We start from the raw sequence: 72,089 nt of genomic DNA, 5'->3' as shown, positions 1-72,089 counted from the left end.
TCAATTCTAACGGTTTTTCTGCCTCTCTGCCTTGTGCCAAGCTCAACTACAGTACATCCAGCTGTACATTAAAATGTATTATTCTTGAGTTTTTCAGGAAAGAGGTAGAATTGATTTCATACACTGCATCTTTTTTGCTAATGCTAATATAGGATGTTGACCTTACGCTGCTTGAGGAAGGCAGAACTGTTCAACTGAACACCTAAGTAATATTAATTTAGTATTTGAACAATTTCTATTATTTTATTTTGACAGTTTGATGTTGTAGTATTGAATGATATTATTTATTTTAACATTCTTTGTTTTAACTGTGCTTGTGAATTGTATTTATTTTCTTTATCTGGATGCTGTTTTTTGTAAAACACTTTCTTTTTTTTAGCTTTTATACTCACTTTTGAAAAACAAAATATACAGTGTGTATATGTTTTTAATTTACTCACTTTTGGGGAAAAAGGTAAAATTTGTTAACACTATTGCCATCTATTTTCCACTGACTTCATATCTGTCTTATCTCATTTTACTTCTCTTAGTGTGTGCTTAATTATTTTCAATTCTGTTTACTAGGAACTATAAACATGTGCTTCAGCCTAAACCTTTACAGTTTCAACATATATAAAAATCAACATACTGTATTACAGTTCTCTAGTGATTCACTTACCTCTGTTTATCCTATTTATCTTATTATGCCTTGATTTTTTTATAAAGACAAAATCTATACAAAAATTGCCTCTTGTTGGTGCTCTAACAAACTAGGTAAGAAAGCAATCGTTAAACACGTGTCATGATCGTCATCCTTCCTTGTATTTTAGTTTTTACTGCCCCCTGTTTTGCCTGTTATTATTTAAGCCTGGCGTTCCCGCTATTACTGGCTCAGCACTGGAAGATGGACGCCCCTAAGCCCATCTACCAGTGGGTCCAGGAGAGACCTGACGGCATAGGCTTCAGAATGGCGTCCTGGCCATCTGGGCTCGGAGTGCCTGGCCTTGTTATCCTGTTTTTAACTCCCTCTTTCTGTTCTGGATCCAGATTTTAACCTTGTCTGTCTTGGATGGTTCTCCAGGCACCTGGACCCTGGACTGCGCCCCGGTTTCCCTTTTTGGACTGTTTGGACTTGTTCGCCTGCACTATTCCCTTCGGGCACTGGAAGACCTATCTGTCATCCCCTTCTGATCATCATTGTGTTTTACCAGTTGTCCTTCTCCATTTCAATAATCAGCATAACCTTGCTGGTCAAGAATCTGCTGTGTATAACATCTCTGTCACAAGGCAGGAGGCTGCAGTAGGAAGGACCCTGTGTATGGCTAACTCCGGTAGAGTCAGGTCGGGAGGTAGATTAGGTTCCAAAACAGTATGGTACCAAATGAGACACGAAGTCGTGGTCTTAAACGAAAGCGAGGAGTCAAAGCCAGTAGGGTTCCAAATCAAAGAAGTACCAAAAATTAGATTGGTACAAAAGGATAGCACTGAGTTGGTAGCCAAAAAGTAATATTAGACGATAGGAGAGACTAGAAACTAGTTTCGGAGCTCAGGGAGGAGACCTCATTAGTGAGCGAGGTAGAAGAGGAGAGTGAGGGTTTAAAAATAGCGTGCTGTGTTAATTGGTGCATGGACATTTAGAGTGAATAGAGCTCGTGGGAATGTCGGAGCACTTGCATGCTTGTGTGTGGTTCGTGACAGTCTATCTGTATGATCATTCACACACTGAAAAAAAAAGGTACTTGTCTACTAGTCAAGAAGGTTGGACTGAGTTATCCAAGAAAATTGTCCAGTAAGGATGGATAGATATAACCTTTTCAGTCTTGAAAAAATAAGATTACGAGGGGACCTGATACAAGTATTCAAAATCCTCAAATACACTGAAGAAGACAACCCAGTGGACTTCTTCAGAATGAACAGTGAAACACTAATCAGAGGACACAAGTGAAAGCTATATTGTATGTACATTTTAAACTGTCATGTGCTCTAGGAATACCAAACACTCCACCTACCTTTTGGATGATGGGATACAGCAAGAGCACTCAGCAAAAACCCACACAGCCCCCATGAACAAAGGTGATGCTGCTCCAAATAAACAGGCAGCCCAAAATTGAACCTTAGAACTGTAATGTTGCAGTACTCATTGCCATAATACCATACTACTAATGCATTTTGTTAAGTTTGTCCCTTTTTAATCCTATTCACAGTTTAAAAGGTCTTATTCTTAAAGTATAGAATCATATTGAAATACTATATTCTAAAAATCAATTTCACAACCTGTTTTATACAATAATCTATTGTTTTATAATTCATATATTGTTATTCTTATAAAAATAATTCAGCTAACCTGTGCTGGGAAAATGTGATTTTTTTTTTGCAAGAGGGGTTAAGCTTGAAGCTGTTCAGATGAATGATATCTTCAGTACATGTTTAAAGAGTAATAAGATTTAAACTAGAATCTACCATCTCCTCTTTGAAAGGGTATTGCAAATACCATCTGGAGCACCTTTTGTTCTAGTAGCATTAAACAACTGGAAATCATTTTAATAAAGGCTGATAAAAGACTCCATGCCCTCTCAAGTCTTCATATTTTGCAATAAAACAGATTTTTACAACAAATAAAAATGTAATGGTTCAGAGTAGATTATGTTTATAGAATTGCAGGAAACATATTTTACTAATTTCAACACATATGGAAATGACACATCATATTCACTGTCAGATTGCAAAGACAGATATCTGTCATTTACACTCATATATTATTTACAGCATGCGCTTCTCACAGCCTGTAGCCTGAGAAAAAAAATAAAAAAACTTTCCCTTTGAAGACCACTAGCTTGTCAATCATAAGCACTGTTTGAGCAATGCACAGCAAGTGAAGTTAACCTGCTTGACCTCTATTCTGCAGTGTAGTATGCAATTCAGCACAAGAATGACTAAGTTTCCAGGATGAAATAACACATGATCTGCATTAGGACAAAACCTTTGATAGCTTTGAACAGTAATATGGTTTTGGAAGGTAAGCCTTTCTCTGAAGTTATTATATATGTATGCATAAGTATCTGAGGATGCACATTTCTTCTGTCCATCTTAGTTTACACTAAATAAACAAAGTGCAACAGACAGAACATCAAAAATATTCTACGGCAGGATCAAAATTAAATGAAAGCTGAGTTCAAATTCAAAAGACACAAAAGAATAGCATGCACATACCCAACAGAAAATATTAATTGAATTATATAATTTGTGTATTTCATAAAATATTGGTATTGCATTGTTATATTTCACAATGTAAAATTTACTTGACAAAATTGAAAACTAAAGGTTTCACTTTTCCCCTTTATTTTAGTTATTTATGTATTATTTAAAGTTGCTTGATACAAATTCTTCATTTAACTAGACTTCTACAGTATATGCTATTTACATGTGGAAACCTTCTCCAGCAGCTTCCTACCAGTTGGCTTAATGGATTGGAATTTAATCTTTAACATAGTGTTGAGAGGAGATAACAAAGGCCCTATACAGTATACAGTATATAACACAAGCATATTGATTACATAACCCTTAATAGATTAAAGACAATGATTGATTATCAGGCTATAATTACTCATTTCCATTTGATTCCTAAAGACTATAAACATTTTCTATCACGGAAAAAAACATCTAGAAGTAATTACAATTCAGACTGTTTTGCAGACCACTTCTGATAAGGTGGAAATAATAAAATGTATTCTAAGTTTATATTGCTTACTCAATGACCAAAAACAAAATACATATTCTGCTTGTAGTGAAGTTCTTAATCAACTTTCCTATGGAAAGACAAATAGCTATAACTATAAATCTAATGAAATAAATATAAATCTTGAAATTACTCTGGTTCCACTTATATCAATACCTAGTGCAACAGTGACGTTTTTTTGTGGTATGGTGACTAAAATAATATTTGTTTGATTTGGTTGTAGAAATGCGTTATGAAATGTTAATATTACCTTCATAAATTGAATTCACACAACTAATTTTGTTTACATCATTTATTTAAAATTAAAATGTAATTGAGTTCACCTACATGAATTATACTAGGTTGAAGTAGTTCAGGTGGGTAGCTGCATCAGCATGAGTAGGCTGCAAAGGAACAAGTAATAGGTTTATTCCATGATGTAAAGAGAAGAAAGCAACAGTTTACGGCTGTGAAGCCTTCTTCGGGTGTAAGAAAGATAGGCAATCAGCAAAGTTAATATACTGTAGCACGGGGAAACAAAGGCCAGGAGAGAGGAGAGGAGGCAGGAGCAGGGGAGAGGCAGGGTGGCCAATCAAGCGGTGCGAGGTTAAGAGTGGTGAGGAGAGGTGTGAAGCAAAACCTACAAACGAATAGAGAGAATGAGAAGAAAACAAGTCTGTCATTGAGAGAAGGGGGAAGGTATGAACCAAGTTTCAGAATAATTTTAGTTTCTGATGTCTTCTACTATAGGAGTTAAGAAACCCTACTTTGATAATGCAGATGGAGAGATCAGTGTGATCAGGGCCGTCAGAGGTGAAATTTTGGAGAAATCTTTCATCTTCACAGTCCTAACATGTTCTCTGAAGCAGTCTCAGAGTCTCCTTCCTGTTTCTCCAATGTAGATTGCTGGGCATTTACTGCAAGAGATACAGTATATAAGGTTGTTGGAGGTACAAGATGCCATCTAGGTGATCCGAAATTGTCTTGAGGGGCCTTGAATGAGTGTAGTGTTAGATGTGTACTTGCAGGTGATACAGTGAGCTCTGTTGCAAGGGAATGTGCCTTGTGTGGATGGTTGCTGAGGGCAGTCAAGGGAGCGGTGAACAAGAAGGTTATGCAGATTAGGTGGTCGGCAATATGAGATGATAGGGAGGTCAGAAAAGAGCACCAAAGGCTGTTGCTGATCCGAGGGCTGTTTTTGGCTCAGGTGAGGGCCCTGTTAATAATACGGGTTGGGTATCCTCTGTTGATGAAAAAGAGTGCATTTTGAATGCATGGTTCTGGAAATCAATGTAATCACTGCAAAGTCATCGTAGCAAAAGAAACTGTGAAAAAAGGAGAGAGTTTTTAGTGTGTTTAGAGTGAAATGAGCTGTAAAGAAGATAGCTGTGTGAATCTGTGGGTTTGTAATAGACCGAAGTAGAGAGCCAGGGATGGTTAATGGAGTAGCGGAGGACATGTTAACTGTATACTGTATTTGAGGGATGGGTGGAAGTCAGTGAAGTGATTCAGAAAGTGCTCTATCTGGTCATTAGAGCATGTGGCAGCACCAACACCGACATCAATGTATCGCTTGTAGAGGTCCGGGACAAAGCTGGTGTAGGAAACGAAGAAGAGTTCTTCTACCCAGGTGACAAAAATATTGGAATAGCTGGGTCCCATTCCGGTGTCCATGGCGACTCCACTAACTTGCTGGTAAAAAAGGTTATCGAAAGGAAATGCATTAAGTGTGAGTACCAATTCTGCAAGGCCTCTGTGAGGCTTCTTGTTCCATTAGTAAATTTCATGAAAAAATCAACCATGAGCAGCTTTCAATGCAAGTCAGGGGTAGTCACTGAAAAACACAGATCAGTAGAAGTGTCCAAAAAAAGTCTCTGAATATCTTTGTGTGCACAATCAAGTCAATCATCAAAAATAAAGGTGCATCATACCAAGTTTTACGTTTGGCATAGGCCCAACACAGCACGTTTCCTAGTCAACACCATCCAAATATTCAAGCATTTTTTGTGGCAGCTTCAGACAATGGGAATCCTTATCCTCAGCACGTGCTTGAAAATCTGTCAGGATTGAAGAAAAAACAGATAGCAAAAACTACAGACAAATACTAAAAAGTTGATGGTAGGACAATGAGCCAGAGCACAAAGTCCTGGCCTGAAGAATCTGTGGAAAGACTTGAAAACTGCTGTTCATAAGCAACTTGAGAGAACTTAGAACTCTTCTAAGAACAATAGGCCACAATTGCACCACATTGGTGTGTAAAGTCAGTAGAGACTTAAAGAGATTTTGTGTCTGAAATCTCAGCCAAAGGTGCTTTAACCTAATATGTTCAAGGGTCTGAATACTTATGACATCAATATATTTATTTTTTTCTCTTTTGTTTTCTTTGATATTTAGCATTCAGATTTTAAATAAAATATTACATTAATAATAAATTAAAAATTACAAGCATCAGTTCTGCAATTTCGCTTAAGTTGGACAGCATAAGAATGTTTTTTTTGCAAAGCACTGCATGATCTGCTAATTTAAAGTTTGCTGGCTATGCTGGAGTCTGGAACATTGAATTTAGAAACTGGTTCGTATATATTATAGATCCCTACGGTACATTATTATTTGCTCTACTTTCACATTTATGCTTTTGTCAGAGTTCTATATTTTCTATTCATTAAGCACTTTTTATCAATTCTTTCAGATTTCTAATATGATAAATAATATTTCTAATTTTACATTCTTAATGTTTGCACAGGCTTATTAAATCCGTGGTATTTTTTCTTTAAAACCTGAAAACTTTTTCTAGTGGCAAAAATTTCTAATTCTCTACTTTCCTTTAAAAAAAGTACAGTTTTCCTTTTTTAAGTGAAAGCTGACATTTTGAATGAATTGATCATTTCTGACAGAAAATGGGTAAAACACAGCAGTGTCTCCATTAGCAATGCCAGACAGAGGAAAAAGATTCACACAATGTAAAAACCATCATAGTCCCCTAACAGTCACTTCACTTGTCTTGGCTGAATTTATTTGTAGTTTTGTAGCAAAAGTTCTACTCTATTCACAGTTATATTTCAACTGCATTTAGTGAAATGTGTACTTTTTCCAATTCCTGCAATTTTTTAAGCTGATAATTTTGTCATTGGCATGATCTGTATTTTTCAGCATTTTTGTCAAACCCTAATTAAGGAGAAGAAGAGGAATAGTTCATATAATGAGTTTTAATGAGGTAACTTACCTGGCTGAGGAGAACAATAACCTACCCGAAGATCGGGTGGAGAGAGGGATGAGAAAACAAAACATAAGAACGAATGTGTAAGAAGAATGATATTTATAGAAAGGAATGGTTGAGCTTAAGGTTTGACCTTCTTCCAATCTTTCATTTTTAAATTTCATTAGACTGCCTTACACCAAAGAATGAACATCTTCTGTATAATTGTGCTGTGACAGCCTACCATGGAAGTGGAACACGTTAGGGAGCAAACTCAGTTGTAACTAATTATTAGATTTTTGTACTGGGGGGAGAGCAAACCACATCTCATATCCACCTACTGTAGATTTTATTTTCTTCCTGCTTATTGTTAGAGTAAAAATGGAGGATGTGTATAAGCAACTTGTTGCGTGTTATAATGGTAACTGGAAATCTGTCAGTAATTTGGATGGTGCAAGACATGTCTGCATGCATTTTTTATCCATAACTTATCCTAAGCCAAGCTGTATATTGTCTCAAGAACATACAGTACAATCTTAAATAATGAGATAGCTTCTAAATTAGTAACATTTTTAGTTTCTTAGAGAAATCCACAAGTATGACTTTAATAACACACATCAGTGTAGTTTTACGGAAAATTAAAACAACCATTGTTTTAGAAAAAGTTTTTGTTGTTTTCTTTTTACTTTAATAGAAAAAAGGGTAAAGGGCATTTTTAAATATTTTCTTTCTCACACAGAATTAATATATTATGACTTACTAGTTCACGATAAGTTAACATCATAACTGGAGCCAAAGAAGAATTTACAGTCAAAATGTGTTTTTCTTCTTCTGTTTACTTTTAAGTATGCAAGTAACCTCTGCTTGATCCTTTGCAGTTTGTATGCTGACACAACATCTCACTCTAACCTCTTGCACAGAAAAACATAGAAAATGTTGTCCCCATCATAATTAATTTATACAATTGTTTCAGGAATTGTTATTCAGGCAGATATTTATTTTTGTCAGACAAAAATCATGATTTCATTAATATTCCTGGCTGACATTTCAGATTACCCTGTAATTTTCTCAGTTAAAGGGGAACTGCAATACTATTTTTATATTTCTGGGTTAGGAAGAATTGGAATTGATAAGTGCATTTCAAACCCTATTGAAAGTAAAATGTACGCAATAACATATAAAACCTCAAATTTACGTCACAAAATAGATTACATTTCTAGGTGTATGCAGCGCCATATTGCTATCATTGTCTGCGATTCAGAGGCAACAAAACTTCTGCTGACATGAAGACGCCCTGTTATATTGTAAACAAGCAGGCTTGTGAATAAAGTACATCTCTCACTCCAACAGAAATGTTGCTTTTGATCTTGTGATGTTTTTTCTGACAAATACTACTAGTTAACTCTGCATGCAAATCACGTAGAAACATATCTGAGGAAAAATGTCTGCTGTACAACCTGTACTTACATTAGTCATTACAGTGACTAGTGAGCAGGAAGGTCTGCTTCATATCACAATTCTTGCGAACTCTTGCTCTCTATGGCGATACTAGCAGTTTGTGACAACATGGTGACAATTCAGTACTTTTACAAAGTTCACAATTTTTTGATTAATTCAGAATTTGTATAATTTTGTGATACTGTTAAATTAATTTATTTTGTTACCAAGATTTAATAACTGGACGTTTAATAACTGTAGTTCCCCTTAAATACTGCCTAATAACATAAGTAATCCATAGTTTTGGTTTAAACAGCATGGATTACAAATACTTGCAATTGATTTACAGTGCTTTTTTCTACACAACACGTTTTGAAATATCTTTGTACAAAACAATATATTGTGCAAATAAGAATTGTCTAATTGCAACATTCACCATTCAATAAAACATTGAAAGCAAAAAAAGTAATGACAGCTACAGACTGGGCCAGATTTTGAAAACGCACACTTCCAAGATGAAGACCCGACACCGTGAGCAGTTCTGTCTGAGCCTGGGAGAAATACAGTCAAGCGTGTTTTTTTTTTATAAAACTAAACACCAGGGGATCAAGACATAACAAGACAGGAGACAAAAGGGCTGGGTTGGACAGAAACACGAATAAGACAGGGATGCAAAACGTGGGACAACTGCTGACTGGGCTAGAGGTAGGACACCAGACAGGCCCGGGGCCAAGGAGGTGGCCACAGTAACAGCAGAAACGGGAACATGGGGCTGGATTGAATGCCGGGAATTTGCAAGCGTTGCAGTGAGTGCATTTGCCGAGAGCAGCCCATTTTCTTTTAATGGGAGAAGTATCTGGATGTTTGGATGCTAGGTGTTTCAAATGGACGTGTTGGGAACGGTGGGTCCTGGTCTTGGGAAAGGCATGTCCATTTCACAGCGGCGAAGGTGGGAACGCGGCGCGGTGGCCCTGCGGCACAGAGTTCAGAGAGGAGGCTGGGTATAGAGCAGGGTGCAGGCCCAATCAGCACTCTCCCAGTGTACAACCTGGGAGAGACACGATGGTGGCTGTCGTGAGTGATGAGCAGGGCTCCCTGGAGAAGCTGTGTAAGATGGAGGTCAAGAGCGGCAGCAAGGCAAGAGACAATGAGCTGGAGAGCCTCTCCCTGGATCCGTATGCTTTGACGGATGACGGATCCAAAGATGATGGCTACCCAACGGTGGGCTTGGATTTGGACGCCATTGACAGCTGGTTTGCAGGATCGGGCTGACGTTGCCCGATGGAGGTCAGTTGGTTGAAGGAGAGACGCTGGCGAATGTATAGCGGGACGAGACAATGGAAGACAAGGGGCAGAGGCATGGGCAGCCTAGCTTCTTTATCTCTATCTTCTTGCATATTCACGTTTCGTTCTTTCTTCTCTTCCCCCCCCTTTTTTTAAATACAAAAAGAGATTTAAACGAACACATCAAAAATTATTTTCCCATTTCAAACACAGAGTGGTCATTTTAATTGGCTCCGAACCCTTTTGTTGATGAAGCCATGTAAAACTGGGAAAGAGGCACCCAAACATGCAAAAGTCGCATGCGAGGGAGAGAGATGTCGTGTTGGTATTTATAGCGTTTGGTAGGAAGGATGAAGGGAGTGATTGCTAATTACTGACGGATGGAAATGATTGAACATGGCTGTTGTCATTTCTCCTGAACTTTCGTTATATAAACTCCATAAGTTAGAAGCTACAGGTAACGCACAAATGATCACATCACTCCTGTCTTGGGGTCCTTGCAGTGGCTTTTTTCAGGTTTCAATATTATTTTACACTACTTTTTTCCGCATTCAAGGCTGAGCTGTATATGGCAAGGCTCGACAATACGTGCCCATATGTTAGATATGTAACTCCCTTCATAATACAGTATAGCAATAATTTATTTTTAAACTATTTAAGCAATAAGGCACAAGAGGCCGTGCTATATCATGAATATAGTCACAGTTAAAAGGCGTTGTTACGCCAGACGCGAAGCGGCAACTCTTTTAACTGTGACTATATTCACGATATAGCACAAGCCTCAAGTGACTTATTGCTTTTATTAAAACGGTCCCCAAATATACGATTACTGTATAGAATGAACTTTAAAAAATATATTTAACACAAAAATTAAGCTGTTTGCATTCCTCCACCTGAGAATATAGTCCCTTGTTGCTATGCAATGCAGTAACACAGCCATACGTAACATTAACTAGCAAAGAGAGGACATTAGCTAGCCAATATGACAAAGGAATAAATGCCTTGATTTTTGTTTATTTCTTTAGTACATTTATTTGAACATTTCCATTGATCGTACAAGCATTGAAAAACTGTCCAGTCCCTAGTTCGTCAGGCATTTTTTTTTTCGCTGCAGGAGTGATCCTACTGGTGCTGGTCTCAGTGCTTGTCACTAAAACTATAAAAGACATAATCTCCCTTGCTTTTAACTGAGTGTTTGATCATTTCTGAGAATGAAAATGATTTAAACTATGTGACACTATCATTCAAAGAGAGCACAACAAATCACAAAATCCTCAACAACACAACAAAGACAGCAGAAGAAGATACATGTATCAAATATCTGAGAATCCAAGCTTTCTTATCTACGCTAAGAAGTAGTCTTTAAAGTCTATGCGATTGATTTGATTTACCGTTATTTATCGGTCATTGCATTGATATTTCTTTATCACACAGTAAAAAGTCAAAATTCCTTTCAGGGTGTGCATGTATCAGAGACTATAGCACAGCTTCAAAAGCGTGTCAGCCAATCAGATTTCAGGACCGGAACTATCCATTTTATAATTCATTTTAGATCATAATTATAAAAATATATAATAAAAATAATTTATTAAAAATAATAAAAAATAATAAAGTGCCTTTTAAGGATTTAAAAGCAAATAAACACATAAAAAAGACAATTAAGAAGGCAGATTAAAATAAGTTTCTAGTAGTGATTTGAACACTGTGAATTGCATTGTAGCTGATATTTTGGTGAAGTCTGCACTATATTTAGATCAATATATTTAAGGAACAAGTAATTGGTTTATTCCATGCTGAAAAGAGAAGAAAGAAAGCACAACGTTTTGTCTGTGGATCCTTATTCGGATGTCCCAGCTACCCACCTGAACTACTTCAATATATTTAAATTGTTAATATAATTTGCCATTATATTGTTGAGGTATGCATTGCACAAAGGATTTTAATATGATTTTATTAAATGTTTGCAGTACAGTGGTGTAAGTAATCTAGATCATCTGGACTGCATCTAGCTAAAGGCAGTCAGCAAGAACTGTGGTAATAGATTATGTACCTGTATCTGTGGATATTACTTCACAGAATTCTTAGTGTGTGAGGCATTGGAAAATGTATATTTGTCAATTTATTAGGCTCATGTGCCAAATTAAAAATTACATAATGTGCTTGATGCAGTATACACTTCCAGTTCAATTTTACATTAAACCTTTAAAAATAACAAAACATTCCAAAGTATCATAAATATTTGTTTTTTGTCTGTCCTTTTTGTCCCCTTACAGATGCAACTATTCAAAAGAATGTCAAAACTTGTTACCGTGGTATGCTAGGTGCTCAGTACTACATTATGATTTGGCATGCTGAATCATACTGCCCAAAGAATCTTCTCTGCCAAGAAAAGATCAAAAGGTGGCTCCTGTGGTGTTTTAGATATTATTAAAGCTTAATTTAATCTTTTGTGCTGCTACTTTAAATCTTCTTCATATGGAACATTAATATGGAGTAATGTAACTAAAGGTAAATTTTAGAAGCTGAAAGAAAAAATAACCAAAGTATAAAACATTTTCTGAATGTCATTAACAACATTAATTTATAAATAATTCATAAATATAAATATAATTTTTATAATTGGCAGTAAACAACAGCTTTCCACCTTCTTCTTAAACATTTTCAACATCAAATTCTTCATCTCGCACATTTGCTGTGGTTATTATAAGAAAAACTCTAACATTCTTTTTAACTATATCTCCCATTAACACTTGCTGTCATCAGTGTTGTAATGGAAAATGAAACACTCTTAGTTTTTAATTTAGCTCTTCCAATCAGAGTGATTGTTGCGTGAGTAATAGAAGTCAAAGTTCTTGCCATGTGGGAAGCCCAGGTTTGATTCGCAGGGAATGCACTATTTGCACTTTTATCAAATTGTCCCTTGGGCATAATAAAGACTTTCTCTAATAATAAAATTTAATAATTATATGCATAATATTTTTACAATCAAAATCTTAAATATTTTTTTTTAAATTACTATTTATATAAAGCTACTAACAATTGTATATACTGTATGTAATTAAAAAATGAAAAATTGTTAGTGTACAGTACAATCATTGCATAGTATTATTAGTGCAGGAAAGCACTAATGTGTTAACTGACATTTAATTTTTATTTTTAAAATTAAGATTTGTGTGACAGCCACACACATTAAGGATTTCCTGTGCTACCTGACTGTTTTACAGAGTAGTGTAGTTCTGCATCAATTTATTTGAAAAAATAAATGCAACATTACACATTGCAGTTTGAATACTGTGATAATTGTTGTCTGACACATTGTGCATTTTACATAGCTGCACCTGTAAAGAATCTACACAATGTAAGAAGTCTTATTTTTATTTGTTTTTATTTTTACCAGAATCAAAACAAATAAATACACAGAAAGTAAAAGAGTCACCTTATGGAGTTGTCATTGTTTATCTCACTAATAGAATTTTTTGAAAATTGAACCGATATTTGTCTTTATTCTTTCATACCAATCCTTGATTTGCACTTTTATTTCAATATTGAGTGCAACCTTTGTAAAGCAACATTTCTGATAACAGACTCTCACTGGAGCTACTTAAAAGGTCAAGAATGAGTTACATTCCTACAGCAACCTGGGTTACTGTGCAGCTCCTTGACATTCCCTTTTTGTTCAATAACACTGTGTGTTTCTTTCTTATATATTTTGTTTATCTTATAACAAAGCAGTGATTGTAGCTTTGAATTATCATCTTAAGAAACAGAAGAAGTAGAAGAAAAGTATGATGCCTTTTTACAATGACTTAACCTTTAGGATTTTTTTTACTTTCCCCTTTTGACTATTTGTTTCTTAGAGTGAAGATAGTGGCTTTTTCTCTTGACATCATTTTTTAAATGCTAAGGAATATATTTTGTCACTGACATTCCTCCAGGCAGACCCTCAACATTTTGAACTCTCAAAAAACCTAACTGTTCAAGTCATCTTGACACTGAGAGAGCTGACTGTGATCCTGCCTCATGTTCACTGACCTCTCCCATTCTGCAGCCTTAAAAAGTATTCATTTAAAAAACATAATAAAAATATTATTGTTTTACTATATAAATATAAGTTCTCCTCTGCACAACCAGCAAAACCTGTTAATTCCAAATAGTGCTGTGAAAAGAAAGGTGACAAGCAAGAAGCCCTTTGGCACTTCTAGTCCATTTGGTAAGCTGAAGTTATCTAAGACCCAGTTTTGGACATTTCTGGAATACAGGGTATCAGCTTCAACATGACTGGTTAACTTCCTTACTCCCATACCATTATTTAAACAATTAACAAAACTGTTTTCTTAAACATACCGTATATTTTGTAGACGGCTTATGGACTTATGTACAGTTTCTTATTTTTTAAGGGTAGATACCATTAGAACATTGGGGTATTAATTATGAAACAATTAAAGCAACTATGTAACTGAAAGCTCCGTTGAAGCAAAAACTAGAAACCACTAGGTCCTCCATGAACTGAGTCTGATACCCCTCCTAACTAACAAACCATAAAGACAAGATAAAGTATTAAGTGTTGGGATTCTAAATTAAAAATCTTTAGTTACCTAGGTATTGAACTGTACCTAGGCATTGGAACTGTAGATATGTTGTAAAGATCGTTTAAATATTAAGCTCCAAAACTAACCAAGAGACAAAAATAGATCCTCTGATCAATTTCTTACTAGCTACAAAATAAGCCAGATGGGCCAAATATTCTTATGAGCTGGGGCAGCGGTAGCTTGGGTAGCCAGAGGTAAAACTGGTAACTGAGTACCAGACTCCAAAAGGCTTCAAAAGGCTTTTAATTACTTCTCATCCACTTAATTAGTTCAATAAAACCATTCAGTTCTGAGAAAGAATATAAAGGGGGTTGTCTACATCTGAGCTGGAGAAAGACGACTTTGGAAATATGAATATGAATGTGGCAAAACAGTGGATCCAGTGTGTATGGGGACATTCAATGTGTAAATGGCCACTATGGAATTAGGATTGCCAGCCACACCAACAAGCAGATAAGGAAGATCAATAGGCCATCTGTTTGTGATGGTTTGGGACATAAATGTGGGCAGGGCTGCTGTTAGAGAGTGTAAAAAATACTACTATGGAAGAAGGGGCTATTGTGTGGACATTGCTTTATGGTAGAGAACACTACCAAACAAACACTGTCATTTAAAAAAAAAAAAACATAATAAAGCTTGCAGAATAATGCTATGTACACCATCAAGACAAATGTCTTGTTTGTGTCTCAGAATATTTACAATACACTGCTAATGTTACTTACCGTTTCCTGAGCTAAAATTTAGAAAACAAATTGATTAAAAACTGTTAAGCTTTTTTTAATTTCTTTACAGATTTCCAGTGCTGTGTATTTATTCACAGCTGTCCCTGGAGTAAAATAAAATCATTTTTTAAATTAAATCATGCCTCAGCAAAAGAAAGACTCCTATGTTTTGAAAAGAACTGCTCAATAGTAACACAGGCTGGTTTCGTAACTTGGCGCTCTGCCATTACTGTAACAAGACCTACCCAGATACAAATATCTAGGCCATAATAACTGTATTTCAGTTGACATCTGTTCCAACATTATTATTGGCACTTTACAGATACTTATCTTTTTTCAAATTGTTAGGTTCATGGAATATTAGAACTATATAAGCATTTAATTCCTGCAAGCTAGCATTGTTTTCATGTCACATTAAATTAATACATTGAGATATCGAAACTGTAGCTTATACTTTTGGTTTTAGCCATATGATGAAAATTTCTGTTGGTCCTGCCTGCCTGTAAAGTCCAAATGAGATTCATGAACACTGTCCACCAAGCTTGACTCCAGTACATTCCCAGTATGTGAATTTGCTTCTAAATTCAAAGTTTCTATAAAGTGTAAAAACCAAACTTACTCATAAATGTATAACTTCCATAAAATGTAAAATGGTCCCCAAATGAAAACTAAAATGATACTTCCTGCTAAATATCAAATCTTCAGTCACTAAATGTAAAACTGATCTTTGCATATACATTATCTCCTTCTTAACAAAAAGCAGCTTCTCCTATGTCTACAATATATTGATTATATTATTATTGATTATAAAAATAAATGCAAAGGAATAAGTAAAGGTTTGTTCCATGCTGAAAAGAGAAGAAAAGAAACACAATGTTCAGTGTGTGGAGGCAGCTGGTGTCAAGGGCAGTAATGATATTAAGTTACATTGATGGGCCAGTGTCGGCCTAATGTTGATGCAGTTTCGCGCCTTGTTTTTTGTGTTTCCTGACTTGATCAAAAGCCCTCTTACCACAGATGCCAAGCAATTACCATACCATTCAGAGGTGCCATGTGGGGTTGCGAAACAGGTTCATGCCTGTGATGTAGACGGGGGCCCTAAAAACAGAGACCAAATGAACAATGCATTTTTACACCTGGCCATCTGTATACAGCCCTTTCCTGAATGAGTCCTGTGCAGTTAGATCTGCTCATACCTGAAACATCTTGTGGTCACTTCATCCCCCAAGAGATAGGTCATGGGCCCTTATTAGGGGCTTCATAACATCCTAGACAGGAGAGAACTTGGCAATTTGGAATTTGGAGAAGAATGGAATGTGAGAGAGATTGCAGTAGTTAAATCCAGAAGAGTACTTAACACAGAGATTGGAGACTATGAAAAATGGAGGATGGGCTCAACATTGTCTTCCTTCCCACCTCTACCCAAAACTGGATTTGGAAACAAATAGGGTAGCAAGGAAAACACCACGGACACCTTATTTCAGCATGCCCAGGATTGGGGAGGATACCTCGAACTTTTCTGTTTTTTGGTGTCATATTGAGGTACTGTATGGCAGATTGCCAATCAGAACTGGATCTGGACAATTGCGATTCCAGACTGTTCAAAGGGAACATTTGTTACTTTTAACTGGAGTTCTTTGACTCCTCTAGGAATAAGTCACATTATGTGATCTGTGTGTTAAGTGAGAAATAAAAGAAATACTGTCTTACAGGAATATCTCTATGAAAGAGAAGATAAATTATTGTAATTATTAATGGGGTATTTTATACTGTATGACATCTGTCTTGTCTGGTCCTTGGATGCTCTGGTGGTTCTGGGACATGAAAATAATTTGTGATAGGAGGAAAAAGGTCCTAGCTCTCTTCATAGTCATGCACAAAGTAAAATAGTTCCTGTATTTTGGGGTCACTCTATTCCATGACATGTGATCATCTCACCCATGTCATCTTTTTATGGAAGAGTTTGTGCACTACTGTTATTCTTGCCTTTTGATTTTGTTTGCACAAAACTCTATGAAAAACCCACCAACAATATCACCACAGCAGCACTTGCAAAAAAAGGCATAGCATAACCAAAAACAAAAGCCTACTCCTTTTGGAGTAATAATTTTTCTGCAATCCTGACTAACTACATAATAATAATAATAATAATAATAATAATAATAATAATAATAATAATTGCTTACACTTATATAGCGCTTTTCTGGACACTCCACTCATAGCGCTTTACAGGTAATGGGGACTCCCCTCCACCACCACCAATGTGCAGCATCCACCTAATAAAAAATACTTGTCACATAAGTGACTCCTCCATCCTCCCAACTACTAACTAAACCCCGAATTAAAAAAAAACTCAGTAATTTCATTTCTTTTCAATGTTCAAGTGAAAATGTTTTTTTTTCTTTTTCCTTCATGCTAGCACAGCTCAAATCAAGTGCATATCCACTTGGTTTCAGTAACAGACAGTCTGCTTTGCCACATCCTTCTATACACAGAGCTCTGGCCTTTTTTGGCACAACAATAGCATATTAAATTAACATTTAATTCAGATTAAATACATTTTTTAGATGAAAACTAGAAGACACAGCAGCTCTACCTTGATATGAGTAAATATCAATAATATAGAAGCATAAGTTATGAAATACTGTAGGTGACAGTAGGGAGCAGCATCTGCATGTAAGCTGCTAAGAAACAAATAAATTCCATCCTTAAAAAAGAGGAAACGTCTTGTATGAATTTTTAACATGGAATTAACCATTATTTCTTCATTATCTTTTTACTTTTTTTGTCATGGTATTTACCACTAATTGTAGGATGTAACACTTGATCTTGGCTATTTCTTCTACAATATTTTCAATCCTTCTTTAAAAACAGGCTTTATCATTCAAGGATGCTCAGATGTAACTGTGTTTGGAATTTTTTGTCACTTGAAATATCAATTAAATTCTCTTAAAATGTATTAGAATCAACTTGTCTATATGACATAAACTCAAATGAGTGAAGTTTAACTGTCCTTAACGTCTCATAAATAACTTTCTGTCCTGAACATATGAAATAAATTCTTCATTACCTGTGGAGATTCACTATTAAGACAGTGAGTCCAATTGCCCTGTAGACTTTCATTTTACTTGAGTCTAACAACCCCACACACACATTGCGTATGAAGCTCAGGCAATTAATTTATGAAGATCGATTAACTCAGAATGGACTGTTTCAGTTTTGTGTTTTGCTTACTAGAATACATTACTCTCCCTATTATATCCCCTGCACTCTGATGCTCTGATTCTGCCCCTGCCTATGTTCAACCTGGATTTATTTACTGGCTTCACACTCATCAGCTCAGTTTTTTATTTCTCTTGGAATGTATTGCAAACTGCATTCTTGCATCTATGCTCATGAATGTACACGTTATTGCAACTGTTACTGTTACTGTTAATCTGATCACAGTTGCATGCTATCAGCATCTGAAAATGTTGCCCTACATAAACTGAAATAGTTTAACCCAAAATTCTATGCAACTTCAGATGACTGAAAAGCTAATTATTTAATATGCGGCACATTAAGTTTGACTGAGTTGTTTGTAATCTATGCAGAGGTCTGTATCCCAATGATTTGCAAGCTTTCTAGCTTTTGATGGAGAGCATATTTCTTAAGGTCAGTGTCAAAAAATATTTTCCAGAAACTGCAAACAAAAGTTCGAATTTTTAAAATGAGTTCTATTAAACTATAATATTAATAAGCATATTCTAAAATATAATTTCCATTCAACTAAGTGAAAAAGGTATCATGGTTCAACAGCTTAACATGCTCACTTAAATTAGACATTAGTCATTGAATAGAACGTAAATGGAGAGTACTCAGGTAGATGTTTTTCAGATTACCTAGAATGACAGTATCAGAAAATAAAACCAGAGTCCCATCTTTCATGTGGTCAGTTTACTATGCAATCATGACAGACAAAATTAACTAAACTATGCTACTTTTTCAGTATTCTAACAAACCTTTACAAACAGTCAGATTTGTCCATGACTCTACTATAACCAAAAAATCAATCAAAGTTTATTTATCAAATTCACAACAATACAGCATGCAGCAGTAATTGCTGGCAATGAAATACCTTTTTTTGCAAGCTCACCAAGGGGAGATAAAATTAAAAATCACAAAATTAAAAGTAACAGAATAATGTTACATAATAACAGTGCAATAAAATGAATAAAAAACTATATAATATAAATAGAACTGCTACATATCCTGGGTGTATGCAATACATTATGTCCAAATCGTGCAATATGCAGTGTGTCAAATACAATGGAAAAATGTATGTCCATATAACCTGAACGTTTAGGACCATTAGGGTGGTTGCTGAAGCTGACTGCATCTTGGCTGTTTAGCAGTTTTATTGCCTGGAGGTAGAAGCTGTTCTGTAATCTGTTGGTCTTTGACTGAATGCTTCGATACCATTTACTGGACGATACGAGAAAAAAAACTGTTTGTGACTGGGATGACTGGGGTCTTTGAGAATAGACCTGACCTTCTTAAGACATCTAGCTGATTTTAATTTATTTAATGAATTGTTTTAATTATTATTATTTCACTTAGAATTAATTGACATTAGGTACAGTATTTCTAAAAATCTCTGTGTGTCTGGAAAAAACAGCCTGTGCCTATCACAAGAATGTAATGAAAGAGGCTTCTCTATGGGTCAGCCACAGGATGATCTAGTGGTTTTTGAATGTGAGCAAGTGAGGGAGATAAGCTTATCTTTTGGATAAGGATCTTTCCTGAGACAGTCCAGATCCTTTATCAATACTCCCTAAAGATGAATGTCCACTGCTTGTGCCTGGATGTCTGTCAGAGAAGATAATGGAGATATAGTTCAAGTAGGTAGCCGCATCAGCATACATATACTGAAAAGGAACAAATAATGGTTTATTTAATGCTGAAAAGAGAAGAAAGGAAACACAGCATTTTGGCTATGAAGCCTTCTTTGGGTGTGAGCATTAGTTTCCTCTAAAATTGTTGTAGAAGTCTCCGAGTGTTACTCTAGGTAGTGTCAGACTCAAAGGAAAAAGTGTTAAATTTCAGGCGAAATCCTTTAGGAAATTAAAAACACAACAATGACATCTGTGAAGGAATAGGAGGTGGTTAGAAAGCCTGGTCTTGGAACAGATCGATGAGAAGAGACAGAATGCTGGTTTAGTAAGAGAAGGGGGCAGGTAGCTCAGGGAGGAGGAGAAGGAATTGTGAAAAGATCTAGAAAAAGATTTAGAGGAAGGCATAGTGGTTCGCAGGAGAAGTAGGCTGAAGTAGTTAAGGTAGGTGGCTGCGTCGCCATGCGTAGGCTGCAAAGGAACAAGAAAAGGTTTATTCCATGTTGAAAAGAGAAGAAAGAAAGCACACCGTTTTGGCTGTAGAGCCTTCTTCTGGAGATACACTATGGAGATAATCCTAAAAGGCACAGGGTGTGGGTACTCCACCTGGTAGCTTCCTGACCAATCACCAACTGTACTTTCCACAGTTAAAAAGCAGTGCATCACCTCTAACTCCTCCCTTTTCTCTCTGCTGAACCAGCTTGTCTGACAACAGAACCACATGCCTTCTACACTTGTTGTCTGAACTTTGATACTTTTTTTTGAATCTTTTTCCCAAAGTGTTGAGTTAGGGGGTGAGCCTATGCCTAAAGCTTGATCACTGGAGCAATACAGTTGGGCTTTTTGCCAACACTCCTAAATAAAGTATTATTCAGCAGTTGCCGCTACGCTGGGAGCAAACCAAGTTTCTCCCCTTTTTGTGTGACTCACTTCGACTAAGCAGTCACTACCCTGTGTACAGACGTTATTCTAGTTCAGTTCAATGCTGACCGGACAATCCATTTTAGTGAATTGAGGCTACAGAAGGCTCCTTCTCTCTCTCTCCCTGACACCTCAAGCTGCCTCGGGACTGGAGGAGCTGCAAGGTAAAGTGTTGAACAGAAATGTACTTTCCTTAGTGCCAGAGTTCCAAGTACTTGGTTATACTTATATATTAAGGTAATACTTCTGTAGACTTTTCTGCCTCATTCAAAAAGATATGGCAGAAAGTAATGTGTCAGTACTGTCATCCACCCAAAGAAGGTAGTGTCTGTCTGAGATAAATTATGTCTGGAAAGCAAATATAGGAACTTGGTTTCAAGAGAAATGAGAAGCCTTAGCTCCAAATTTACATTTTGCTGAACCAACACCAGTAATTGTTTTTTAAAAAAGGAATAGCAATGAATGTTTGAAGTAACATACTGTTAACCAATACAGTGTATACTAAGCTATATACTACATTTAAATTTAGATCAATTAAAAATTCTGCTGTTTTCTGCAAGGAATGTTCCAATAGCCCTCAAAAATGTTATCACATTCATATTCTGGTATTCTGATATAGTAAAAGAATTAATCTACAAGGTTTTCTAAACAGCATATACTGTTTAGATCAAAACCTGAATGTAAATGCATATCTATTGCCAAGTTTTTTAGTTTACAAAATAAACATGATGAGAAAATTGGTTAATACAGGTGGTCAGAAATGAAATTGTACTTAATTACATACTGGCTACTTCAAAGTCACATAATAAGTAATGAAGTAATATTGTATTGCTTTTTTACTATAGTCAGCTATTGTACATGCATTGTACAATTTTCAATGAAAAAGTCTGAGGCGTTGAGGAGGAATGGATGGAGAAATATCTTGACAACATTCACTAATAAGCCTGTGTGTAAATAAAAAATAAAGTATGATAATTCAATTTGAATCTACTTTCAATGTTTAAAAAACATTTCCTTTCATCCAGATGGCTAACTAAATAACACTCTCAGTAGGGTCACCAGTTATAAACATACTAATAAACAGTATTCCATGGTCAATTTACTATACAGCAACAGGTGGATCTTGTAATAAAAAAGTAATTTACTGATGGAAAAACATGAAAGTAGGGTTATCTAAAATATGCTTTTTTATAAGAAAACTAATGCTATTATATTGTGCAATGTGAAGCAAATACTTTCTTTCAGAAAGAATCACAACATGTGATGTAACAATTTTAATAGAAGTCCAGAGACTTGCAGTGGTTGAGATGTAGAATACTGTATTGTTTTTATACAGGATGAACTAAATAACATTTCCCCCTGAATCTGCATGCACATTACATAATGTAAAGGCTAATATTCAAAGAAGAGATTTTGATTTGTACCACTTGAAAACTGGACTATCATTCCTAAATATTCTCTCTCATTTTTACCAGTATCTGCCCTGTCTTGGCTAAAAGAGAAAAGAACTGAGAGTGATTTTAAAAAATCTCAGTACTGTATTGTTCATGAAAGTGGGCCATGTTCTTACCTACTGTATATGGAGTATGAGAAAAATTAATGCTTTTAATTTCATTAATCCAATCAAGCTTGCAACTCCTTCTATTTTCAGTGCTGCTGCAGAATCATCAGTGAGGAGAAAGGCAAATATGTTTTTTTTTCTGTGAACTTGATTATTGGATAGATAAGGGTTCCTTGTGACAATATTATGCTCTTGATGCACCTTTGGTACAATTTAACTAAGGATAGTGCTGTAGTAGTCATGTAGTCTTGTGAGGAACAGCATAGAGTGCACACACACCCTTACACACAAACACTCGTGCATACATTTTTATACACACCTGTGATTCCATTGCCATGACATTCCAGATTATCACAGCTGTATATTTCCTTAACTGTTTTTGAAATATGTATCACCAACTGTATCAGTATAATTATTTATTCTCCCTTCTGATGTACTGCTCTATACAGTCTTGTTCTTCTTATTTGTCCTTTTTCATTCATCTTGTGGGGGATTACAGACTCTGCCTGGGATAAAATGATGTCTTGCCCTCCCCATTAGGGGAGCCAAAGGTGAGGTTTATAGTTTATATCCTATTACTCAAGGTCATGTAACAGCTTTTGACTTCAGGCTGAACTGGTGCTCATACCCAGACATTCACTAAGCAATGCTTTTCTGTGTAGTGGAGTTTTGTTGGTGTTGTATACTAGATACATTCTTGTTTATGGGAATTTATTTTTTAAAGACCTTCCCAATAGAATTTGCCCTATTAAATTTGCTCTACTGCATTGCAGAACTATTAGCTAAATAACTATAGCCAATAACTATAATGCATTTCATGACAAAAACAGAAGAAAAATGTCAATAGTGTTTGCCTGTATATTCAAACACCATTAGTTAAAGGTAAAAAAGTGGCATAGATATTACTAAACTGTGTTAAGAATGTTAAATGGTTCATATTGGTGATAGCAAAACCAAGGGTGGTTAGCTGTTCTGAATGATCAAAAGGATCAGATGGAATTTTGCAGTTACAGTACATACAGTATATTACAGTATATCCATCGATTTTCTAACCACTTCTTCCAGTTCAGGGTTGGGGGGAGCTGGATCCTATCCCAAAAAGCAACAGGCACAAGCTAGGGTACACACTGGAGGGGACTCCAGTTGATTGTACAGCACACACCAACACACTCACATCAGGGATAGTTTTCTCTATCCTAAACATCTAAAGCCTATTAACCTACCCAGTATGTATTTGGACTGTGGAAGGAAAGTGGAGCACCAGAGAGAACTCACATGAACAAGGGGAGAACATACAAACTCCAAGTAAAAAGCTTGGCAGGTCCGGAATTGAACCCAGAGTGCCAGTGGGGTGAGGCAGCAATGCTAACTACTGTGCCATCATGCCACCATTTATCATAGATTTTATATATACTGTACTGTGTAAATCTTAAACTACAGACCCTACTCTCTAAAAAAACAGGCCTCATCTTAATGTCTCCCAATTACTCTACTGGAATATCATCACCTACAATCTACAAGCTGAAACTTGGTTTTCTTTGGATGTCTCCCATCTCAGTACTGACAAGGCATAGCCTTGCTAAGCATTTAATACCTGATGAGATCTGAAGGCAATACTATGGCAGTAAATTTAATTTTAGAACTGCAATACTGTATACAGGTATGTATAAATATAAGTAGTTCAATAGGAAGCTGTGTCAGCATGTGTAGGCTGCAAAGGAACAGGTAATGGGTTTATTCCATGCTGAAAATAAAAGACAGGAAACACAGTGTTTAGACTGTAGAGCCTTCTTTGGGTGTGAGATGCTCAGAATGTGCAAGATGTCATTGGGCAACAACTGCCAAAGGTACTGCCCAACACCTTTTTATGTTTTCAAATAATATGATGCAGGACTACACTGCCAGGTTGCATGTGACTGTCCCATGAATCGTATTTAAAAAATAAAAAATAAATGTTTATTAACCCTTTAGTGCTTTTCTGTGCTAATTATTCTATACCATAACACTAAAAACTATACTGTACAGTATACAAAATTATTAGTAATTGTATATAAATATTAATTAGAGAATAAATGTATTTAGATTTTATTTTTGCTTTTTTACACAATACTGTACATAGTAGCTTTAAAAACATATCATATTTAAAAGCAAATAAGCCTCCAAAAAAAGAGGCTTGTAGTGATTTGAATGATTGTGATTGTATTTGAATGACTTGTGTAATGAACTGTAAGTTGTAAGTAATGGATAGGTTTATGTCAAGAAATGGAAGACTAGTGGAAGATATGTTAATTGTATACTTGAGGGATGGGTGGAAGTTGACGAACTGATGCAGGAAATGTTGCAGCTGGTCATTAGAGCATGTGGCGGCACCAATGCAGACATTGATGCATTGCCTGTAGTAGTCAGGGACAAAGTCATTGTAGGAAGCAAAGAAGCATTCCTCTACCCAGCCAACAAAAATATTAGCTTAACTGTGTCCCATCCTGGTCCCCATGGCAACTCCACTAACCTCCTGATAAAAAAGGTTATTGAATGAGAAAGCATTCAGTGAGAGAACCAATTCCACAAGACCTACAAGAGCATTATGCATTTGTCAAGCGTATGCTTGAGAGCTGTAACACCATCATTGTAGTGATTGACGGTGTATTAGGAAGTGATGTCAATGGTAAAAATTTAATATTCTGGGCCCTGAAACTGGAAATTGTTAAAAAGTTGGAGAGCATGGTTGGTGTCCTTGATATATGGAAAAAGCCCTTCAACCAGTGGTCTCATAAGGCTGTTGAAAAAGGCTGAGATTTGAGTTGTGGGAAAGTTGCATGCTGAGATGATGGAGCGTCCAGGGGTTTGGGGTTTGAGGATTTTTGGGCAGAGGTAAAATTGGGATGCTTGTATGTATCTGAGTCACCAATGTGTCACTCTGATCTGATCTGTGTCACTTTCCATTATAACAGATGTAGTTAAAACAAGCACATAAAAATCTTTCTAAAATAACCACAAGTGAATTCAGAATTGCAGAAAACATTTCTGAAGACTAGAATGTGTAGGATTTACAAGTTAACTTTGGTTCCTGTATGTAAACCTGTGGTTTAGTCATAAGTTTGAATGCGTTCACTATGCTTTACTACAATGTTAATGCCCATTAAAATATTCATTAGAATCTTAAATCATGTGATATATAAAAAAGACCTCAAAATTTCATAAAACGTGAGATAAAACAGGATAAATTTAATTTAACAATTCTATTCATAATTGTAATGCATACTGCAAGCAGAATTATTATTGTTTTACAAACCAGGGAACAATGCTATTTTCTGATCTCTAAAGATCAATAAAAAAATACTAAACTTTATTTGTTGCCAAGATTTACAGTGGAGCCAGATGTTGTTCAACACTAAAGTAATATCTGATACGCATTAAAGTTGCTTTGAGCAATATATTGTGTTTTCAGAATACAAAAAAGTAATGTTTCCATTTCTAAACATGTGTTGCATATTTTGAATTGTTCATAAAAGAGTTATGTTAATTTTGCCCCTCTATTAATCTCAGCATGTATTTAACAACAGAATTATTGTTGTTTTACAAACCAGGGAACAATGCTATTTTCTGATCTCTAAAGATCAATAAAAAGAATATTAAACTTTATTTGTGACCAAGATTTACAGTGGAGCCAGATGTTGTTCTACACAAAAGTAATATCTGATATGCATTAAAGTTGTTGTGAGCAATGTATTGTGTTTTCAGAATACAAAAAAAAATAATGTTTCCATTCCTAAATGTGTGTTGCATATTTTGAATTGTTCATAAAAGAGTCATGTTACTTTGGCCCTCTATCAATCTCAGAATGTACAGATGCAGCCATTCAAAGTGCGCAGCACAAACACGTACCACGGGCATTTGGCTACATCATAACGTGTCATACCGCGGTACGTAATTGGTTGGCCAAAATGACCGACAGGGGCACTCATGGTGCGTTGGTCGGTCGTGGAAAGATTTAAATGTCTTTACTGTGCACATTTTAGTCCTGAATATGTATATGGAATTTTACCACTGAAGGGAAAATTTAGTAGCTGAGCAAAAAAAGAATAGGAGCATAACGTGTGTGAAGGCCATAAACAATATTAATTTTGGAACATAAACATACAGTATTATGTAAACTGTATATGGCTGGTCTCGGTACTTTAAAGAAAAAATACACACCAGTATTCCATTTCTCCCTAAACATTTTAAGCATCAAAGTCTTTAACTAACATGTGAAATAACGTGTATAAAAAGTGGTAGTTTTAAGCTTTTCTGCGAATACGCTCGATACCGGAGTAAACAAGCATACTTTTAGAATTTGATTAATAGGGAATATAATATGGAATCGCGTATCTAAAGAAATTAATAATGATACAATTATATTCATGTACTGCAACACAAGCTTGATCCTGCCACACCTCCAGACTAACGAGGGCTCTGAGAATGCCTGTGGGCTTTTCACTGATAAACTTGAGTTAACAAAAAAAAAGTTTGCTTAAGCCGGCTGTCAAGTGGTATTAAATGCAACGTTTTTATATAGATGACTTTTCTAAAATTTATTTAAAAATAAAAAGGATTACAATTGGTACGCCTGTAGCTTTTTCACGAAAATAATTATCTTTTTTAAAACCTCCGGTTTTTCATTGATGCGTAATCACGCACTAACTGGAACCCGGGGGGCGCCGTGTGTTAAGAAAGTTAGGTGTTAGCATAAACTATTAGTGAGTGGCTCTGGTGAAATTTCGCTGTGAACTGAAGAGTTAAAGTGTAAAGTGTTTCCTCTTTTTAATGGGAAGAGATGTGGTGCTTGAAACACGAGAGTGTATATTTTTGTTAAATCCCTGACGGAACCGGGCTTCCATAAGAATCAAGTAATAGGTTTATTCCATGCTGGAAAAAAGAAGAAAGAAAACACATTCTATAAGAATCAACGCCTTTATATATCACCTTTAAAGGTGGCTTCTCAAAGTGCTTTACAGGATAAAAACAACAATAACAACAACAACAATATTGTATTTCATTGCACTTTGACAGATATTCTTTAAATAAATTATTGATTTAAAGTTTGACAGTAAATGTTTATATTGTAAAGCATACAGCCTCCATTTCTTTAAAAAAAAATTAAAAAATAGTTTGCGCAGCCAAAGAGGGGGGGTGTGCTTTCATTGACAGCTGACACTCCTCCATACACTCAATTGAAAACTTAAAAACGCCAATGTAAACATCATATTTACAATTTTGTTTGTTTGTTTGTTTGTTTGTTTGTTTGTTTGTTAAGTTCTCTAAAGCTTTCTCAGTCAAGTATGATCGTTTACCCAGGGAGCTGTGTAAACTGGGAAGATGCGACAAAAGAAATTATTAATAAGCTTTTAAATCTGAAGGGAGATCTAAAGAGATCCCCACACGATACCGGTTCCTGCTTCTGGAGTGATTCAGAGGGAAAGACGAAGATAAGTATTCATTGTTTTTAGAAATTGACTTAGATTCGAACATGTTGTGATATTTAGAAATATAAAAAGTCAATTGATTGTCAATAATATTGTTATTTTAGTTTTCCAAAGAAATGTTTGTTAAAAGAAAATTAGTGGCGCTAAGTAGATTTCAACAGACAACCTCTTACTTAGAAGTCGGACACTTAGAATATCATGCAACTCACATGGACACATGATGAGATGTGAAACAGCCCTACACATACAGTATCAAGTAAACTTGAATATAATAAATATAAATATAAAGTTGAATATAATTATATTGTTATTAATTAATTTAAATATGCGATTCCATATTATATTCCCTATTAATCAAATTCTATTATTAATTAAATATGCTTGTTTACGCCGGAATCGAGCGTATTAGCAGAAAAGCTTAAAACTGCAACTTTTTATAAACGTTATTTCACATGTTAGTTAAAGTCGTGTGATGACGTAGCCAATTGCAAAACACTATGAATGGCTGCATCTGTAGCTAGGGTTGAAAAGTGGACATTCCTGCAGGGTGTCTCAGAAGCTCTCCAATCATGAGATTTGAATTTTTTCCTCAAACCAAAAAATATGAGTCTCAAACAATCCAAACGGTTTTCAAAACCTCTTGGAAAAGTATCTTCTTTAATAATCTGTCTACTTTAGGCAAATTTTCATTGAGGTGAAAAATGCTATCAAATGGTACATACATCGGCATGCATTTAATGCCTGGCTAGGGTTAGGGTTAAAAGAACCATAGAATTTTGCCCGAAGTTACACTTCTCGCTGCACTTTAAATGACAAAATGAAAAGAGTTTACCCCTTAGAAAAGGTATTCTTCACACATAACATCTGACTCACTTTTGGGATGAAATCAACGAATAGGGCAACATACTGAAAGGTGGCCAAAAGTGTCTGAAAACTAAAAGTGCAGATAGGAGCAAATTATCACTCATCCTAAAGATAACTGGGGGCCCGGAATGCAGCACTGACAGTAAAAAACTTCTACGTAGTGTGGGATCGCTAACCCTAACCCTAGCTAGGGTTGAAAAGTGGACATTCCTGCAGGGTGTCTCAGAAGCCCTCCAATCATGAGATTTGAATTTTTTCCTCAAACCAAAAAATATAAGTCTCAAACAACCCAAACTGTTTCCAAAACTTCTTGGAAATGTATCTTCTTTAATAATCTGTCTTCTTTAGGCAAATTTTCATTGAGGTGAAAAATGCAGTCAAATGGTACATACATCTGCCTGCTTTCAATGCCTGGCTAGGGTTAGGGTTAAAAGAACCATAGAATTTTGCCCGAAGTTACACTTCTCGCTGCACTTTAAATGACAAAATGAAGAGAGTTTACCCCTTAGAACAGGTATTCTTCACACATTTCATCTGGCTCACTTTTCGGATGAAATCAACGAATTGGGCAACTTACTGAAAGGTGGCCAAAAGTGTCCGAAAACTAAAAGTGCAGATAGGAGCAAATTATCACTCATCCTAAAGATAACTGGGGGCCCGGAATGCACTACTGACAGTAAAAAACTTCTACGTAGTGTGGGATCGCTAACCCTAACCCTAGCTAGGGTTGAAAAGTGGACATTCCTGCAGGGTGTCGCAGAAGCTCTCCAATCATGATATCTGAATTTTTTTCTCAACCCAAAAAATATGTGTCTCAAACAACCCAAACAGTTTTCAAAACCACTTGGAAAAGTATCTTCTTTAATAATCTGTCTTCTTTAGGCAAATTTTCATTGAGGTGAAAAATGCTATCAAATGGTACATACATCGGCATGCTTTTAATGCCTGGCTAGGGTTAGGGTTAAAAGAACCATAGAATTTTGCCCGAAGTTACACTTCTCGCTGCACTTTAAATGACAAAATGAAAAGAGTTTACCCCTTAGAACAGGTATTCTTCACACTTTTCATCTGGCTCACAATTGGGATGAAATCAAGGAATGGGGCAACTTAATGAAAGGTGGCCAAAAGTGTCCGAAAACTAAAAGTGCAGATAGGAGCAAATTATCACTCATCCTAAAGATAACTGGGGGCCCGGAATGCAGTACTGACAGTAAAAAACTTCTACGTAGTGTGGGATCGCTAACCCTTACCCTAGCTAGGGTTGAAAAGTGGACATTCCTGCAGGGTGTCTCAGAAGCTCTCCAATCATGATATTTGAATTTTTTCCTCAAACCAAAAAATATGAGTCTCAAACAACCCAAACGGTTTTCAAAACCTCTTGGAAAAGTATCTTCTTTAATAATCTGTCTTCTTTAGGAAAATTTTCATTGAGGTGAAAAATGCAGTCAAATGGTACATACATCGGCATGCTTTTAATGCCTGGCTAGGGTTAGGTTTAAAAGAACAATAGAATTTTGCACGAAGTTACACTTCTCGCTGCACTTTAAATGACTAAATGAAGAGAGTTTACCCCTTAGAACAGGTATTCTTCACACTTTTCATCTGGCTCACTGTTCGGATGAAATCAACGAATGGGGCAATTTACTTAAAGGTGGCCAAAAGTGTCTGAAAACTAAAAGTGCAGATAGGAGTAAATTATCACTCAACCTAAAGATACCTGGTGGCCCGGAATGCAGTACTGACAGTAAAAATCTTCTACGTAGTGTGGGATCGATAACCCTAACCCTAGCTAGGGTTGAAAAGTGAATATTCCTGCAGGGTGTCTAACAAGCCCTCCAATCATGAGATTTGAATTTTTTCCTAAAACCAAAAAATATGAGTCTCAAACAACCCAAACTGTTTCCAAAACTTCTTGGAAATGTATCTTCTTTAATAATCTGTCTTTTTTAGGCAAATTTTCATTGAGGTGAAAAATGCAGTCAAATGGTACATACATCGGCATGCTTTTAATATCTGGCTAGGGTTAGAGTTAAAAGAACCATAGAATTTTGCCCGAAGTTACACTTCTCGCTGCACTTTAAATGACAAAATGATGAGAGTTTACCCCTTAGAACAGGTATTCTTCACACTTTTCATCTGGCTCACTTTTGGGATGAAATCAACGAATAGGGCAACATACTGAAAGGTGGCCAAAAGTGTCCGAAAACTAAAAGTGCAGATAGGACCAAATTCTCTAATCCTAAACATAACTGGGGGCCCGTAATGCAGTACTGACAGTAAAAATCTTCTACGTAGTGTGGGATCGCTAACCCTAACCCTAGCTAGGGTTGAAAAGTGGACATTCCTGCAGGGTGTCTCAGATGCCTTCCAATCATGAGATTTGAATTTTTTCCTAAAACCAAAAAATATGAGTCTCAAACAACCCAAACTGTTTCCAAAACTTCTTGGAAATGTATCTTCTTTAATAATCTGTCTTTTTTAGGCAAATTTTCATTGAGATGAAAAATGCAGTCAAATGGTACATACATCGGCATGCTTTTAATACCTGGCTAGGGTTAGAGTTAAAAGAACCATAGAATTTTGCCCGAAGTTACACTTCTCGCTGCACTTTAAATGACAAAATGAAGAGAGTTTACCCCTTAGAACAGGTATTCTTCACACTTTTCATCTGGCTCACTTTTGGGATGAAATCAACGAATGGGGCAACTTACTGAAAGGTGGCCAAAAGTGTCCGAAAACTAAAAGTGCAGATAGGAGCAAATTATCACTCATCCTAAATATAACTGGGGGCCCGGAATGCAGTACTGACAGTAAAAATCTTCTACGTAGTGTGGGATCGCTAACCCTAACCCTAGCTAGGGTTGAAAAGTGGACATTCCTGCAGGGTGTCTCAGAAGCCCTCCAATCATGAGATTTGAAGTTTTTCCTCAAAACAAAAAATATGAGTCTCAAACAACCCAAACTGTTTCCAAAACTTCTTGGAAATGTATCTTCTTTAATAATCTGTCTTGTTTGGGCAAATTTTCATTGATGTGAAAAATGCAGTCAACTGGTACATACATCGGCATGCTTTTAATGCCTGGCTAGGGTTAGGGTTAAAAGAACCATAGAATTTTGCCCGAAGTTACACTTCTCGCTGCACTTTGAATGACAAAATGAAGAGAGTTTACCCCTTAGAACAGGTATTTTTCACACTTTTCATCTGGCTCACTTTTGGGATGAAATCAAAGAATAGGGAAGCATATTGAAAGGTGGCCAAAAGTGTCCGAAAACTAAAAGTGCAGATAGGAGCAAATTATCACTCATCCTAAACATAACTGGGGGCACAGAATGCAGTACTGACAGTAAAAATCTTCTACGTAGCGTGGGATCGCTAACCATAACCCTAGCTAGGGTTGAAAAGTGGACATTCCTGCAGGGTGTCTCAGAAGCCTTCCAATCATGAGATTTGAATTTTTTCCTCAAACCAAAAAATATTTGTCTCAAACAACCCAAGCAGTTTCCAAAACTTCTTGGTAATGTATCTTCTTTAATAATCTGCCTTCTTTAGGCAAATTTTCATTGAGGTGAAAAATGCAGTCAAATGGTACATACATCGGCATGCTTTTATTGCCTGGCTAGGGTTAGGGTTAAAACAACCATAGAATTTTGCCCAAAGTTACACTTCTTGCTGCACTTTAAATGACAAAATGAAGAGAGTTTACCCCTTAGAACAGGAATTCTTCACACTTTTCATCTGGCTCACTTTTCGGATGAAATCAACGAATGGGGCAACTTACTGAAAGGTAGCCACAAGTGTCCGAAAACTAAAAGTGCAGATAGGAGCAAATTTTCACTCATCCTAAATATAACTGGGGGCCCGGAATAAAGTACTGACAGTAAAAATCTTCTACGTAGTGTGGGATCACTAACCCTAACCCTAGCTAGGGTTGAAAAGTGGACATTCCTGCAGGGTGTCTCAGAAGCCCTCCAATCATGAGATTTGAATTTTTTCCTCAAACCAAAGAATATGAGTCTCAAACAACCCAAACTGTTTCCAAAACTTCTTGGAAATGTATCTTCTTTAATAATCTGTCTTGTTTGGGCAAATTTTCATTGAGGTGAAAAATGCAGTCAACTGGTACATACATCGGCATGCTTTTAATGCCTGGCTAGGGTTAGGGTTAAAACAACCATAGAATTTTGCCCGAAGTTACACTTCTCGCTGCACTTTAAATGACAAAATGACGAGAGTTTACCCCTTAGAACAGGTATTCTTCACACTTTTCATCTGGCTCACTTTTGGGATGAAATCAACGAATAGGGCAACATACTGAAAGGTGGCCAAAAGTGTCCGAAAACTAAAAGTGCAGATAGGAGCAAATTATCACTCATCCTAAACATAACTGGGGGCCCGGAATGCAGTACTGACAGTGAAAATCTTCTACGTAGTGTGGGATCGCTAACCCTAACCCTAGCCAGGGTTGAAAAGTGAACATTCCTGCAGGGTGTCTCAGATGCCCTCCAATCATGAGATTTGAATTTTTTTCTCAAACCAAAAAATATGAGTCTCAAACAACCCAAACTGTTTCCAAAACTTCTTGGAAATGTATCTTCTTTAATAATCTGTCTTGTTTGGGCAAATTTTCATTGATGTGAAAAGTGCAGTCAACTGGTACATACATCGGCATGCTTTTAATGCCTGGCAAGGGTTAGGGTTAAAAGAACCAAAGAATTTTGCCCGAAGTTACACTTCTCGCTGCACTTTAAATGACAAAATGAAGAGAGTTTACCCCTTAGAACAGGTATTCTTCACACTTTTCATCTGGCTCACTTTTGGGATGAAATCAACGAATAGGGCAACATACTGAAAGGTGGCCAAAAGTGTCCGAAAACTAAAAGTGCAGATAGGAGCAAATTATCACTCATCCTAAATATAACTGGGGGCCCGGAATGCAGTACTGACAGTAAAAATCTTCTACGTAGTGTGGGATCGCTAACCCTAACCCTAGCTAGGGTTGAAAAGTGGACATTCCTGCAGGGTGTCTCAGATGACCTCCAATCATGAGATTTGAATTTTTTTCTCAAACCAAAAAATATGAGTCTCAAACAACCCAAACTGTTTCCAAAACTTCTTGGAAATGTATCTTCTTTAATAATCTGTCTTTTTTGGGCAAATTTTCATTGATGTGAAAAATGCAGTCAACTGGTACATACATCGGCATGCTATTAATGCCTGGCTAGGGTTAGGGTTAAAAGAACCATAGAATTTTGCCCGAAGTTACACTTCTCGCTGCACTTTAAATGACAAAATGAAGAGAGTTTACCCCTTAGAACAGGTATTCTTCACACTTTTCATCTGGCTCACTTTTGGGATGAAATCAACGAATAGGGCAACATACTGAAAGGTGGCCAAAAGTGTCCGAAAACTAAAAGTGCAGATTGGAGCAAATTATCACACATCCTAAACATAACTGGGGGCCCGGAATGCAGTACTGACAGTAAAAATCTTCTACGTAGTGTGGGATCGCTAACCCTAACCCTAGCTAGGGTTGAAAAGTGGACAATCCTGCAGGGTGTCTCAGAAGCCCTCCAATCATGGGATTTGAATTTTTTCCTAAAACCAAAAAATATGAGTCTCAAACAACCCAAACTGCTTCCAAAACTTCTTGGAAATGTATCTTCTTTAATAATCTGTCTTTTTTGTGCAAATTTTCATTGATGTGAAAAATGCAGTCAACTGGTACATACATCGGCATGCTATTAATGCCTGGCTAGGGTTAGGGTTAAAAGAACCATAGAATTTTGCCCGAAGTTACACTTCTCGCTGCACTTTAAATGACAAAATGAAGAGAGTTTCCCCTTAGAACAGGTATTCTTCACACTTTTCATCTGGCTCACTTTTGGGATGAAATCAACGGATAGGGCAACATACTGAAAGGTGGCCAAAAGTGTCCGAAAACTAAAAGTGCAGATTGGAGCAAATTATCACACATCCTAAACATAACTGGGGGCCCGGAGTGCAGTACTGACAGTAAAAATCTTCTACGTAGTGTGGGATCGCTAACCCTAATCCTAGCTAGGGTTGAAAAGTGGACATTCCTGCAGGGTGTCTCAGATGCCCTCCAATCATGATATTTGAATTTTTTTCTCAAACCAAAAAATATGAGTCTCAAACAACCCAAACTGTTTCCAAAACTTCTTGGAAATGTATCTTCTTTAATAATCTGTCTTGTTTGGGCAAATTTTCATTGATGTGAAAAATGCAGTCAACTGGTACATACATCGGCATGCTATTAATGCCTGGCTAGGGTTAGGGTTAAAAGAACCATAGAATTTTGCCCGAAGTTACACTTCTCGCTGCACTTTAAATGACAAAATGAAGAGAGTTTACCCCTTAGAACAGGTATTCTTCTCACTTTTCATCTGGCTCAGTTTTGGGATGAAATCAACGAATAGGGCAACATACTGAAAGGTGGCCAAAAGTGTCCGAAAACTAAAAGTGCAGATAGGAGCAAATTATCACTCATCCTAAACATAACTGGGGGCCCGGAATGCAGTACTGACAGTAAAAATCTTCTACGTAGTGTGGGATCGCTAACCCTAACCCTAGCTAGGGTTGAAAAGTGGACATTTCTGCAGGGTGTCTCAGAAGCCCTCCAATCATGAGATTTGAAGTTTTTCCTCAAAACAAAAAATATGAGTCTCAAACAACCCAAACTGTTTCCAAAACTTCTTGGAAATGTATCTTCTTTAATAATCGGTCTTTTTTGGGCAAATTTTCATTGATGTGAAAAATGCAGTCAAATGGTACATACATCGGCATGCTTTTAAGGCCTGGCTAGGGTTAGGGTTAAAAGAACCATAAAATTTTGCCCGAAGTTACACTTCTCGCTGCACTTTAAATGACAAAATGAAGAGAGTTTACCCCTTAGAACAGGTATTCTTCACACTTTTCATCTGGCTCACTTTTGGGATGAAATCAACGAATGGGGCAACTTACTGAAAGGTGGCCAAAAGTGTCCGAAAACTAAAAGTGCAGATAGGAGCAAATTATCACTCATCCTAAACATAACTGGGGGCCCGGAATGCAGTACTGACAGTAAAAATCTTCTACGTGGTGTGGGATCGCTAACCCTAACCCTAGCTAGGGTTGAAAAGTGGACATTCCTGCAGGATGTCTCAGATGCCCTCCAATCATGAGATTTGAATTTTTTTCTCAAACCAAAAACTTTGAGTCTCAAACAACCCAAACTGTTTCCAAAACTTCTTGGAAATGTATCTTCTTTAATAATCTGTCTTGTTTGGGCAAATTTTCATTGATGTGAAAAATGCAGTCAACTGGTAAATACATCGGCATGCTTTTAATGCCTGGCTAGGGTTAGGGTTAAAAGAACCATAGAATTTTGCCCGAAGTTACATTTCTCGCTGCACTTTAAATGACAAAATGAAGAGAGTTTACCCCTTAGAACAGGTATTCTTCTCACTTTTCATCTGGCTCACTTTTGGGATGAAATCAACGAATAGGGCAACATACTGAAAGGTGGCCAAAAGTGTCCGAAAACTAAAAGTGCAGATAGGAGCAAATTATCACTCATCCTAAATATAACTGGGGGCCCGGAATGCAGTACTGACAGTAAAAATCTTCTACGTAGTGTGGGATCGCTAACCCTAACCCTAGCTAGGGTTGAAAAGTGGACATTCCTGCAGGGTGTCTCAGAAGCCCTCCAATCATGAGATTTGAAGTTTTTCCTCAAAACAAAAAATATGAGTCTCAAACAACCAAAACTGTTTCCAAAACTTCTTTGAAATGTATCTTCTTTAATAATCTGTCTTGTTTGGGCAAATTTTCATTGATGTGAAAAATGCAGTCAACTGGTACATACATCGGCATGCTTTTAATGCCTGGCTAGGGTTAGGGTTAAAAGAACCATAGAATTTTGCCCGAAGTTACACTTCTCGCTGCACTTTAAATGACAAAATGAAGAGAGTTTACCCCTTAGAACAGGTATTCTTCTCACTTTTCATCTGGCTCACTTTTGGGATGAAATCAACGAATGGGGCAACTTACTGAAAGGTGGCCAAAAGTGTCCGAAAACTAAAAGTGCAGATAGGAGCAAATTATCACTCATCCTAAACATAACTGGGGGCCCGGAATGCAGTACTGACAGTAAAAATCTTCTACGTAGTGTGGGATCGCTAACCCTAACCCTAGCTAGGGTTGAAAAGTGCACATTCCTGCAGGGTGTCTCAGAAGCCCTCCAATCATGAGATTTGAAGTTTTTCCTCAAAACAAAAAATATGAGTCACAAACAACCCAAACTGTTTCCAAAACTTCTTGGAAATGTATCTTCTTTAATAATCTGTCTTGTTTGGGCAAATTTATCTTAATGTGAAAAATGCAGTCAACTGGTACATAAATCGGCATGCTATTAATGCCTGGCTAGGGTTAGGGTTAAAAGAACCATAGAATTTGGCCCGAAGTTACACTTCTCGCTGCACTTTAAATGACAAAATGAAGAGAGTTTTCCCCTTAGAACAGGTATTCTTCACACTTTTCATCTGGCTCACTTTTGGGATGAAATCAACGAATAGGGCAACATACTGAAAGGTGGCCAAAAGTGTCCGAAAACTAAAAGTGCAGATTGGAGCAAATTATCACACATCCTAAACATAACTGGGGGCCCAGAATGCAGTACTGACAGTAAAAATCTTCTATGTAGTGTGGGATCGCTAACCCTAACCCTAGCTAGGGTTGAAAAGTGGACATTCCTGCAGGGTGTCTCAGATGCCCTCCAATCATGAGATTTGAATTTTTTTCTCAAACCAAAAAATATGAGTCTCAAACAACCCAAACTGTTTCCAAAACTTCTTGGAAATGTATCTTCTTTAATAATCTGTCTTGTTTGGGGAAATTTTCATTGATGTGAAAAATGCAGTCAAATGGTACATACATCGGCATGCTTTTAAGGCCTGGCTAGGGTTAGGGTTAAAAGAACCATAGAATTTTGCCCGAAGTTACACTTCTCGCTGCACTTTAAATGACAAAATGAAGAGAGTTTACCCCTTAGAACAGGTATTCTTCACACTTTTCATCTGGCTCACTTTTGGGATGAAATCAACGAATGGGGCAACTTACTGAAAGGTGGCCAAAAGTGTCCGAAAACTAAAAGTGCAGATAGGAGCAAATTATCACTCATCCTAAATATAACTGGGGGCCCGGAATGCAGTACTGACAGTAAAAATCTTCTACGTAGTGTGGGATCGCTAACCCTAACCCTAGCTAGGGTTGAAAAGTGGACATTCCTGCAGGGTGTCTCAGATGACCTCCAATCATGAGATTTGAATTTTTTTCTCAAACCAAAAAATATGAGTCTCAAACAACCCAAACTGTTTCCAAAACTTCTTGGAAATGTATCTTCTTTAATAATCTGTCTTGTTTGGGGAAATTTTCATTGATGTGAAAAATGCAGTCAAATGGTACATACATCGGCATGCTTTTAAGGCCTGGCTAGGGTTAGGGTTAAAAGAACCATAGAATTTTGCCCGAAGTTACACTTCTCGCTGCACTTTAAATGACAAAATGAAGAGAGTTTACCCCTTAGAACAGGTATTCTTCACACTTTTCATCTGGCTCACTTTTGGGATGAAATCAACGAATGGGGCAACTTACTGAAAGGTGGCCAAAAGTGTCCGAAAACTAAAAGTGCAGATAGGAGCAAATTATCACTCATCCTAAATATAACTGGGGGCCCGGAATGCAGTACTGACAGTAAAAATCTTCTACGTAGTGTGGGATCGCTAACCCTAACCCTAGCTAGAGTTGAAAAGTGGACATTCCTGCAGGGTGTCTCAGATGCCCTCCAGTCATGAGATTTGAATTTTTTTCTCAAACCAAAAAATATGAGTCTCAAACAACCCAAACTGTTTCCAAAACTTCTTGGAAATGTATCTTCTTTAATAATCTGTCTTGTTTGGGCAAATTTTCATTGATGTGAAAAATGCAGTCAACTGGTACATACATCGGCATGCTTTTAATGCCTGGCTAGGGTTAGGGTTAAACGAACCATAGAATTTTGCCCGAAGTTACACTTCTCGCTGCACTTTAAATGACAAAATGAAGAGAGTTTACCCCTTAGAACAGGTATTCTTCACACTTTTCATCTGGCTCACTTTTGGGATGAAATCAACGAATAGGGCAACATACTGAAAGGTGGCCAAAAGTGTCCGAAAACTAAAAGTGCAGATAGGAGCAAATTATCACTCATCCTAAATATAACTGGGGGCCCGGAATGCAGTACTGACAGTAAAAATCTTCTACGTAGTGTGGGATCGCTAACCCTAACCCTAGCTAGGGTTGAAAAGTGGACATTCCTGCAGGGTGTCTCAGATGACCTCCAATCATGAGATTTGAATTTTTTTCTCAAACCAAAAAATATGAGTCTCAAACAACCCAAACTGTTTCCAAAACTTCTTGGAAATGTATCTTCTTTAATAATCTGTCTTTTTTGGGCAAATTTTCATTGATGTGAAAAATGCAGTCAACTGGTACATACATCGGCATGCTATTAATGCCTGGCTAGGGTTAGGGTTAAAAGAACCATAGAATTTTGCCCGAAGTTACACTTCTCGCTGCACTTTAAATGACAAAATGAAGAGAGTTTACCCCTTAGAACAGGTATTCTTCACACTTTTCATCTGGCTCACTTTTGGGATGAAATCAACGAATAGGGCAACATACTGAAAGGTGGCCAAAAGTGTCCGAAAACTAAAAGTGCAGATTGGAGCAAATTATCACACATCCTAAACATAACTGGGGGCCCGGAATGCAGTACTGACAGTAAAAATCTTCTACGTAGTGTGGGATCGCTAACCCTAACCCTAGCTAGGGTTGAAAAGTGGACAATCCTGCAGGGTGTCTCAGAAGCCCTCCAATCATGGGATTTGAATTTTTTCCTAAAACCAAAAAATATGAGTCTCAAACAACCCAAACTGCTTCCAAAACTTCTTGGAAATGTATCTTCTTTAATAATCTGTCTTTTTTGTGCAAATTTTCATTGATGTGAAAAATGCAGTCAACTGGTACATACATCGGCATGCTATTAATGCCTGGCTAGGGTTAGGGTTAAAAGAACCATAGAATTTTGCCCGAAGTTACACTTCTCGCTGCACTTTAAATGACAAAATGAAGAGAGTTTCCCCTTAGAACAGGTATTCTTCACACTTTTCATCTGGCTCACTTTTGGGATGAAATCAACGGATAGGGCAACATACTGAAAGGTGGCCAAAAGTGTCCGAAAACTAAAAGTGCAGATTGGAGCAAATTATCACACATCCTAAACATAACTGGGGGCCCGGAGTGCAGTACTGACAGTAAAAATCTTCTACGTAGTGTGGGATCGCTAACCCTAATCCTAGCTAGGGTTGAAAAGTGGACATTCCTGCAGGGTGTCTCAGATGCCCTCCAATCATGATATTTGAATTTTTTTCTCAAACCAAAAAATATGAGTCTCAAACAACCCAAACTGTTTCCAAAACTTCTTGGAAATGTATCTTCTTTAATAATCTGTCTTGTTTGGGCAAATTTTCATTGATGTGAAAAATGCAGTCAACTGGTACATACATCGGCATGCTATTAATGCCTGGCTAGGGTTAGGGTTAAAAGAACCATAGAATTTTGCCCGAAGTTACACTTCTCGCTGCACTTTAAATGACAAAATGAAGAGAGTTTACCCCTTAGAACAGGTATTCTTCTCACTTTTCATCTGGCTCAGTTTTGGGATGAAATCAACGAATAGGGCAACATACTGAAAGGTGGCCAAAAGTGTCCGAAAACTAAAAGTGCAGATAGGAGCAAATTATCACTCATCCTAAACATAACTGGGGGCCCGGAATGCAGTACTGACAGTAAAAATCTTCTACGTAGTGTGGGATCGCTAACCCTAACCCTAGCTAGGGTTGAAAAGTGGACATTTCTGCAGGGTGTCTCAGAAGCCCTCCAATCATGAGATTTGAAGTTTTTCCTCAAAACAAAAAATATGAGTCTCAAACAACCCAAACTGTTTCCAAAACTTCTTGGAAATGTATCTTCTTTAATAATCGGTCTTTTTTGGGCAAATTTTCATTGATGTGAAAAATGCAGTCAAATGGTACATACATCGGCATGCTTTTAAGGCCTGGCTAGGGTTAGGGTTAAAAGAACCATAAAATTTTGCCCGAAGTTACACTTCTCGCTGCACTTTAAATGACAAAATGAAGAGAGTTTACCCCTTAGAACAGGTATTCTTCACACTTTTCATCTGGCTCACTTTTGGGATGAAATCAACGAATGGGGCAACTTACTGAAAGGTGGCCAAAAGTGTCCGAAAACTAAAAGTGCAGATAGGAGCAAATTATCACTCATCCTAAACATAACTGGGGGCCCGGAATGCAGTACTGACAGTAAAAATCTTCTACGTGGTGTGGGATCGCTAACCCTAACCCTAGCTAGGGTTGAAAAGTGGACATTCCTGCAGGATGTCTCAGATGCCCTCCAATCATGAGATTTGAATTTTTTTCTCAAACCAAAAACTATGAGTCTCAAACAACCCAAACTGTTTCCAAAACTTCTTGGAAATGTATCTTCTTTAATAATCTGTCTTGTTTGGGCAAATTTTCATTGATGTGAAAAATGCAGTCAACTGGTAAATACATCGGCATGCTTTTAATGCCTGGCTAGGGTTAGGGTTAAAAGAACCATAGAATTTTGCCCGAAGTTACATTTCTCGCTGCACTTTAAATGACAAAATGAAGAGAGTTTACCCCTTAGAACAGGTATTCTTCTCACTTTTCATCTGGCTCACTTTTGGGATGAAATCAACGAATAGGGCAACATACTGAAAGGTGGCCAAAAGTGTCCGAAAACTAAAAGTGCAGATAGGAGCAAATTATCACTCATCCTAAATATAACTGGGGGCCCGGAATGCAGTACTGACAGTAAAAATCTTCTACGTAGTGTGGGATCGCTAACCCTAACCCTAGCTAGGGTTGAAAAGTGGACATTCCTGCAGGGTGTCTCAGAAGCCCTCCAATCATGAGATTTGAAGTTTTTCCTCAAAACAAAAAATATGAGTCTCAAACAACCAAAACTGTTTCCAAAACTTCTTTGAAATGTATCTTCTTTAATAATCTGTCTTGTTTGGGCAAATTTTCATTGATGTGAAAAATGCAGTCAACTGGTACATACATCGGCATGCTTTTAATGCCTGGCTAGGGTTAGGGTTAAAAGAACCATAGAATTTTGCCCGAAGTTACACTTCTCGCTGCACTTTAAATGACAAAATGAAGAGAGTTTACCCCTTAGAACAGGTATTCTTCTCACTTTTCATCTGGCTCACTTTTGGGATGAAATCAACGAATGGGGCAACTTACTGAAAGGTGGCCAAAAGTGTCCGAAAACTAAAAGTGCAGATAGGAGCAAATTATCACTCATCCTAAACATAACTGGGGGCCCGGAATGCAGTACTGACAGTAAAAATCTTCTACGTAGTGTGGGATCGCTAACCCTAACCCTAGCTAGGGTTGAAAAGTGCACATTCCTGCAGGGTGTCTCAGAAGCCCTCCAATCATGAGATTTGAAGTTTTTCCTCAAAACAAAAAATATGAGTCACAAACAACCCAAACTGTTTCCAAAACTTCTTGGAAATGTATCTTCTTTAATAATCTGTCTTGTTTGGGCAAATTTATCTTAATGTGAAAAATGCAGTCAACTGGTACATAAATCGGCATGCTATTAATGCCTGGCTAGGGTTAGGGTTAAAAGAACCATAGAATTTGGCCCGAAGTTACACTTCTCGCTGCACTTTAAATGACAAAATGAAGAGAGTTTTCCCCTTAGAACAGGTATTCTTCACACTTTTCATCTGGCTCACTTTTGGGATGAAATCAACGAATAGGGCAACATACTGAAAGGTGGCCAAAAGTGTCCGAAAACTAAAAGTGCAGATTGGAGCAAATTATCACACATCCTAAACATAACTGGGGGCCCAGAATGCAGTACTGACAGTAAAAATCTTCTATGTAGTGTGGGATCGCTAACCCTAACCCTAGCTAGGGTTGAAAAGTGGACATTCCTGCAGGGTGTCTCAGATGCCCTCCAATCATGAGATTTGAATTTTTTTCTCAAACCAAAAAATATGAGTCTCAAACAACCCAAACTGTTTCCAAAACTTCTTGGAAATGTATCTTCTTTAATAATCTGTCTTGTTTGGGGAAATTTTCATTGATGTGAAAAATGCAGTCAAATGGTACATACATCGGCATGCTTTTAAGGCCTGGCTAGGGTTAGGGTTAAAAGAACCATAGAATTTTGCCCGAAGTTACACTTCTCGCTGCACTTTAAATGACAAAATGAAGAGAGTTTACCCCTTAGAACAGGTATTCTTCACACTTTTCATCTGGCTCACTTTTGGGATGAAATCAACGAATGGGGCAACTTACTGAAAGGTGGCCAAAAGTGTCCGAAAACTAAAAGTGCAGATAGGAGCAAATTATCACTCATCCTAAATATAACTGGGGGCCCGGAATGCAGTACTGACAGTAAAAATCTTCTACGTAGTGTGGGATCGCTAACCCTAACCCTAGCTAGAGTTGAAAAGTGGACATTCCTGCAGGGTGTCTCAGATGCCCTCCAGTCATGAGATTTGAATTTTTTTCTCAAACCAAAAAATATGAGTCTCAAACAACCCAAACTGTTTCCAAAACTTCTTGGAAATGTATCTTCTTTAATAATCTGTCTTGTTTGGGCAAATTTTCATTGATGTGAAAAATGCAGTCAACTGGTACATACATCGGCATGCTTTTAATGCCTGGCTAGGGTTAGGGTTAAACGAACCATAGAATTTTGCCCGAAGTTACACTTCTCGCTGCACTTTAAATGACAAAATGAAGAGAGTTTACCCCTTAGAACAGGTATTCTTCACACTTTTCATCTGGCTCACTTTTGGGATGAAATCAACGAATAGGGCAACATACTGAAAGGTGGCCAAAAGTGTCCGAAAACTAAAAGTGCAGATAGGAGCAAATTATCACTCATCCTAAACATAACTGGGGGCCCGGAATGCAGTACTGACAGTAAAAATCTTCTACGTAGTGTGGGATCGCTAACCCTAACCCTAGCTAGGGTTGAAAAGTGGACATTCCTGCAGGGTGTCTCAGAAGCCCTCCAATCATGAGATTTGAAGTTTTTCCTCAAAACAAAAAATATGAGTCTCAAACAACCCAAACTGTTTCCAAAACTTCTTGGAAATGTATCTTCTTTAATAATCTGTCTTGTTTGGGCAAATTTTCATTGATGTGAAAAATGCAGTCAACTGGTACATACATCGGCATGCTTTTAATGCCTGGCTAGGGTTAGGGTTAAACGAACCATAGAATTTTGCCCGAAGTTACACTTCTCGCTGCACTTTAAATGACAAAATGAAGAGAGTTTACCCCTTAGAACAGGTATTCTTCACACTTTTCATCTGGCTCACTTTTGGGATGAAATCAACGAATAGGGCAACATACTGAAAGGTGGCCAAAAGTGTCCGAAAACTAAAAGTGCAGATAGGAGCAAATTATCACTCATCCTAAACATAACTGGGGGCCCGGAATGCAGTACTGACAGTAAAAATCTTCTACGTAGTGTGGGATCGCTAACCCTAACCCTAGCTAGGGTTGAAAAGTGGACATTTCTGCAGGGTGTCTCAGAAGCCCTCCAATCATGAGATTTGAAGTTTTTCCTCAAAACAAAAAATATGAGTCTCAAACAACCCAAACTGTTTCCAAAACTTCTTGGAAATGTATCTTCTTTAATAATCGGTCTTTTTTGGGCAAATTTTCATTGATGTGAAAAATGCAGTCAAATGGTACATACATCGGCATGCTTTTAAGGCCTGGCTAGGGTTAGGGTTAAAAGAACCATAGAATTTTGCCCGAAGTTACACTTCTCGCTGCACTTTAAATGACAAAATGAAGAGAGTTTACCCCTTAGAACAGGTATTCTTCACACTTTTCATCTGGCTCACTTTTGGGATGAAATCAACGAATGGGGCAACTTACTGAAAGGTGGCCAAAAGTGTCCGAAAACTAAAAGTGCAGATAGGAGCAAATTATCACTCATCCTAAACATAAGTGGGGGCCCGGAATGCAGTACTGACAGTAAAAATCTTCTACGTGGTGTGGGATCGCTAACCCTAACCCTAGCTAGGGTTGAAAAGTGGACATTCCTGCAGGATGTCTCAGATGCCCTCCAATCATGAGATTTGAATTTTTTTCTCAAACCAAAAAATTTGAGTCTCAAACAACCCAAACTGTTTCCAAAACTTCTTGGAAATGTATCTTCTTTAATAATCTGTCTTGTTTGGGCAAATTTTCATTGATGTGAAAAATGCAGTCAACTGGTAAATACATCGGCATGCTTTTAATGCCTGGCTAGGGTTAGGGTTAAAAGAACCATAGAATTTTGCCCGAAGTTACATTTCTCGCTGCACTTTAAATGACAAAATGAAGAGAGTTTACCCCTTAGAACAGGTATTCTTCTCACTTTTCATCTGGCTCACTTTTGGGATGAAATCAACGAATAGGGCAACATACTGAAAGGTGGCCAAAAGTGTCCGAAAACTAAAAGTGCAGATAGGAGCAAATTATCACTCATCCTAAATATAACTGGGGGCCCGGAATGCAGTACTGACAGTAAAAATCTTCTACGTAGTGTGGGATCGCTAACCCTAACCCTAGCTAGGGTTGAAAAGTGGACATTCCTGCAGGGTGTCTCAGAAGCCCTCCAATCATGAGATTTGAAGTTTTTCCTCAAAACAAAAAATATGAGTCTCAAACAACCAAAACTGTTTCCAAAACTTCTTTGAAATGTATCTTCTTTAATAATCTGTCTTGTTTGGGCAAATTTTCATTGATGTGAAAAATGCAGTCAACTGGTACATACATCGGCATGCTTTTAATGCCTAGCTAGGGTTAGGGTTAAAAGAACCATAGAATTTTGCCCGAAGTTACACTTCTCGCTGCACTTTAAATGACAAAATGAAGAGAGTTTACCCCTTAGAACAGGTATTCTTCTCACTTTTCATCTGGCTCACTTTTGGGATGAAATCAACGAATGGGGCAACTTACTGAAAGGTGGCCAAAAGTGTCCGAAAACTAAAAGTGCAGATAGGAGCAAATTATCACTCATCCTAAACATAACTGGGGGCCAGGAATGCAGTACTGACAGTAAAAATCTTCTACGTAGTGTGGGATCGCTAACCCTAACCCTAGCTAGGGTTGAAAAGTGCACATTCCTGCAGGGTGTCTCAGAAGCCCTCCAATCATGAGATTTGAAGTTTTTCCTCAAAACAAAAAATATGAGTCACAAACAACCCAAACTGTTTCCAAAACTTCTTGGAAATGTATCTTCTTTAATAATCTGTCTTGTTTGGGCAAATTTATCTTAATGTGAAAAATGCAGTCAACTGGTACATAAATCGGCATGCTATTAATGCCTGGCTAGGGTTAGGGTTAAAAGAACCATAGAATTTGGCCCGAAGTTACACTTCTCGCTGCACTTTAAATGACAAAATGAAGAGAGTTTTCCCCTTAGAACAGGTATTCTTCACACTTTTCATCTGGCTCACTTTTGGGATGAAATCAACGAATAGGGCAACATACTGAAAGGTGGCCAAAAGTGTCCGAAAACTAAAAGTGCAGATTGGAGCAAATTATCACACATCCTAAACATAACTGGGGGCCCAGAATGCAGTACTGACAGTAAAAATCTTCTATGTAGTGTGGGATCGCTAACCCTAACCCTAGCTAGGGTTGAAAAGTGGACATTCCTGCAGGGTGTCTCAGATGCCCTCCAATCATGAGATTTGAATTTTTTTCTCAAACCAAAAAATATGAGTCTCAAACAACCCAAACTGTTTCCAAAACTTCTTGGAAATGTATCTTCTTTAATAATCTGTCTTGTTTGGGGAAATTTTCATTGATGTGAAAAATGCAGTCAAATGGTACATACATCGGCATGCTTTTAAGGCCTGGCTAGGGTTAGGGTTAAAAGAACCATAGAATTTTGCCCGAAGTTACACTTCTCGCTGCACTTTAAATGACAAAATGAAGAGAGTTTACCCCTTAGAACAGGTATTCTTCACACTTTTCATCTGGCTCACTTTTGGGATGAAATCAACGAATGGGGCAACTTACTGAAAGGTGGCCAAAAGTGTCCGAAAACTAAAAGTGCAGATAGGAGCAAATTATCACTCATCCTAAATATAACTGGGGGCCCGGAATGCAGTACTGACAGTAAAAATCTTCTACGTAGTGTGGGATCGCTAACCCTAACCCTAGCTAGAGTTGAAAAGTGGACATTCCTGCAGGGTGTCTCAGATGCCCTCCAGTCATGAGATTTGAATTTTTTTCTCAAACCAAAAAATATGAGTCTCAAACAACCCAAACTGTTTCCAAAACTTCTTGGAAATGTATCTTCTTTAATAATCTGTCTTGTTTGGGCAAATTTTCATTGATGTGAAAAATGCAGTCAACTGGTACATACATCGGCATGCTTTTAATGCCTGGCTAGGGTTAGGGTTAAACGAACCATAGAATTTTGCCCGAAGTTACACTTCTCGCTGCACTTTAAATGACAAAATGAAGAGAGTTTACCCCTTAGAACAGGTATTCTTCACACTTTTCATCTGGCTCACTTTTGGGATGAAATCAACGAATAGGGCAACATACTGAAAGGTGGCCAAAAGTGTCCGAAAACTAAAAGTGCAGATAGGAGCAAATTATCACTCATCCTAAACATAACTGGGGGCCCGGAATGCAGTACTGACAGTAAAAATCTTCTACGTAGTGTGGGATCGCTAACCCTAACCCTAGCTAGGGTTGAAAAGTGGACATTCCTGCAGGGTGTCTCAGAAGCCCTCTAATCATGAGATTTGAATTTTTTCCTCAAAACAAAAAATATGAGTCTCAAACAACCCAAACTGTTTCCAAAACTTCTTGGAAATGTATCTTCTTTAATAATCGGTCTTTTTTGGGAAAATTTTCCTTGATGTGAAAAATGCAGTCAACTGGTACATACATCGGCATGCTATTAATGCCTGGCTAGGGTTAGGGTTAAAAGAACCATAGAATTTTGCCCGAAGTTACACTTCTCGCTGCACTTTAAATGACAAAATGAAGAGAGTTTACCCCTTAGAACAGGTATTCTTCACACTTTTCATCTGGCTCACTTTTGGGATGAAATCAACGAATAGGGCAACATACTGAAAGGTGGCCAAAAGTGTCCGAAAACTAAAAGTGCAGATAGGAGCAAATTATCACTCATCCTAAACATAACTGGGGGCCCGGAATGCAGTACTGACAGTAAAAATCTTCTACGTAGTGTGGGATCGCTAACCCTAACCCTAGCTAGGGTTGAAAAGTAGACATTCCTGCAGGGTGTCTCAGATGCCTTCCAATCATGAGATTTGAATTTTTTCCTACAACCAAAAAATATGAGTCTCAAACAACCCAAACTGTTTCCAAAACTTCTTGGAAATGTATCTTCTTTAATAATCTGTCTTGTTTGGGCAAATTTTCATTGATGTGAAAAATGCAGTCAACTGGTACATACATCGGCATGCTTTTAATGCCTAGCTAGGGTTAGGGTTAAAAGAACCATAGAATTTTGCCCGAAGTTACACTTCTCGCTGCACTTTAAATGACAAAATGAAGAGAGTTTACCCCTTAGAACAGGTATTCTTCTCACTTTTCATCTGGCTCACTTTTGGGATGAAATCAACGAATGGGGCAACTTACTGAAAGGTGGCCAAAAGTGTCCGAAAACTAAAAGTGCAGATAGGAGCAAATTATCACTCATCCTAAACATAACTGGGGGCCAGGAATGCAGTACTGACAGTAAAAATCTTCTACGTAGTGTGGGATCGCTAACCCTAACCCTAGCTAGGGTTGAAAAGTGCACATTCCTGCAGGGTGTCTCAGAAGCCCTCCAATCATGAGATTTGAAGTTTTTCCTCAAAACAAAAAATATGAGTCACAAACAACCCAAACTGTTTCCAAAACTTCTTGGAAATGTATCTTCTTTAATAATCTGTCTTGTTTGGGCAAATTTATCTTAATGTGAAAAATGCAGTCAACTGGTACATAAATCGGCATGCTATTAATGCCTGGCTAGGGTTAGGGTTAAAAGAACCATAGAATTTGGCCCGAAGTTACACTTCTCGCTGCACTTTAAATGACAAAATGAAGAGAGTTTTCCCCTTAGAACAGGTATTCTTCACACTTTTCATCTGGCTCACTTTTGGGATGAAATCAACGAATAGGGCAACATACTGAAAGGTGGCCAAAAGTGTCCGAAAACTAAAAGTGCAGATTGGAGCAAATTATCACACATCCTAAACATAACTGGGGGCCCAGAATGCAGTACTGACAGTAAAAATCTTCTATGTAGTGTGGGATCGCTAACCCTAACCCTAGCTAGGGTTGAAAAGTGGACATTCCTGCAGGGTGTCTCAGATGCCCTCCAATCATGAGATTTGAATTTTTTTCTCAAACCAAAAAATATGAGTCTCAAACAACCCAAACTGTTTCCAAAACTTCTTGGAAATGTATCTTCTTTAATAATCTGTCTTGTTTGGGGAAATTTTCATTGATGTGAAAAATGCAGTCAAATGGTACATACATCGGCATGCTTTTAAGGCCTGGCTAGGGTTAGGGTTAAAAGAACCATAGAATTTTGCCCGAAGTTACACTTCTCGCTGCACTTTAAATGACAAAATGAAGAGAGTTTACCCCTTAGAACAGGTATTCTTCACACTTTTCATCTGGCTCACTTTTGGGATGAAATCAACGAATGGGGCAACTTACTGAAAGGTGGCCAAAAGTGTCCGAAAACTAAAAGTGCAGATAGGAGCAAATTATCACTCATCCTAAATATAACTGGGGGCCCGGAATGCAGTACTGACAGTAAAAATCTTCTACGTAGTGTGGGATCGCTAACCCTAACCCTAGCTAGAGTTGAAAAGTGGACATTCCTGCAGGGTGTCTCAGATGCCCTCCAGTCATGAGATTTGAATTTTTTTCTCAAACCAAAAAATATGAGTCTCAAACAACCCAAACTGTTTCCAAAACTTCTTGGAAATGTATCTTCTTTAATAATCTGTCTTGTTTGGGCAAATTTTCATTGATGTGAAAAATGCAGTCAACTGGTACATACATCGGCATGCTTTTAATGCCTGGCTAGTGTTAGGGTTAAACGAACCATAGAATTTTGCCCGAAGTTACACTTCTCGCTGCACTTTAAATGACAAAATGAAGAGAGTTTACCCCTTAGAACAGGTATTCTTCACACTTTTCATCTGGCTCACTTTTGGGATGAAATCAACGAATAGGGCAACATACTGAAAGGTGGCCAAAAGTGTCCGAAAACTAAAAGTGCAGATAGGAGCAAATTATCACTCATCCTAAACATAACTGGGGGCCCGGAATGCAGTACTGACAGTAAAAATCTTCTACGTAGTGTGGGATCGCTAACCCTAACCCTAGCTAGGGTTGAAAAGTGGACATTCCTGCAGGGTGTCTCAGAAGCCCTCTAATCATGAGATTTGAATTTTTTCCTCAAAACAAAAAATATGAGTCTCAAACAACCCAAACTGTTTCCAAAACTTCTTGGAAATGTATCTTCTTTAATAATCGGTCTTTTTTGGGAAAATTTTCCTTGATGTGAAAAATGCAGTCAACTGGTACATACATCGGCATGCTATTAATGCCTGGCTAGGGTTAGGGTTAAAAGAACCATAGAATTTTGCCCGAAGTTACACTTCTCGCTGCACTTTAAATGACAAAATGAAGAGAGTTTACCCCTTAGAACAGGTATTCTTCACACTTTTCATCTGGCTCACTTTTGGGATGAAATCAACGAATAGGGCAACATACTGAAAGGTGGCCAAAAGTGTCCGAAAACTAAAAGTGCAGATAGGAGCAAATTATCACTCATCCTAAACATAACTGGGGGCCCGGAATGCAGTACTGACAGTAAAAATCTTCTACGTAGTGTGGGATCGCTAACCCTAACCCTAGCTAGGGTTGAAAAGTAGACATTCCTGCAGGGTGTCTCAGATGCCTTCCAATCATGAGATTTGAATTTTTTCCTACAACCAAAAAATATGAGTCTCAAACAACCCAAACTGTTTCCAAAACTTCTTGGAAATGTATCTTCTTTAATAATCTGTCTTGTTTGGGTAAATTTTCATTGATGTGAAAAATGCAGTCAACTGGTACATACATCGGCATGCTTTTAATGCCTGGCTAGGGTTAGGGTTAAAAGAACCATAGAATTTTGCCCGAAGTTACACTTCTCGCTGCACTTTAAATGACAAAATGAGGAGAGTTTACCCCTTAGAACAGGTATTCTTCACACTTTTCATCTGGCTCAGTTTTGGGATGAAATCAACGCATGGGGCAACTTACTGAAAGGTGGCCAAAAGTGTCCGAAAACTAAAAGTGCAGATAGGAGCAAATTATCACTCATCCTAAATATAACTGGGGGCCCGGAATGCAGTACTGACAGTAAAAATCTTCTACGTAGTGTGGGATCGCTAACCCTAACCCTAGCTAGGGTTGAAAAGTGCACATTCCTACAGGGTGTCTCAGAAGCCCTCCAATCATGAGATTTGAAGTTTTTCCTCAAAACAAAAAATATGAGTCTCAAACAACCCAAACTGTTTCCAAAACTTCTTGGAAATGTATCTTCTTTAATAATCGGTCTTTTTTGGGCAAATTTTCATTGATGTGAAAAATGCAGTCAAATGGTACATACATCGGCATGCTTTTAAGGCCTGGCTAGGGTTAGGGTTAAAAGAACCGTAGAATTTTGCCCGAAGTTACACTTCTCGCTGCACTTTAAATGACAAAATGAAGAGAGTTTACCCCTTAGAACAGGTATTCTTCACACTTTTCATCTGGCTCACTTTTGGGATGAAATCAACGAATGGGGCAACTTACTGAAAGTTGGCCAAAAGTGTCCGAAAACTAAAAGTGCAGATAGGAGCAAATTATCACTCATCCTAAACATAACTGGGGGCCCGGAATGCAGTACTGTCAGTAAAAATCTTCTACGTGGTGTGGGATCGCTAACCCTAACCCTAGCTAGGGTTGAAAAGTGGACATTCCTGCAGGGTGTCTCAGATGCTCTCCAATCATGAGATTTGAATTTTTTTCTCAAACCAAAAAATTTGAGTCTCAAACAACCCAAACTGTTTCCAAAACTTCTTGGAAATGTATCTTCTTTAATAATCTGTCTTGTTTGGGCAAATTTTCATTGATGTGAAAAATGCAGTCAACTGGTACATACATCGGCATGCTTTTAATGCCTGGCTAGGGTTAGGGTTAAAAGAACCATAGAATTTTGCCCGAAGTTACACTTCTCGCTGCACTTTAAATGACAAAATGAAGAGAGTTTACCCCTTAGAACAGGTATTCTTCTCACTTTTCATCTGGCTCACTTTTGGGATGAAATCAACGAATAGGGCAACATACTGAAAGGTGGCCAAAAGTGTCCGAAAACTAAAAGTGCAGATAGGAGCAAATTATCACTCATCCTAAACATAACTGGGGGCCCGGAATGCAGTACTGACAGTAAAAATCTTCTACGTAGTGTGGGATCACTAACCCTAACCCTAGCTAGGGTTGAAAAGTGGACATTCCTGCAGGGTGTCTCAGAAGCCCTCCAATCATGAAATTTGAAGTTTTTCCTCAAAACAAAAAATATGAGTCTCAAACAACCCAAACTGTTTCCAAAACTTCTTGGAAATGTATCTTCTTTAATAATCTGTCTTGTTTGGCAAATTTTCATTGATGTGAAAAATGCAGTCAACTGGTACATACATCGGCATGCTTTTAATGCCTGGCTAGGGTTAGGGTTAAAAGAACCATAGAATTTTGCCCGAAGTTACACTTCTCGCTGCACTTTAAATGACAAAATGAAGAGAGTTTACCCCTTAGAACAGGTATTCTTCACACTTTTCATCTGGCTCACTTTTGGGATGAAATCAACGACTGTGGCAACTTAGTGAAAGGTGGCCAAAAGTGTCCGAAAACTAAAAGTGCAGATAGGAGCAAATTATCACTCATCCTAAACATAACTGGGGGCCCGGAATGCAGTACTGACAGTAAAAATCTTCTATGTAGTGTGGGATCGCTAACCCTAACCCTAGCTAGGGTTGAAAAGTAGACATTCCTGCAGGGTGTCTCAGATGCCTTCCAATCATGAGATTTGAATTTTTTCCTAAAACAAAAAAATATGAGTCTCAAACAACCCAAACTGTTTCCAAAACTTCTTGGAAATGTATCTTCTTTAATAATCTGTCTTGTTTGGGAAAATTTTCATTGATGTGAAAAATGCAGTCAACTGGTACATACATCGGCATGCTTTTAATGCCTGGCTAGGGTTAGGGTCAAAAGAACCATAGAATTTTGCCCGAAGTTACACTTCTCGCTGCACTTTAAATGACAAAATGAAGAGAGTTTACCCCTTAGAACAGGTATTCTTCACACTTTTCATCTGGCTCACTTTTGGGATGAAATCAACGAATAGGGCAACATACTGAAAGGTGGCCAAAAGTGTCCGAAAACTAAAAGTGCAGATGGGAGCAAATTATCACTCATCCTAAACATAACTGGGGGCCCGGAATGCAGTACTGACAGTAAAAATCTTCTACGTAGTGTGGGATCGCTAACCCTAACCCTAGCTAGGGTTGAAAAGTGGACATTTCTGCAGGGTGTCTCAGAAGCCCTCCAATCATGAGATTTGAAGTTTTTCCTCAAAACAAAAAATATGAGTCTCAAACAACCCAAACTGTTTCCAAAACTTCTTGGAAATGTATCTTCTTTAATAATCGGTCTTTTTTGGGCAAATTTTCATTGATGTGAAAAATGCAGTCAACTGGTAAATACATCGGCATGCTTTTAAGGCCTGGCTAGGGTTAGGGTTAAAAGAACCATAGAATTTTGCCCGAAGTTACACTTCTCGCTGCACTTTAAATGACAAAATGAAGAGAGTTTACCCCTTAGAACAGGTATTCTTCACACTTTTCATCTGGCTCACTTTTGGGATGAAATAAACGAATAGGGCAACATACTGAAAGGTGGCCAAAAGTGTCCGAAAACTAAAAGTGCAGATTGGAGCAAATTATCACACATCCTAAACATAACTGGGGGCCCGGAATGCAGTACTGACAGTAAAAATCTTCTACGTAGTGTGGGATCGCTAACCCTAACCCTAGCTAGGGTTGAAAAGTGGACATTCCTGCAGGGTGTCTCAGATGCCCTCCAATCATGAGATTTGAATTATTTTTCTCAAACCAAAAAATATGAGTCTCAAACAACCCAAACTGTTTCCAAAACTTCTTGGAAATGTATCTTCTTTAATAATCTGTCTTGTTTGGGCAAATTTTCATTGATGTGAAAAATGCAGTCAAATGGTACATACATCGGCATGCTTTTAAGGCCTGGCTAGGGTTAGGGTTAAAAGAACCATAGAATTTTGCCCGAAGTTACACTTCTCGCTGCACTTTAAATAACAAAATGAAGAGAGTTTACCCTTAGAACAGGTATTCTTCACACTTTTCATCTGGCTCACTTTTGGGATGAAATCAACGAATGGGGCAACTTACTGAAAGGTGGCCAAAAGTGTCCGAAAACTAAAAGTGCAGATAGGAGCAAATTATCACACATCCTAAACATAACTGGGGGCCCGGAATGCAGTACTGACAGTAAAAATCTTCTACGTAGTGTGGGATTGCTAACCCTAACCCTAGCTAGGGTTGAAAAGTGCACATTCCTGCAGGGTGTCTCAGATGCCCTCCAATCATGAGATTTGAATTTTTTTCTCAAACCACAAAATATGAGTCTCAAACAACCCAAACTGTTTCCAAAACTTCTTGGAAATGTATCTTCTTTAATAATCGGTCTTTTTTGGGCAAATTTTCATTGATGTGAAAAATGCAGTCAACTGGTACATACATCGGCATGCTATTAATGCCTGGCTACGGTTAGGGTTAAAAGAAACATAGAATTTTGCCCGAAGTTACACTTCTCGCTGCACTTTAAATGACAAAATGAAGAGAGTTTACCCCTTAGAACAGGTATTCTTCACACTTTTCATCTGGCTCACTTTTGGGATGAAATCAACGAATGGGGCAACTTACTGAAAGGTGGCCAAAAGTGTCCGAAAACTAAAAGTGCAGATAGGAGCAAATTATCACTCATCCTAAATATAACTGGGGGCCCGGAATGCAGTACTGACAGTAAAAATCTTCTACGTAGTGTGGGATCGCTAACCCTAACCCTAGCTAGGGTTGAAAAGTGGACATTCCTGCAGGGTGTCTCAGAAGCCCTCCAATCATGAGATTTGAAGTTTTTCCTCAAAACAAAAAATATGAGTCTCAAACAACCCAAACTGTTTCCAAAACTTCTTGGAAATGTATCTTCTTTAATAATCTGTCTTGTTTGGACAAATTTTCATTGATGTGAAAAATGCAGTCAAATGGTACATACATCGGCATGCTTTTAAGGCCTGGCTAGGGTTAGGGTTAAAAGAACCATAGAATTTTGCCCGAAGTTACACTTCTCGCTGCACTTTAAATGACAAAATGAAGAGAGTTTACCCCTTAGAACAGGTATTCTTCACACTTTTCATCTGGCTCACTTTTGGGATGAAATCAACGAATGGGGCAACTTACTGAAAGGTGGCCAAAAGTGTCCGAAAACTAAAAGTGCAGATAGGAGCAAATTATCACTCATCCTAAATATAACTGGGGGCCCGGAATGCAGTACTGACAGTAAAAATCTTCTACGTAGTGTGGGATCGCTAACCCTAACCCTAGCTAGGGTTGAAAAGTGGACATTCCTGCAGGGTGTCTCAGAAGCCCTCCAATCATGAGATTTGAAGTTTTTCCTCAAAACAAAAAATATGAGTCTCAAACAACCCAAACTGTTTCCAAAACTTCTTGGAAATGTATCTTCTTTAATAATCTGTCTTGTTTGGGCAAATTTTCATTGATGTGAAAAATGCAGTCAACTGGTACATACATCGGCATGCTTTTAATGCCTGGCTAGGGTTAGGGTTAAAAGAACCATAGAATTTTGCCCGAAGTTACACTTCTCGCTGCACTTTAAATGACAAAATGAAGAGAGTTTACCCCTTAGAACAGGTATTCTTCTCACTTTTCATCTGGCTCACTTTTGGGATGAAATCAACGAATAGGGCAACATACTGAAAGGTGGCCAAAAGTGTCCGAAAACTAAAAGTGCAGATAGGAGCAAATTATCACTCATCCTAAACATAACTGGGGGCCCGGAATGCAGTACTGACAGTAAAAATCTTCTACGTAGTGTGGGATCACTAACCCTAACCCTAGCTAGGGTTGAAAAGTGGACATTCCTGCAGGGTGTCTCAGAAGCCCTCCAATCATGAAATTTGAAGTTTTTCCTCAAAACAAAAAATATGAGTCTCAAACAACCCAAACTGTTTCCAAAACTTCTTGGAAATGTATCTTCTTTAATAATCTGTCTTGTTTGGGCAAATTTTCATTGATGTGAAAAATGCAGTCAACTGGTACATACATCGGCATGCTTTTAATGCCTGGCTAGGGTTTGGGTTAAAAGAACCATAGAATTTTGCCCGAAGTTACACTTCTCGCTGCACTTTAAATGACAAAATGAAGAGAGTTTACCCCTTAGAACAGGTATTCTTCACACTTTTCATCTGGCTCACTTTTGGGATGAAATCAACGACTGTGGCAACTTAGTGAAAGGTGGCCAAAAGTGTCCGAAAACTAAAAGTGCAGATAGGAGCAAATTATCACTCATCCTAAACATAACTGGGGGCCCGGAATGCAGTACTGACAGTAAAAATCTTCTATGTAGTGTGGGATCGCTAACCCTAACCCTAGCTAGGGTTGAAAAGTAGACATTCCTGCAGGGTGTCTCAGATACCTTCCAATCATGAGATTTGAATTTTTTCCTAAAACAAGAAAATATGAGTCTCAAACAACCCAAACTGTTTCCAAAACTTCTTGGAAATGTATCTTCTTTAATAATCTGTCTTGTTTGGGCAAATTTTCATTGATGTGAAAAATGCAGTCAACCGGTACATACATCGGCATGCTTTTAATGCCTGGCTAGGGTTAGGGTTAAAAGAACCATAGAATTTTGCCCGAAGTTACACTTCTCGCTGCACTTTAAATGACAAAATGAAGAGAGTTTACCCCTTAGAACAGGTATTCTTCACACTTTTCATCTGGCTCACTTTTGGGATGAAATCAACGAATAGGGCAACATACTGAAAGGTGGCCAAAAGTGTCCGAAAACTAAAAGTGCAGATGGGAGCAAATTATCACTCATCCTAAACATAACTGGGGGCCCGGAATGCAGTACTGACAGTAAAAATCTTCTACGTAGTGTGGGATCGCTAACCCTAACCCTAGCTAGGGTTGAAAAGTGGACATTTCTGCAGGGTGTCTCAGAAGCCCTCCAATCATGAGATTTGAAGTTTTTCCTCAAAACAAAAAATATGAGTCTCAAACAACCCAAACTGTTTCCAAAACTTCTTGGAAATGTATCTTCTTTAATAATCGGTCTTTTTTGGGCAAATTTTCATTGATGTGAAAAATGCAGTCAAATGGTACATACATCGGCATGCTTTTAAGGCCTGGCTAGGGTTAGGGTTAAAAGAACCATAGAATTTTGCCCGAAGTTACACTTCTCGCTGCACTTTAAATGACAAAATGAAGAGAGTTTACCCCTTAGAACAGGTATTCTTCACACTTTTCATCTGGCTCACTTTTGGGATGAAATCAACGAATGGGGCAACTTACTGAAAGGTGGCCAAAAGTGTCCGAAAACTAAAAGTGCAGATAGGAGCAAATTATCACTCATCCTAAACATAACTGGGGGCCCGGAATGCAGTACTGACAGTAAAAATCTTCTACGTGGTGTGGGATCGCTAACCCTAACCCTAGCTAGGGTTGAAAAGTGGACATTCCTGCAGGATGTCTCAGATGCCCTCCAATCATGAGATTTGAATTTTTTTCTCAAACCAAAAAATTTGAGTCTCAAACAACCCAAACTGTTTCCAAAACTTCTTGGAAATGTATCTTCTTTAATAATCTGTCTTGTTTGGGCAAATTTTCATTGATGTGAAAAATGCAGTCAACTGGTAAATACATCGGCATGCTTTTAAGGCCTAGCTAGGGTTAGGGTTAAAAGAACCATAGAATTTTGCCCGAAGTTACACTTCTCGCTGCACTTTAAATGACAAAATGAAGAGAGTTTACCCCTTAGAACAGGTATTCTTCACACTTTTCATCTGGCTCACTTTTGGGATGAAATAAACGAATAGGGCAACATACTGAAAGGTGGCCAAAAGTGTCCGAAAACTTAAAGTGCAGATTGGAGCAAATTATCACACATCCTAAACATAACTGGGGGCCCGGAATGCAGTACTGACAGTAAAAATCTTCTACGTAGTGTGGGATCGCTAACCCTAACCCTAGCTAGGGTTGAAAAGTGGACATTCCTGCAGGGTGTCTCAGATGCCCTCCAATCATGAGATTTGAATTTTTTTCTCAAACCAAAAAATATGAGTCTCAAACAACCCAAACTGTTTCCAAAACTTCTTGGAAATGTATCTTCTTTAATAATCTGTCTTGTTTGGGCAAATTTTCATTGATGTGAAAAATGCAGTCAAATGGTACATACATCGGCATGCTTTTAAGGCCTGGCTAGGGTTAGGGTTAAAAGAACCATAGAATTTTGCCCGAAGTTACACTTCTCGCTGCACTTTAAATAACAAAATGAAGAGAGTTTACCCTTAGAACAGGTATTCTTCACACTTTTCATCTGGCTCACTTTTGGGATGAAATCAACGAATGGGGCAACTTACTGAAAGGTGGCCAAAAGTGTCCGAAAACTAAAAGTGCAGATAGGAGCAAATTATCACACATCCTAAACATAACTGGGGGCCCGGAATGCAGTACTGACAGTAAAAATCTTCTACGTAGTGTGGGATCGCTAACCCTAACCCTAGCTAGGGTTGAAAAGTGCACATTCCTGCAGGGTGTCTCAGATGCCCTCCAATCATGAGATTTGAATTTTTTTCTCAAACCACAAAATATGAGTCTCAACCAACCCAAACTGTTTCCAAAACTTCTTGGAAATGTATCTTCTTTAATAATCGGTCTTTTTAAGGCAAATTTTCATTGATGTGAAAAATGCAGTCAACTGGTACATACATCGGCATGCTATTAATGCCTGGCTACGGTTAGGGTTAAAAGAAACATAGAATTTTGCCCGAAGTTACACTTCTCGCTGCACTTTAAATGACAAAATGAAGAGAGTTTACCCCTTAGAACAGGTATTCTTCACACTTTTCATCAGGCTCACTTCTGGGATGAAATCAACGAATAGGGCAACATACTGAAAGGTGGCCAAAAGTGTCCGAAAACTAAAAGTGCAGATTGGAGCAAATTATCACACATCCTAAACATAACTGGGGGCCCGGAATGAAGTACTGACAGTAAAAATCTTCTACGTAGTGTGGGATCGCTAACCCTAACCCTAGCTAGGGTTGAAAAGTGGACATTCCTGCAGGGTGTCTCAAATGCCCTCCAATCATGAGATTTGAATTTTTTTCTCAAACCTAAAAATATGAGTCTCAAACAACCCAAACTGTTTCCAAAACTTCTTGGAAATGTATCTTCTTTAATAATCTGTCTTGTTTGGACAAATTTTCATTGATGTGAAAAATGCAGTCAAATGGTACATACATCGGCATGCTTTTAAGGCCTGGCTAGGGTTAGGGTTAAAAGAACCATAGAATTTTGCCCGAAGTTACACTTCTCGCTGCACTTTAAATGACAAAATGAAGAGAGTTTACCCCTTAGAACAGGTATTCTTCACACTTTTCATCTGGCTCACTTTTGGGATGAAATCAACGAATGGGGCAACTTACTGAAAGGTGGCCAAAAGTGTCCGAAAACTAAAAGTGCAGATAGGAGCAAATTATCACTCATCCTAAATATAACTGGGGGCCCGGAATGCAGTACTGACAGTAAAAATCTTCTACGTAGTGTGGGATCGCTAACCCTAACCCTAGCTAGGGTTGAAAAGTGGACATTCCTGCAGGGTGTCTCAGAAGCCCTCCAATCATGAGATTTGAAGTTTTTCCTCAAAACAAAAAATATGAGTCTCAAACAACCCAAACTGTTTCCAAAACTTCTTGGAAATGTATCTTCTTTAATAATCTGTCTTGTTTGGGCAAATTTTCATTGATGTGAAAAATGCAGTCAACTGGTACATACATCGGCATGCTTTTAATGCCTGGCTAGGGTTAGGGTTAAAAGAACCATAGAATTTTGCCCGAAGTTACACTTCTCGCTGCACTTTAAATGACAAAATGAAGAGAGTTTACCCCTTAGAACAGGTATTCTTCACACTTTTCATCTGGCTCACTTTTGGGATGAAATCAACGAATAGGGCAACATACTGAAAGGTGGCCAAAAGTGTCCGAAAACTAAAAGTGCAGATAGGAGCAAATTATCACTCATCCTAAACATAACTGGGGGCCCGGAATGCAGTACTGACAGTAAAAATCTTCTACGTAGTGTGGGATCACTAACCCTAACCCTAGCTAGGGTTGAAAAGTGGACATTCCTGCAGGGTGTCTCAGAAGCCCTCCAATCATGAAATTTGAAGTTTTTCCTCAAAACAAAAAATATGAGTCTCAAACAACCCAAACTGTTTCCAAAACTTCTTGGAAATGTATCTTCTTTAATAATCTGTCTTGTTTGGGCAAATTTTCATTGATGTGAAAAATGCAGTCAACTGGTACATACATCGGCATGCTTTTAATGCCTGGCTAGGGTTAGGGTTAAAAGAACCATAGAATTTTGCCCGAAGTTACACTTCTCGCTGCACTTTAAATGACAAAATGAAGAGAGTTTACCCCTTAGAACAGGTATTCTTCACACTTTTCATCTGGCTCACTTTTGGGATGAAATCAACGAATAGGGCAACATACTGAAAGGTGGCCAAAAGTGTCCGAAAACTAAAAGTGCAGATGGGAGCAAATTATCACTCATCCTAAACATAACTGGGGGCCCGGAATGCAGTACTGACAGTAAAAATCTTCTACGTAGTGTGGGATCGCTAACCCTAACCCTAGCTAGGGTTGAAAAGTGGACATTTCTGCAGGGTGTCTCAGAAGCCCTCCAATCATGAGATTTGAAGTTTTTCCTCAAAACAAAAAATATGAGTCTCAAACAACCCAAACTGTTTCCAAAACTTCTTGGAAATGTATCTTCTTTAATAATCGGTCTTTTTTGGGCAAATTTTCATTGATGTGAAAAATGCAGTCAACTGGTAAATACATCGGCATGCTTTTAAGGCCTGGCTAGGGTTAGGGTTAAAAGAACCATAGAATTTTGCCCGAAGTTACACTTCTCGCTGCACTTTAAATGACAAAATGAAGAGAGTTTACCCCTTAGAACAGGTATTCTTCACACTTTTCATCTGGCTCACTTTTGGGATGAAATAAACGAATAGGGCAACATACTGAAAGGTGGCCAAAAGTGTCCGAAAACTAAAAGTGCAGATTGGAGCAAATTATCACACATCCTAAACATAACTGGGGGCCCGGAATGCATTACTGACAGTAAAAATCTTCTACGTAGTGTGGGATCGCTAACCCTAACCCTAGCTAGGTTTGAAAAGTGGACATTCCTGCAGGGTGTCTCAGATGCCCTCCAATCATGAGATTTGAATTTTTTTCTCAAACCAAAAAATATGAGTCTCAAACAACCCAAACTGTTTCCAAAACTTCTTGGAAATGTATCTTCTTTAATAATCTGTCTTGTTTGGGCAAATTTTCATTGATGTGAAAAATGCAGTCAAATGGTACATACATCGGCATGCTTTTAAGGCCTGGCTAGGGTTAGGGTTAAAAGAACCATAGAATTTTGCCCGAAGTTACACTTCTCGCTGCACTTTAAATAACAAAATGAAGAGAGTTTACCCTTAGAACAGGTATTCTTCACACTTTTCATCTGGCTCACTTTTGGGATGAAATCAACGAATGGGGCAACTTACTGAAAGGTGGCCAAAAGTGTCCGAAAACTAAAAGTGCAGATAGGAGCAAATTATCACACATCCTAAACATAACTGGGGGCCCGGAATGCAGTACTGACAGTAAAAATCTTCTACGTAGTGTGGGATCGCTAACCCTAACCCTAGCTAGGGTTGAAAAGTGCACATTCCTGCAGGGTGTCTCAGATGCCCTCCAATCATGAGATTTGAATTTTTTTCTCAAACCACAAAATATGAGTCTCAAACAACCCAAACTGTTTCCAAAACTTCTTGGAAATGTATCTTCTTTAATAATCGGTCTTTTTTGGGCAAATTTTCATTGATGTGAAAAATGCAGTCAACTGGTACATACATCGGCATGCTATTAATGCCTGGCTACGGTTAGGGTTAAAAGAAACATAGAATTTTGCCCGAAGTTACACTTCTCGCTGCACTTTAAATGACAAAATGAAGAGAGTTTACCCCTTAGAACAGGTATTCTTCACACTTTTCATCAGGCTCACTTCTGGGATGAAATCAACGAATAGGGCAACATACTGATAGGTGGCCAAAAGTGTCCGAAAACTAAAAGTGCAGATTGGAGAAAATTATCACACATCCTAAACATAACTGGGGGCCCGGAATGCAGTACTGACAGTAAAAATCTTCTACGTAGTGTGGGATCGCTAACCCTAACCCTAGCTAGGGTTGAAAAGTGGACATTCCTGCAGGGTGTCTCAAATGCCCTCCAATCATGAGATTTGAATTTTTTTCTCAAACCTAAAAATATGAGTCTCAAACAACCCAAACTGTTTCCAAAACTTCTTGGAAATGTATCTTCTTTAATAATCTGTCTTGTTTGGACAAATTTTCATTGATGTGAAAAATGCAGTCAAATGGTACATACATCGGCATGCTTTTAAGGCCTGGCTAGGGTTAGGGTTAAAAGAACCATAGAATTTTGCCCGAAGTTACACTTCTCGCTGCACTTTAAATGACAAAATGAAGAGAGTTTACCCCTTAGAACAGGTATTCTTCACACTTTTCATCTGGCTCACTTTTGGGATGAAATCAACGAATGGGGCAACTTACTGAAAGGTGGCCAAAAGTGTCCGAAAACTAAAAGTGCAGATAGGAGCAAATTATCACTCATCCTAAATATAACTGGGGGCCCGGAATGCAGTACTGACAGTAAAAATCTTCTACGTAGTGTGGGATCGCTAACCCTAACCCTAGCTAGGGTTGAAAAGTGGACATTCCTGCAGGGTGTCTCAGAAGCCCTCCAATCATGAGATTTGAAGTTTTTCCTCAAAACAAAAAATATGAGTCTCAAACAACCCAAACTGTTTCCAAAACTTCTTGGAAATGTATCTTCTTTAATAATCTGTCTTGTTTGGGCAAATTTTCATTGATGTGAAAAATGCAGTCAACTGGTACATACATCGGCATGCTTTTAATGCCTGGCTAGGGTTAGGGTTAAAAGAACCATAGAATTTTGCCCGAAGTTACACTTCTCGCTGCACTTTAAATGACAAAATGAAGAGAGTTTACCCCTTAGAACAGGTATTCTTCTCACTTTTCATCTGGCTCACTTTTGGGATGAAATCAACGAATAGGGCAACATACTGAAAGGTGGCCAAAAGTGTCCGAAAACTAAAAGTGCAGATAGGAGCAAATTATCACTCATCCTAAACATAACTGGGGGCCCGGAATGCAGTACTGACAGTAAAAATCTTCTACGTAGTGTGGGATCACTAACCCTAACCCTAGCTAGGGTTGAAAAGTGGACATTCCTGCAGGGTGTCTCAGAAGCCCTCCAATCATGAAATTTGAAGTTTTTCCTCAAAACAAAAAATATGAGTCTCAAACAACCCAAACTGTTTCCAAAACTTCTTGGAAATGTATCTTCTTTAATAATCTGTCTTGTTTGGGCAAATTTTCATTGATGTGAAAAATGCAGTCAAATGGTACATACATCGGCATGCTTTTAAGGCCTGGCTAGGGTTAGGGTTAAAAGAACCATAGAATTTTGCCCGAAGTTACACTTCTCGCTGCACTTTAAATGACAAAATGAAGAGAGTTTACCCTTAGAACAGGTATTCTTCACACTTTTCATCTGGCTCACTTTTGGGATGAAATCAACGAATGGGGCAACTTACTGAAAGGTGGCCAAAAGTGTCCGAAAACTAAAAGTGCAGATAGGAGCAAATTATCACACATCCTAAACATAACTGGGGGCCCGGAATGCAGTACTGACAGTAAAAATCTTCTACGTAGTGTGGGATCGCTAACCCTAACCCTAGCTAGGGTTGAAAAGTGCACATTCCTGCAGGGTGTCTCAGATGCCCTCCAATCATGAGATTTGAATTTTTTTCTCAAACCACAAAATATGAGTCTCAAACAACCCAAACTGTTTCCAAAACTTCTTGGAAATGTATCTTCTTTAATAATCGGTCTTTTTTGGGCAAATTTTCATTGATGTGAAAAATGCAGTCAACTGGTACATACATCGGCATGCTATTAATGCCTGGCTACGGTTAGGGTTAAAAGAAACATAGAATTTTGCCCGAAGTTACACTTCTCGCTGCACTTTAAATGACAAAATGAAGAGAGTTTACCCCTTAGAACAGGTATTCTTCACACTTTTCATCAGGCTCACTTCTGGGATGAAATCAACGAATAGGGCAACATACTGAAAGGTGGCCAAAAGTGTCCGAAAACTAAAAGTGCAGATTGGAGAAAATTATCACACATCCTAAACATAACTGGGGGCCCGGAATGCAGTACTGACAGTAAAAATCTTCTACGTAGTGTGGGATCGCTAACCCTAACCCTAGCTAGGGTTGAAAAGTGGACATTCCTGCAGGGTGTCTCAAATGCCCTCCAATCATGAGATTTGAATTTTTTTCTCAAACCTAAAAATATGAGTCTCAAACAACCCAAACTGTTTCCAAAACTTCTTGGAAATGTATCTTTTTTAATAATCTGTCTTGTTTGGACAAATTTTCATTGATGTGAAAAATGCAGTCAAATGGTACATACATCGGCATGCTTTTAAGGCCTGGCTAGGGTTAGGGTTAAAAGAACCATAGAATTTTGCCCGAAGTTACACTTCTCGCTGCACTTTAAATGACAAAATGAAGAGAGTTTACCCCTTAGAACAGGTATTCTTCACACTTTTCATCTGGCTCACTTTTGGGATGAAATCAACGAATGGGGCAACTTACTGAAAGGTGGCCAAAAGTGTCCGAAAACTAAAAGTGCAGATAGGAGCAAATTATCACTCATCCTAAATATAACTGGGGGCCCGGAATGCAGTACTGACAGTAAAAATCTTCTACGTAGTGTGGGATCGCTAACCCTAACCCTAGCTAGGGTTGAAAAGTGGACATTCCTGCAGGGTGTCTCAGAAGCCCTCCAATCATGAGATTTGAAGTTTTTCCTCAAAACAAAAAATATGAGTCTCAAACAACCCAAACTGTTTCCAAAACTTCTTGGAAATGTATCTTCTTTAATAATCTGTCTTGTTTGGGCAAATTTTCATTGATGTGAAAAATGCAGTCAACTGGTACATACATCGGCATGCTTTTAATGCCTGGCTAGGGTTAGGGTTAAAAGAACCATAGAATTTTGCCCGAAGTTACACTTCTCGCTGCACTTTAAATGACAAAATGAAGAGAGTTTACCCCTTAGAACAGGTATTCTTCTCACTTTTCATCTGGCTCACTTTTGGGATGAAATCAACGAATAGGGCAACATACTGAAAGGTGGCCAAAAGTGTCCGAAAACTAAAAGTGCAGATAGGAGCAAATTATCACTCTTCCTAAATATAACTGGGGGCCCGGAATGCAGTACTGACAGTAAAAATCTTCTACGTAGTGTGGGATCGCTAACCCTAACCCTAGCTAGGGTTGAAAAGTGGACATTCCTGCAGGGTGTCTCAGAAGCCCTCCAATCATGAGATTTGAAGTTTTTCCTCAAAACAAAAAATATGAGTCTCAAACAACCAAAACTGTTTCCAAAACTTCTTGGAAATGTATCTTCTTTAATAATCGGTCTTTTTTGGGCAATTTTTCATTGATGTGAAAAATGCAGTCAAATGGTACATACATCGGCATGCTTTTAAGGCCTGGCTAGGGTTAGGGTTAAAAGAACCATAGAATTTTGCCCGAAGTTACACTTCTCGCTGCACTTTAAATGACAAAATGAAGAGAGTTTACCCCTTAGAACAGGTATTCTTCACACTTTTCATCTGGCTCACTTTTGGGATGAAATCAACGAATAGGGCAACATACTGAAAGGTGGCCAAAAGTGTCCGAAAACTAAAAGTGCAGATTGGAGCAAATTATCACACATCCTAAACATAACTGGGGGCCCGGAATGCAGTACTGACAGTAAAAATCTTCTACGTAGTGTGGGATCGCTAACCCTAACCCTAGCTAGGGTTGAAAAGTGGACATTCCTGCAGGGTGTCTCAGATGCCCTCCAATCATGAGATTTGAATTTTTTTCTCAAACCAAAAAATATGAGTCTCAAACAACCCAAACTGTTTCCAAAACTTCTTGGAAATGTATCTTCTTTAATAATCTGTCTTGTTTGGGCAAATTTTCATTGATGTGAAAAATGCAGTCAAATGGTACATACATCGGCATGCTTTTAAGGCCTGGCTAGGGTTAGGGTTAAAAGAACCATAGAATTTTGCCCGAAGTTACACTTCTCGCTGCACTTTAAATGACAAAATGAAGAGAGTTTACCCCTTAGAACAGGTATTCTTCACACTTTTCATCTGGCTCACTTTTGGGATGAAATCAACGAATAAGGCAACATACTGAAAGGTGGCCAAAAGTGTCCAAAAACTAAAAGTGCAGATTGGAGCAAATTATCACACATCCTAAACATAACTGGGGGCCCGGAATGCAGTACTGACAGTAAAAATCTTCTACGTAGTGTGGGATCGCTAACCCTAACCCTAGCTAGGGTTGAAAAGTGGACATTCCTGCAGGGTGTCTCAGATGCCCTCCAATCATGAGATTTGAATTTTTTTCTCAAACCAAAAAATATGAGTCTCAAACAACCCAAACTGTTTCCAAAACTTCTTGGAAATGTATCTTCTTTAATAATCTGTCTTGTTTGGGCAAATTTTCATTGATGTGAAAAATGCAGTCAAATGGTACATACATCGGCATGCTTTTAAGGCCTGGCTAGGGTTAGGGTTAAAAGAACCATAGAATTTTGCCCGAAGTTACACTTCTCGCTGCACTTTAAATGACAAAATGAAGAGAGTTTACCCCTTAGAACAGCTATTCTTCACACTTTTCATCTGGCTCACTTTTGGGATGAAATCAACGAATAGGGCAACATACTGAAAGGTGGCCAAAAGTGTCCGAAAACTAAAAGTGCAGATTGGAGCAAATTATCACACATCCTAAACATAACTGGGGGCCCGGAATGCAGTACTGACAGTAAAAATCTTCTACGTAGTGTGGGATCGCTAACCCTAACCCTAGCTAGGGTTGAAAAGTGGACATTCCTGCAGGGTGTCTCAGATGCCCTCCAATCATGAGATTTGAATTTTTTTCTCAAACCAAAAAATATGAGTCTCAAACAACCCAAACTGTTTCCAAAACTTCTTGGAAATGTATCTTCTTTAATAATCTGTCTTGTTTGGGCAAATTTTCATTGATGTGAAAAATGCAGTCAAATGGTACATACATCGGCATGCTTTTAAGGCCTGGCTAGGGTTAGGGTTAAAAGAACCATAGAATTTTGCCCGAAGTTACACTTCTCGCTGCACTTTAAATGACAAAATTAAGAGAGTTTACCCCTTAGAACAGGTATTCTTCACACTTTTCATCTGGCTCACTTTTGGGATGAAATCAACGAATAGGGCAACATACTGAAAGGTGGCCAAAAGTGTCCGAAAACTAAAAGTGCAGATTGGAGCAAATTATCACACATCCTAAACATAACTGGGGGCCCGGAATGCAGTACTGACAGTAAAAATCTTCTACGTAGTGTGGGATCGCTAACCCTAACCCTAGCTAGGGTTGAAAAGTGGACATTCCTGCAGGGTGTCTCAGATGCCCTCCAATCATGAGATTTGAATTTTTTTCTCAAACCAAAAAATATGAGTCTCAAACAACCCAAACTGTTTCCAAAACTTCTTGGAAATGTATCTTCTTTAATAATCTGTCTTGTTTGGGCAAATTTTCATTGATGTGAAAAATGCAGTCAAATGGTACATACATCGGCATGCTTTTAAGGCCTGGCTAGGGTTAGGGTTAAAAGAACCATAGAATTTTGCCCGAAGTTACACTTCTCGCTGCACTTTAAATAACAAAATGAAGAGAGTTTACCCCTTAGAACAGGTATTCTTCACACTTTTCATCTGGCTCACTTTTGGGATGAAATCAACGAATGGGGCAACTTACTGAAAGGTGGCCAAAAGTGTCCGAAAACTAAAAGTGCAGATAGGACCAAATTATCACACATCCTAAACATAACTGGGGGCCCGGAATGCAGTACTGACAGTAAAAATCTTCTACGTAGTGTGGGATCGCTAACCCTAACCCTAGCTAGGGTTGAAAAGTGGACATTCCTGCAGGGTGTCTCAGATGCCCTCCAATCATGAGATTTGAATTTTTTTCTCAAACCAAAAAATATGAGTCTCAAACAACCCAAACTGTTTCCAAAACTTCTTGGAAATGTATCTTCTTTAATAATCTGTCTTGTTTGGGCAAATTTTCATTGATGTGAAAAATGCAGTCAAATGGTACATACATCGGCATGCTTTTAAGGCCTGGCTAGGGTTAGGGTTAAAAGAACCATAGAATTTTGCCCGAAGTTACACTTCTCGCTGCACTTTAAATAACAAAATGAAGAGAGTTTACCCCTTAGAACAGGTATTCTTCACACTTTTCATCTGGCTCACTTTTGGGATGAAATCAACGAATAGGGAAACATACTGAAAGGTGGCCAAAAGTGTCCGAAAACTAAAAGTGCAGAGAGGAGCAAATTATCACTCATCCTAAATATAACTGGGGGCCCGGAATGCAGTACTGACAGTAAAAATCTTCTACGTAGTGTGGGATCGCTAACCCTAACCCTAGCTAGGGTTGAAAAGTGGACATTCCTGCATGGTGTCTCAGAAGCCCTCCAATCATGAGATTTGAAGTTTTTCCTCAAAACAAAAAATATGAGTCTCAAACAACCCAAACTGTTTCCAAAACTTCTTGGAAATGTATCTTCTTTAATAATCGGTCTTTTTTGGGCAAATTTTCATTGATGTGAAAAATGCAGTCAAAAGGTACATACATCGGAATGCTTTTAAGGCCTGGCTAGGGTTAGGGTTAAAAGAACCATAGAATTTCGCCCGAAGTTACACTTCTCGCTGCACTTTAAATGACAAAATGAAGAGAGTTTACCCCTTAGAACAGGTATTCTTCACACTTTTCATCTGGCTCACTTTTGGGATGAAATCAACGAATAGGGAAACATACTGAAAGGTGGCCAAAAGTGTCCGAAAACTAAAAGTGCAGAGAGGAGCAAATTATCACTCATCCTAAATATAACTGGTGGCCCGGAATGCAGTACTGACAGTAAAAATCTTCTACGTAGTGTGGGATCGCTAACCCTAACCCTAGCTAGGGTTGAAAAGTGAACATTCCTGCAGGGTGTCTCAGAAGCCCTCCAATCATGGGATTTGAATTTTTTCCTAAAACCAAAAAATATGAGTCTCAAACAACACAAACTGTTTCCAAAACTTCTTGGAAATGTATCTTCTTTAATAATCTGTCTTGTTTGGGCAAATTTTCATTGATGTGAAAAATGCAGTCAAATGGTACATACATCGGCATGCTTTTAAGGCCTGGCTAGGGTTAGGGTTAAAAGAACCATAGAATTTTGCCCGAAGTTACACTTCTCGCTGCACTTTAAATGACAAAATGAAGAGAGTTTACCCCTTAGAACAGGTATTCTTCACACTTTTCATCTGGCTCATTTTTGGGATGAAATCAACGAATGGGGCAACTTACTGAAAGGTGGCCAAAAGTGTCCGAAAACTAAAAGTGCAGATAGGAGCAAATTATAACTCATCCTAAATATAACTGGGGGCCCGGAATGCAGTACTGACAGTAAAAATCTTCTACGTAGTGTGGGATCGCTAACCCTAACCCTAGCTAGGGTTGAAAAGTGGACATTCCTGCATGGGGTCTCAGAAGCCCTCCAATCATGAGATTTGAAGTTTTTCCTCAAAACAAAAAATATGAGTCTCAAACAACCCAAACTGTTTCCAAAACTTCTTGAAAATGTATCTTCTTTAATAATCGGTCTTTTTTGGGCAAATTTTCATTGATGTGAAAAATGCAGTCAAAAGGTACATACATCGGAATGCTTTTAAGGCCTGGCTAGGGTTAGGGTTAAAAGAACCATAGAATTTTGCCCGACGTTACACTTCTCGCTGCACTTTAAATGACAAAATGAAGAGAGTTTACCCCTTAGAACAGGTATTCTTCACACTTTTCATCTGGCTCACTTTTGGGATGAAATCAACGAATAGGGAAACATACTGAAAGGTGGCCAAAAGTGTCCGAAAACTAAAAGTGCAGAGAGGAGCAAATTATCACTCATCCTAAATATAACTGGGGGCCCGGAATGCAGTACTGACAGTAAAAATCTTCTACGTAGTGTGGGATCGCTAACCATAACCCTAGCTAGGGTTGAAAAGTGAACATTCCTGCAGGGTGTCTCAGATGCCCTCCAATCATGAGATTTGAATTTTTTCCTAAAACCAAAAAATATGAGTCTCAAACAACCCAAACTGTTTCCAAAACTTCTTGGAAATGTATCTTCTTTAATAATCTGTCGTTTTTGGGCAAATTTTCATTGATGTGAAAAATGCAGTCAACTGGTACATACATCGGCATGCTTTTAAGGCCTGGCTAGGGTTAGGGTTAAAAGAACCATAGAATTTTGCCCGAAGTTACATTTCTCGCTGCACTTTAAATGACAAAATGAAGAGAGTTTACCCCTTAGAACAGGTATTCTTCTCACTTTTCATCTGGCTCACTTTTGGGATGAAATCAACGAATAGGGCAACATACTGAAAGGTGGCCAAAAGTGTCCGAAAACTAAAAGTGCAGATAGGAGCAAATTATCACTCTTCCTAAATATAACTGGGGGCCCGGAATGCAGTACTGACAGTAAAAATCTTCTACGTAGTGTGGGATCGCTAACCCTAACCCTAGCTAGGGTTGAAAAGTGGACATTCCTGCAGGGTGTCTCAAATGCCCTCCAATCATGAGATTTGAATTTTTTTCTCAAACCTAAAAATATGAGTCTCAAACAACCCAAACTGTTTCCAAAACTTCTTGGAAATGTATCTTCTTTAATAATCTGTCTTGTTTGGACAAATTTTCATTGATGTGAAAAATGCAGTCAAATGGTACATACATCGGCATGCTTTTAAGGCCTGGCTAGGGTTAGGGTTAAAAGAACCATAGAATTTTGCCCGAAGTTACACTTCTCGCTGCACTTTAAATGACAAAATGAAGAGAGTTTACCCCTTAGAACAGGTATTCTTCACACTTTTCATCTGGCTCACTTTTGGGATGAAATCAACGAATGGGGCAACTTACTGAAAGGTGGCCAAAAGTGTCCGAAAACTAAAAGTGCAGATAGGAGCAAATTATCACTCATCCTAAATATAACTGGGGGCCCGGAATGCAGTACTGACAGTAAAAATCTTCTACGTAGTGTGGGATCGCTAACCCTAACCCTAGCTAGGGTTGAAAAGTGGACATTCCTGCAGGGTGTCTCAGAAGCCCTCCAATCATGAGATTTGAAGTTTTTCCTCAAAACAAAAAATATGAGTCTCAAACAACCCAAACTGTTTCCAAAACTTCTTGGAAATGTATCTTCTTTAATAATCTGTCTTGTTTGGGCAAATTTTCATTGATGTGAAAAATACAGTCAACTGGTACATACATCGGCATGCTTTTAATGCCTGGCTAGGGTTAGGGTTAAAAGAACCATAGAATTTTGCCCGAAGTTACATTTCTCGCTGCACTTTAAATGACAAAATGAAGAGAGTTTACCCCTTAGAACAGGTATTCTTCACACTTTTCATCTGGCTCACTTTTGGGATGAAATCAACGAATAGGGCAACATACTGAAAGGTGGCCAAAAGTGTCCGAAAACTAAAAGTGCAGATTGGAGCAAATTATCACACATCCTAAACATAACTGGGGGCCCGGAATGCAGTACTGACAGTAAAAATCTTCTACGTAGTGTGGGATCGCTAACCCTAACCCTAGCTAGGGTTGAAAAGTGGACATTCCTGCAGGGTGTCTCAGATGCCCTCCAATC

Source organism: Lepisosteus oculatus, chromosome 2 (genome assembly GCF_040954835.1).
Source record: "Lepisosteus oculatus isolate fLepOcu1 chromosome 2, fLepOcu1.hap2, whole genome shotgun sequence".
NCBI classification, from domain to species: domain Eukaryota; kingdom Metazoa; phylum Chordata; class Actinopteri; order Semionotiformes; family Lepisosteidae; genus Lepisosteus; species Lepisosteus oculatus.
The sequence above is the reverse complement of the archived record's forward strand: the minus strand, read 5'-3'. Positions refer to the sequence as shown.